This window comes from Schistocerca serialis, chromosome 3 (genome assembly GCF_023864345.2).
Source record: "Schistocerca serialis cubense isolate TAMUIC-IGC-003099 chromosome 3, iqSchSeri2.2, whole genome shotgun sequence".
Lineage (NCBI taxonomy): Eukaryota > Metazoa > Arthropoda > Insecta > Orthoptera > Acrididae > Schistocerca > Schistocerca serialis.
The window spans coordinates 846,761,029-846,833,117 of NC_064640.1; positions in this window are offsets into that span (position 1 = coordinate 846,761,029).

Sequence of the window (72,089 nt, forward strand, 5' to 3'; positions counted from 1 at the left end):
CAAGAAGAATTGTCACAATTAGTGGGAGTGACACATCAAGCAATTTCAAAACTTTGTAAGGCTATGGGCATGATTCAGAAAGAACAAACTTGGGTCCCGTGTGAACTGAAACCAAGAGACATTTAACGGCATTTGTGTGTTTGTGATCAGTTGCTTCAAAGGCAAAAACCGAAGGGATTTCTGCATCACATTGTGATCAGGGACAAAAAATGGGTTCATTACAATAATCCTAAATGCAAAAAATCATGGAGATGTCCTTGCCATGCTTCTATGTCAATGGCCAAACCGAATATTCACGGCTCCAGCATCATGTTTTTCATTTGGTGGGACCACCTTGTCATCGTGTACTATGAGGTGTTAAAACCATGTGAAACAGTCACAGGTGCTTGTTATCAAATGCAGTTAATGCGTTTGAGCAGAGCATTAGAAGACAAATGGCCCTAATACAGTGAGATGCACAATAAAGTGATTTTGCAGCGCGACAACGCTTGACCCCACGTTGTAGAAGAGGTCAAAACATTTGTGGAAACGTTAAAATGGGCAGTCCTATGCCACCTGCAGTATTCTCGAGACATTTCTCCCTCTGACTATCACCTGTTTAGATCAATGGCATGTGGCCTGGCTGACCAACACTTCCAATCTCATGATGAAGTCACAAATTCGATCGATTCATGGATCACTTCAAAATATGAACAATTTTTTCGATGTGGGATTTGTACACTGCCTGAAAGATGGGAGAAAGTGGTGGCCAGCAATGGAAAAAAATTTGTTTCATTAAAGCCTCAAATGTTGGGGAAAAAACGGCGGAAGCAAAGTTGAACACTTTGTACAATAAAATACAAATCACTATGGAGATGGAAGGTTTTTCTGTAAATTATTTCAATACAGATCTAGTGCTCCATACAATGAAACATCAGTCATGAAGTTAGTTTAATCTAAGTGTATCTGTCATGTTTTGAGAGTAGAAGGTATCCTATGCAATATTATCGCATATGACATCAAGGAATTATACAGGGTGGTCCATTGATAGTGACTGGGCCAAATATCTCACAAAATAAACATCAAACGAAAAAACTACAAAGAATGAAACTCATCTAACTTGAAGGGGGAAACCAGCTGGCACTACAGTTGGCACACTAGATGGCGCTGCCATAGGTCTAACGAATATCAACTGCGTTTTTTAAAATAGGAACCCGCATTTTTTATTACATATTCGTGTAGTACGTAACGTAATATGAATGTTGTAGTTGGACCACTTTTTTTGCTTTGTGATAGATAGCGCTGTAATGTAATGTTCCGCCAGTGTGGACGATATTTGCTTTGTGATACATTACCCACGTTAAAACGGACCGTTTACCAATTGTGGAAAGGTCGATATCATGTTGATGTATGGCTATTGTGATAAAAATGCCCAAAGGGTGTGTGCTATATATGCTGCTAGCTATCTTGGACGACATCATCCAAGTGTCTGGACAGTTCACCGGATAGCTACGTTACTTAAGGAAAGAGGAAGTTTTCAGCCACATGTGAAACGTCAGCCACGACCTGCAACAAATGATGATGTCAAAGTAGGTGTTTCAGCTGCTGTCGCAGCTAATCCGCACATCTGTAGCAGACAAATTGCATGAGAATTGGGAATCTCAAAAATGTCTGTGTTGAGAATGCTACCACTGGGCACAAGAGAAATTACTGGACGATGACAGATTTTTTGCATGCGTTCTATTTAGCGATGAACCGTCATTCACCAACAGCTATAATGTAAACCAGCATAATATGCACTATTGGGCAATGGAAAATCCACGTTGGATGTGGCAAGTGGAAAATCAGTGACCTTGGTGGGTTAATGTATGGTGCAGCATTATGGGAGGAAGGATAATTGGCCCCCATTTTATCGATAACAATCTAAATGGTCCAATGTATGCTGATTTCCTACATAATTTTCTGCCGATGTTACTACAAGATGTTTCACTGCATGACAGAATGGCGGTGTACTTCCAACATGATGGAAGTCCGGCACATAGCTCAGGTGCAGTTGAAGTGGTATTGAATAGCATATTTCATGACAGGTGGATTGGTTGTCAAAGCACCATACCACGGCCCGCATGTTTGCCGGATCTGATGTCCCTGGATTTCTTTCTGTGGGGAAAGTTGAAGGATATTTTCTATCGTGATCCACTGACAACGTCTGACAACATGCGTCAGCTCATTGTCAATGCATGTGTGAACATTACGGAAGACGAACTACTCGCTGTCGAGAGGAAAGTCGTTACACGTATTGCCAAATGCATTGAGGTTGACGAACATCATTTTGAGCAATTATTGCAGTAATGTGGTTTTTACAGGTAATCATGCTGTAACAGCATGCATTCTCAGAAATGATAAGTTCACAAAGGTACATGTATCACATTAGAACAACCACAATAAAATGTTCAAATGTACCTACATTCTGTATTTTAATTTAAAAAACCTACCTGTTAGCAACTGTTTGTCTAAAATTGTGAGGCATATATTTGAGACTATTACAGCACCATCTATCACAAAGTGAAAAAAGTGGTCCAACTAAAACATTTATATTTCTTTATGTACTACACGATCAATTGACCACCCTGTATACAATTCAAAGTGTAGATGTTGGTATTATAATTGTAAAGCATTTATCTACATTCAGCATTTGCAGATGAAATGTACATGCCTTCCACAAGAGTTGCCACATTTGTCTTCAATCCTAGAAGTCTGATGTATCACACTACATGATTAAACCATTATTGATGGCTGTAATAACACCAATCCAAAAGGAATTATTCAATAGAAATTACTTATAGTACATTTTCATTGTAACAGAGTTGCACTGTTAGATGTGACACATCAACAGATTTCCCTCTGATATGTTATTTGCAGGGCTACATTATGCAGTTCCAGATGACAGTCTATTCCTTATGTTATCTGCAAGTTACTTTGGAGTCATCTGCTACACTTAGTGACAAGTCACTGTTGAGCAACGGGAAAAGAGGGTGTCCCAGGGCAAAACACTGTAGATACCCCAAGTAAGTGACCTAATCAGACCAATTTTAATTTTTAGTTACATAACAGTCTAAAACAACATTATTTTTCCCACAACATAATAAGATTTAAGGAACTGCATGGATTTCCCTAAATCCATATTGTTGTCAATTCGACAATACGAAAGTGATTCCATAAGCCAAAGCCTATGAATACCCCACGTTTCATTAATCATGTATGTTTTCTTTGCAGGGAGGAAGAAAAAAAATAGACTATTGATAACAGTGCGTGTACCTGTAGTCCCATGTCACGACACCACTGTTCAAGATGTGATAGGTTATATCTTATCTGCATTCCTTTACTCCAATGACACAAATCCTTTCGGAGCATTAGGTTGTTCAGTGAAATGGCACAGATGTAGTAGAACATCTGGAAAATGAAAACACACAACTTCACTTAAAATGGTAACATTGTCATGGGTATTTTCTTTTATTTCTGGTTTGCAATCTACTAGAGACTTCAGTATTTACAAAATACAGCAGTTTCCTTCTAGTCTAGGATCATGTAACTTACTGTTAGAAAATTTGTAATCTCACCTACCGAAACATCTGGACAGTAAGTTCTGGGTCAACACCATGGTTCCCCACAATTTTATAGATATAATTTAGTTCCTGCAAGAGTGCATCCAATGACTTCTGTACACCCAAAAATGGCTCAGAATCTCTTGATGTCAACACAGCTCTTCCTCTCTTTCCACAAGCTATCTGGCTTGTCAAGCCACTTATTTCTTCATGTTCAAGAATAGCTGGCACCACCAGTGGCTCTATCTTTTCTTGTATATGCCCAGCAAGACTCTGAATAATGGCATGTGAATCTTAGATGTTATTTTGGGGACAGTTAAATATACCTGGTAGATGAATTCATAAAGCTGCTACTTTCGTAGATGAAATAAGACCAAAACAATCTGTTAAGGAAAACTCAAAATAAGATTAAAAATGTTCTTACTTCAATCTTTTAATGCAGATATTCAATCCACTATATAGCCAACAGAACAAATCCCCACTTTATGTCCTCCATCCAATGATTTAAGAAATAAATAAATAAATAATTAACAAAGAAGCATATAATTGAGTCTGTAATGTTTCTCAGCACTTACATAAGTAAACCAAAGAGAATACAAAGACTATAAACTATGTCTTTGCTGTACTTTAGTGCATTCAGAGTTGAAGAAATTTACAAAATCCACCAAAATATGAACAGACCTGATCGACATTGTTTCTTCACCTCTGTGGACCTCTGTTGCATCTCATACTGTGGTGTTCATATAATCTCAGGGAGTATTACATACTACATCATTTGGACAGTAACCCCAGAGTCACTCTGCACTTTATCATGTAGCCATGTAGTTGTCACACACTATGCTGTTGTTGTGGTCTTCAGTCCTGAGACTGGTTTGATGCAGCTCTCCATGCTACTCTATCCTGTGCAAGCTTCTTTGTCTCCCAGTACTTACTGCAATCTACGTCCTTCTGAATCTGCTTAATGTATTCATCTCTTGGTCTCCCTCTACGGTTTTTACCCTCTACACTGCCCTCCGATGCTAAATTTGTGATCCCTTGATGCCTCAGAACATGTCCTACCAACCGGTCCCTTCTTCTTGTCAAGTTGTGCCACAAACTCCTCTTCTCCCCATTTCTATTCAATACCTCCTCATTAGTTATGTGATCTACCCATCTAGTCTTCAGCATTCTTCTGTAGCACCACATTTCGAAAGCTTCTATTCTCTTCTTGTCCAAACTATTTATCGTCCATGTTTCACTTCCATACATGGCTACACTCCATACAAATACTTTCAGAAATGACTTCCTAACATTTAAATCTATACTCGATGTTAACAAATTTTTCCTCTTCAGAAATGCTTTCCTTGCCATTGCCAGTCTACATTTTATATCCTCTCTACTTCGACCATCATCAATTATTTTGCTCCCCAAATAGCAAAACTCCTTTACTACTTTAAGTGTCTCATTTCCTAATCTAATACCCTCAGCATCACACGATTTAATTTGACTACATTCCATTATCCTCGTTTTGCTTTAGTTGATGTTCATATTATATCCTCCTTTCAAGACACTGTCCATTCTGTTCAACTGCTGTTCCAAGTCCTTAGCTGTCTCTGACAGAATTACAATGTCATTGGTGAACCTCAAAGTTTTTATTTCTTCTCCATGTATTTTAATACCTACTCTGAATTTTTCTTTTGTTTCCTTTACTACTTGCTCAATATACAGATTGAACAACATCGGGGAGACGCTACAACCCTGTCTTACTCCCTTCCCAACCACTGCTTCCCTTTCATGCCCCTCGACTCTTATAACTGCCATCTGCATTCTGTACAAATTGTAAATAGCCTTTTGCTCCCTGTATTTTACCCCTGCCACCTTCAGAATTTGAAAGAGAGTATTCCAGTCAACATTGTCAAAAGCTTTCTCTAAGTCTACAAATGCTAGGAATGTAGGTTTGCCTTTCCTTAATCTATTTTCTAAGATAAGTCATAGGGTCAGTATTGCCTCACGTGTTCCAATATTTCTACAGAATCCAAACTGATCTCCACCAAGGTTGGCTTCTACTAGTTTTTCCATTCGTCTGTAAAGAGTTTGCATTAGTATTTTGCAGCTGTGGCTTATTAAACTGATTGTTCGGTAATTTTCACATCTGTCAATACATGCTTTCTTTGGGATTGGAATATTATATTCTTCTTGAAGTCTGAGGCTATTTCGCCTGTCTCATACATCTTGCTCACCAGATGGTAGAGTTTTGTCAGGACTGGTTCTCCCAAGGCCCTCAGTAGTTCTAAAGGAATGTTGTCTACTCCCGGGGCCTTGTTTCGACTTGGGTCTTTCAGTGCTGTGTCAAACTCTTCACACAGTATTGTATCTCCCATTTTGTCTTCATCTACATTCTCTTCCATTTCCAGAATATTGTTCTCAAGTACGTCGCCCTTGTATAGACCCTCTATATACTCCTTCCACCTTTCTGCTTTCCCTTCTTTGCTTAGAACTGGATTTCCATCTGAGCTCTTGATATTCACACAAGTGGTTATCTTTTCTCCAAAGGTCTCTTTAATTTTCCTGTAGGCAGTATCTATCTTTCCCCTAGTGAGATAAGCCTCTACATCCTTACATTTGTCCTCTTAGCCATCCCTGCTTAGCCATTTTGCACTTCCTGTCTATCTCATTTTTGAGACGTTTGTATTCCTTTTTGCCTGCTTCATTTACTGCATTTTTATGTTTTCTCCTTTCATGAATTAAATTCAATATTTCTTCTGTTACCCAAGGATTTCTACTAGCCCTCGTGTTTTTACCTACTTGATCCTCTGCTGCCTTCACTACTTCATCCCTCAGAGCTACCCATTCTTCGTCTACTGTATTCCTCCCCCCCCCCCCCCCTCCCTTTCTGTCAATCGTCCCCTTATGCTCTCCCTGAAACTCTGTACAACCTCTGGTTTTATCAGTTTGTCCAGGTCCCATCTCCTTAAATTCCCACCTTTTTGCAGTTTCTTCAGTTTTAATCTACAGCTCATAGCCAATAGATTGTGGTCAGGGTCCACATATGCCCCTGGAAATGTCTTACAATTTAATACCTGGTTCCTAAATCTCTGTCTTACCATCGTATAATCTGATACCTTTTAGTATCTCCAGGATTCTTCCATGTATACAACCTTCTTTTATGATTCTTGGACCAAGTGTTAGCTATGATTAAGTTATGCTCTGTGCAAAATTCTACCAGACAGCTTCCTCTTTCCTTTCTCTCCTCCAATCCATATTCACCCACTATGTTTCCTTCTCTCCCTTTTCCTACTCTCGAATTCCAGTCACCCATGACTATTTAATTTTCGTCTCCCTTCACTAACTGAATAATTTCTTTTATCTGATCATACATTTCATCAATTTCTTCATCATCTGCAGAGCTAGTTGGCATATAAACTTGTACTACTTTAGTAGGCATGGGCTTCATGTCTATCTTGGACACAATAATGCGTTCACTATGTAAGTGTACACTATTCAGTAGGTGTGATCTGATTTGAGCTAGAACTTAGGTATTATTTTGAATATGTCATAAATACAATGAGAAAATCAAGTGCCTATCACCTCCATGAAAATTTTCATATTTTACCAAATGAACCTAGCTCCAACTACTCAAAAATTTGACACTGAACTGTGCAATCTGTGCATGGTTCTTAGTAGAGTCACATTTCCATGTTAACACTGTATAATATTAGCTTGTTTCTTCATACTTTGAGTGCAGTATCTATGTCTTATTCAGTATTTAATCTGCATCAAGCTCTTGTGTTCCAATCCAAAAGCTATCCTATACAATGGCACACTAAGAACCTGAGGTTAAGGGGGAGACTAAATTTCAGTTCAGACTAATTCTCACGAATCTTGCAAGGAGCATATGGAGTTTACACTTGAAATGTAATGAAATAACATTCTAAGCATAGCCTCATGAGGTAATCAGTTAAGTGGGAATTCTTACATCATACTCTCAGGTCATCTGATGAATAATTATTGCATCACTTAACGCAATGGGAGAACATTAGGTGGTATTTAAGAAATATTCTCAGAAAGTTAAGTTAGATCTGGATTTTGCACATGAAAAATTTAGACAGACACAAAATAGTTAAAAGAAATCTGTTTATGGCTTGGGCATGCATAAAATACAGAGCAGAAATTATAATAATCCACAAAGTGAGTGAGTAGGGAGAAATTTCAACACACAAATTGCCATGTTTATGTTCCAGGTTACAAATATTGCTCAGTGTTATGACCACCTGCATCCATGACAGCCTGGGTACCATCTCAATTGTTTGTATCTCTTTTTGAACAGAGGACAATGGAATGTTCAGCCGTTGTGGCACAGCTTGAAAATTGTTACTGCGTCCAGCTTTTTCTGCCACGGCAACAGTACATTCTTCAACATGTGGCACAATTGGCCACCAGCCTTTTTCAGGAGTAATTTCCAAATTGCCAGTTAGTTCAGACTTCTGAATCATGTTCTTCAACACTGGTGTAGAAAGAGGACCTCTTCAATATTCTTTTAATGCCTGAGACTTGTGAAGAGCAACAACACTATTGCTGCTGTTTTGACAAAAAAAGTTCTATGAGTAAAGCCCTGCTCACATGTCCAGACTCTTATTGACTGTCTGCAGCTGTAATGCACATTGATACTTACGTTTCAGCACTTTGTCTCTGTACCAGTATTCCTACTAATGGCAAGTCATGATACTAACACTACTGACAATGCAAATCCTGCAGCACACAGTCTGAATGCTGTAAAGCGGGGTACCAATACAGTAAATGGTTTTCCACCAACACTTGCTCAAATAGCGAAGTTCAATAACAATGCTCCCCATCCCTCACCTTTCCCCCCTACTCCCTGGATTGAATTCAGGTGTTCTAGAAAGTCATTCAAGTTCTCACTGCCATGAAGCCAAATAACAGAAGTATCATCTATGTATCTGAAAAAATGTGCAAGTTTCAGCTGCAGACTCCAAGGTGTGTTCCTCAAAATCTTCCATAAACAAATTGGCAATGATGGGTGACAACGGGCTTCCCATCGCAACTCCATCTGTCTGCTCGCAGTACTGGTCATTGAATAAAAAGTAAGTGGGTGTCAACACATCGCTTTCTTTCTGCAGTTTTGCGTTGAAAATGGCAAGGTATGCTCCTGTTGAAGTATCTGCAGTTGTCAACGACGCCTCCCAGCTGCATTATCTTAAGTTATTTGCACACTGTATATGTCAGAAGAAACTAAGATCTCACATTGTTTATTTCTTTGGGAGGAAATTATCATTGCTTGTGGAGGTTGGATAAATTTTGCAGCAGTACAGTAATATTAAAATGTGCATTGTCATTTTTACTGCAGTGTTGTGATCAAAATATTGTTCCAACATTTGCCAAAGTAGCGCATCATATTAATTCTCCTGCCATCAGTCTTTATCAAGCAATGCACTGGCCTAGATATTGTTTATGAGAGGCTCTATTACACTCACTGACAGTTGGATTTTGTTTCCAAGGAATTGTTTCAGCTTCAATTAACAACTGCTTCAAAATTTCAGCTTTTTCTTGGGATTGGCGGATGATGCTTCATGGCACTGGGAAACAGATTTTTGTGAATATGTAAAAGATTAATTTCTTTGACAGGGGTCCAAGTAATGCTCAGCAAGGTCCTGTTTCTGATTCAAGATCTTATCCACTTTCATGAGAGCAGATATTGTGTTTGGCATGCATAAGTAGTGTGAGTATGCATAGACAGGGGACTGTAAGCATTTTATGCACAACAAAATATGATCTGTTGATCACCGAAAACAATATACTCCTGATGGCAGCATGCATTGCATATTTCAACACTGTTAGAAGGTACCCATATGGACTACCAGAAGTACGACTTATTTTTACAGTACATGTACTTGGTGCTTCGCAATTCATGCTCTACAGACTGTAGAGCAGATTTAGCAGATCAAGTTTTACGTAGGAACCTGCATCTGGAAGCATCATACAACAACACCACAGAGTGTCAAAGTTGCAGGAACTGGCACCTGTAAATGTATGTATATACAGTGTGATTCCTTGAGGATGATACAGACTTTCAAGGATGATGGAGAAGGATAAATGTATCAATTTGAGGTAATTACCTGGTACAGAAATCAACGATTCAAAAGTTATAAGTGAAAACCATTATGGTACCACTGACAGACTGCAAGATATCATTAATTTGTATCAAAGTGTAGAATACAACAGTTTTCTTTTAAGAAGAGAGATTGGGATCACTTAAATGACATCTTCCACAAATGCTAACTTTCATTATGCCCAGAAATTAGGATTGTTCTGTCCAAAATCCTTCACACCTCTCCAAAAGGAGTATTTCACCACCTGAGACCCTTGGATTTGTGTTCTGACAATTACTGACTAAGCTATAATGACACAAGAATTTTAGCACTTAACAGTCTGCCATCCAGCGACACCACAGTGGTGTCATCCACGAAATAGTGGTCAACGGCCAGCAACACCACAGTGGTGTCGTATGCATGGTATTGATCAGTGGCCGGCGATACCACAGTGGCATCGTGAGCTTAGTATCACACAGTGGGCAGCGACAACATTTTGGTATCTTTTGCATTCTGTTGGTGTTGTGTTTAGGTAACAATAAGTTACACATGTCAACAAGTTTTTTTGTTTTTATAAGTACTTGTGACCTTTCATCATGGCAGACAAAAGAGACAATACAATTATTTATGATGAATGCGTGGATGTCTTGTCTGACGTTCTGGAAAACTTGGCCAACTCAGAAGAAGACACTGGGTATCGAAAAAGTGAAAGTGAAGCAGAATTGTCAGAAGATAGTGAAACACGTCCAAGAAGAATTCGGCGAATGCTACGGTTGCCAACTGATTCGGATGAATCAGACGAAGAAGGCAGTGCACAGAGGTCACACTGATTTACTGAGGACCAATAATAAAACTGAAGGATCCGTGGGTCCAAACATATTTCCCAAAGATACACAGAGCATCGAGGATGTTGTCAGATTATATATTGGGAATGATCTGTTTGCATATAACAGCAATGAAACCAACAAGTACTACAGTCAAAATTGCAATAGAAGAAAACTGGATTAAAAAATGCCAAAATTGTTGACGTTACAGGACCCGAACTTAGAAAATGGTTTGGGCTGGCTATCCTTACGGAAATTTGTAAAAAAAGCAAGGATTGATGATTATTGGTTAACGAATCCGTTGATAGACACACTGATATTTTGCGAAACGATGTCCCGCAGCCGATTCAGACAAATATGATCATTTTTACATTCTTCTGACAGCAAAATAAACTGGATAATGCTTACCAGCCATATTTGATTATTTTTCCAAAAAGTTTAAATGAACAAATATTTGAAACAAATTTTGTATTTATTTACATATGCATATCTTTGAAATTTCATGAAAGTAGGGGAACAGGGTTGGGAACTTACGAGAACTAATGATGAGATTAGTAACACTTAACATTTCATAATCTCCTGATAATGTCAAGAATGGCTGGTGACAAGCCAAGTAATCTGAATTAGCACTGCCGGCGCCAAGCAGATCAATCTGTATGAGATGTGCAGACGGCAAAGTGTTAATATAGTATCCCATAGCAGCATGGCTCTTCGCTTCCTCTGCTCTTCTCATATCATCATCATCTCTTCTCCTTCCTTTGATTCCCATTCAATCCAGCAGACATATATTGCCCAACAAGTGATGATAATAGTTCTTTATGTGCAACATAATACATTCAGTGTCTCAAAATTATAACAAATTATTGTTGTGTTAGGGGTTATTTCTTAGTGTTTAACTGATGAATCACAGTATGATAATACATACATATATGAATTCCTTCTTCAGGAATTAACTGTAAGCGAAAATCAGTAATGGCAGTATCAAGGGATTGTTAATAGCAGTGTTTTAGTCATGTGCCATTTTCAGAGTGTGGTACCTTCTTTTGTTAGCTGCAGCTGCTTTCAAGCCACATGGCAATCTCCCATCTCCCCATTATATGCCTCCTTTAAAATAATTCCTGCATATGTCTTTTTCCACATTCAGATTAAAAAAAGAAAGAAATATATTCGATACAATATGGACGTCACATCAAACCTTATTCTTTTTTAAATTTACAACTTCTTCGTCAAATATCCGGCAAAGTTTAACTTCTTGAACTGATGAAATACCAGGACCACAGAAATAAAAGGCCTCAAATGGCACATCTGATATCTGAAGGCAATGGCTTGTTATCAGACCCACTTCAAACAAAATTCCCAATTGAACTCCATGACAGAAGCTGTCAATTTCATACAGAGCAACACAGAAAAAGCATGTCCACAGCTCATAATAGTTACTCACTACTGAAATTTGCAATAATACATTAAATGAGACGTTATTAGTACTAGCTTCTCTCAAAAGTGAAGACCTTTCCAGAGTGACTGAGTCCTTATCTAATATACAAGTGAACCTTCCAAATTTCAGTCTAAAATATTGTTACACCAAACTTCTTGTTTGCCTGTAGTAACTGTTCAGAATGGGAATTGCAATTAAAAATCATGGCAGATGTAAGAAGCCATTCAGTATAATGGTTTTTAGTGGCATAAATATCTCAGTGTCACTGACATACATTAAAAATAATTATTGTATGAGAACTGAGTGTGATGAATGAAGGTTGTGCACATTGTAATGTGCAGTAAGCCATTTGGACCATGTATATTCTCAAACTTACAATCTTATCCTTTTTCAATCTTATTTGAACTGTTTTAATCTCTGACTATATAATATGTCGTGCTAACACAATTAACCCCTGTGATTAAAAAAAAATCAAATTTCATAAAAATTACTATACTACAAAAAGATAAATTTGGTTATAATAGAGGGAAACAGTTTTTGGTTGGCCTGTAGGAGGATGCTCTGAATAGCCAGTGTGGATATGGGAAAGGAAAGATTGAGGACTTTTATTAAGGATAGGAGTTGACGGGTGTGTTCACTGGCTGAGTTGATGTGTAGGTGAAGGATTAGGTGGGTGAGGGCAATGGATTGGTCAGTTTGGAACTGGTATAGGGACTGATGGAAAGAAGGGTTGCAGCCAGAGATGGGAACTTTAAGTGTGAGGCCTTTGGGGGTTATGCCAAATGTCAGACAAGCCTGGGAAAATAAAATATGTGAGCGTAATCTGGCTAGGGTGAAGGCATGTTTGCGGAGGGAATGTAAATAAAACTTAATGGGGTCGTTGTGGGGGTGTTGTGAGGGTGACATGGTATTAGAAGGTGGAAAGTGTAACATGAGGTTGAAATGAAAATGAAAGATAAAAATATATGTGGAGAGATAAGGGTGAACTAGAAAGTAACTGGAGATCTGGTATGAAAAAAGGCGAAAAAGTGTTGGTTAAATTGATCCTGTGGTGAACTTGGGTTGGTAGACAGCGATGTGCATGAAGGTTAGGTGGTTGTGTTGCCGCTAAAACACGTTAAAGGACGGAGAAATTCGGGAAAATTTCGAAAAAACGTGTAAATGTATTAAAAGGAGTGGTGGTGTGGTGAAAGATTACGAAAATGGGGCTAACAATTGTCTGACGAAGAAATAATGACGTTAAAACCTATGGGGAGCGGCTAAAAATGATCAGTGATGTGCGAAAAACGGAAGTGGAAATAAACTGAAAGTTATTAGAACTAGCCGAAATGGTTGTTTAATACGTGAAAGCAGCTGTTATTGAACTAGAAACGGTGGATTTTATAGCAGCGGTAGTGTTGAAAGCGGAAAATAAAATTTTTTTTTTTGGTTATGGTTTGGAAGTGGGTTACGTATTATTGAGTGTATATAGGCGGGATAAAATTGTATTACGGTAAAAAGGGGAAGGTGAATACAAAGTGAGACTACTGGTGAAAACAGAGAGAGAAAATAAAGAGAAAATAAGGCGACAGGAAAGATTTCGAAATGCAACAGCGACAATAACAAACGTAATTGTTGGGTTCGAATTAATGATATGGTTATAATAGAGGGAAACATTTTTTGGTTGGCCTGTAGGAGGATGCTCTGAATAGCCTCTATTATAACTCACACCGGCTATATATATATATATATATATATATATATATATATATATATATATATATATATATATATATATATATATATATATATATTGTTCTATTGTGCTGCTGAGTGAATTTCATTTTCTGTAAATTATTTTCAATTTAATGTTCTATTTTTCACTCCTAGTATGACTATATCTTTACTGATGTAGTATGGAATGATGTGAAGTGGGTGCCAGTTGGTTGTACATTGTCTGGCCGGAAGGAAGGAAGGACGGAAGGTAGGAAGGAAGGAGAGATGTAAAGGTGTCTGGAGTTTCATACAAATGGAATGTATTTCACTGAGTGAACATTGTAGTTGATGGCAGCAAGGCATCTAGAACTATTAAAAATGAAAATTACATATGAGTCAGTTGGTTGTCTATGTTATTTCAAGGAACACATCAACCTATAGAAATTCAAGCAACGGATTGAAGGATATCCTTAAAAAACAAGATTAGTATTTTTTTCTTTAAAACTACCACTAGATCCAAGCTTTCCTACTCAATGAACAATTATTACAATTAACAGTCATCCAATGTGCATAACAAAGGAGGTCGTTAAAGTGGTGCCCTTGTGACCAGGATATTTGTACGTTTGGATTTTTGACAGTGTTTATGTTTCAGGTGATCAAAAAGCATATAATTGTGTTGCAAAGTGGAATGATTTTAAACCAGATATTGTTTGACATAGTAAATGTTGAGAAGTTTTGAATGACACAACACTACAAACATACATGGTTTTAAAAGGCTGAAGCATTATTACGAAAGTTGACACCACCTACCCAATCCAGGACAATAATAAGCTAAGTACCACTTAAAACATTTATTTTTGTACTTTCTCAGTGCAGTGTTGTGTGGACATTTTGACTGGCATTTTTTCTAGCATTGTTAATTTATGAACAAATTTACAACAAATGGATCATGATAAGAACAATGAAATAAATATGCCGAAGCTACCAGCTTCAACTAATGACTTTAAACAGGACAGAGCCAATAAAGACATGTTTCAAGACACATTAGACAATAGTCAATCAAAACAATTAAATGAAATCCATGCAGACTCGAAATTTTTAGACAGTAGCATGTTCGATTCAAGTCCAGACCGTGAGAAACAAGTACAGTTGCACATAGTGAAACAATGCTGAGTGAAAAACCCAAACAGTTAAATTTACAAGACATGTTTACTGTATTAATGTCATCAATGAAAAAAAGTGAGAAACTATCATTGATAGAGGAAAATAGTGAAAAAAAAACCTGTCATCGATAGAGAAAAGTAGTGAAAAAAAACCTGTCATCGATAGAGAAAAATAGTGAAAAACTTGGAAAAGTTGATAGTCTCAGAATGCAATGTAATTAGAGCAGAGCTTAATGTGCAAATTTCAGACATTAAAAAAGACTTAGTTGGTGTGTTTTCTCAAGTTAAAGCTACAGATGAACATGTGAAAAAAGTAGAGGGGAAGTTAAAGGCTTCAGAATCAAAAATTCAATCATTAGAGACAAAACCGTAGGAAGTAGACAAGGATCTCAGATCTGAGATAGGTGCTGTTGAAGTCAGATGTAAAGATGCTGTTGGAGACACTAGTAAACAAGCTGTAAATTTTGTAAATAAGCTAAATGAAAAAATAAACAGTGTTGCCTCAGAAGTAGATAAAAATTTCAGAAGATAGCTGAGATAACAGACTCAAATCTGTTAGACTTACATAGTGATGTCACTATTATCAAGAAACAAGTACAAAAGTTACAAGATGGGGCTTATCTAAAAAAAATTCTGCAATGTAGGACACTCAAGCTTTCCTACTATGCCACTAAAATGTTTCCCTGATGACAAGCATTTTCATCCAGTTGATTTTATATGACATTGCCATTGTAGTTTTCTCCCTGGTATGAGTGATGAATTAAAAATTAAGTTTATTAAAAGATCATTAGAAGGGGAAGCCCTATCATGGGCCAACCAATTTGACTGTAGCAATTTATCCATAGATGAATTCGAAAAGTGTTTCTTGAAAAACTTTTGGTCTGACACTGAACAGGCACAGATAAAGAGCAAGTTTTTAAATGGTCCAATGTACAGGGAGCAGAATGGGGATATGAAAGCGTTTTGAAAAGATCAGATCATGAAACATTCTTACTTACACCAACCTTTTTCATGAATTAACTCAAATAGGTGCACTTAAGAGAAGGCTACCAGAAATAATTCAAATGGGGTTTAATCTATGGGACAGATGATTCTGTAGGCCAGTTCCTGAAATATGTAGAAAAGTTGGACAGGGCATATAACAGGTTTGGCCGACACAGTACAGATTCCAGGAGGCTTAGCTGGAGTAACCAAAATTATAGTAGAAATTCAAATAATAAAGACAATTTTAACCAAGGACATAACAACAACACCCTGGTGAGGAAAGACAGGAATCCAAATAATTTTAGCAATTATCAGGATGTAGCACCAAACCATGGGGACCAACAGTTTTACGAGAATAGAAATTCTGGGAACAGAAATGGTGATAGGAATTTTGAAAATAGAGGTGGACAGAGTACAAATAGTAACTAGTCCCCCCCCTCCCATTGTGCATCACAACCACAGGTGGAAGCACAAGCGGCCAAAGACACTGCTAGCTAGGGCATAGCCACCTATGGTAAACTAACATACGCAAACAGCGACAAACGTCGGCAAGCCCCTGCATAACAGCAACAGTGACTGGCAACTACCAGCTGCTATTAGAGCCAACCAACAGGCCACAGCAGGGACACTGACGAACTCGCCCACAGATGCACAAACAATCTGCCAACATTCCCTCACACTGTGCCTCCGGTATATGACCTATCGGACACAAGATCGATAACAAACCTAACTGTTGCAGGTAGCTGATGCTGAACGAGGACTCTGTACCAGCACCCAGCGCCAGCCGCCGAACAGCACAAACACACAACATCAAGGTATTGACAAGCATGATACCCACTACTAACAAACCCTATCCTTGCACAACCTATCGCAGGCAGCAAGACAACCGCTACTGCTCTTACCGCCCGACCTAACTTTCGCAGAGGTTTTTTTCCCTTGGCTCTTGCTTTGGCACTTTTTTTTTCCTCTGCCCTTCAAACCGCTACCCTTCATCAGATTTCAACCAATCTATCTCCAGATGAGCGTGTATTAATGGTTAATCCTAACTAGACGTATGCAAACATCGCAGTACCCACATGCTGCGACACCTCACTTTAGTGAATACTAACCCTTATGCAGAGATGGCAGTAGACCTTTTGTGTTGGCCATCATGCCGGTGTGGGCGTGAAGGGGCTCCGCCTCTTCTTGCCCCCTCCCATTGTGAGAGATAATGATAGTAGAGGTGATAGATTAAACTGAAACACTCTCGGTTGGCAGAAACATTGGTGAACAATCATTTTTGACAGTAAACAGTAACATAAAACCTATACAACACTGATTATGTAAAATTCAGAGTGTTAACAGCTATTTGATTATTTTCTGAGTACAAAAGTAATCAGAAGGAGGTTTTTCTGTTTATGGTGAAAAAAGTTTTTCGATTATACCAAAAAGGTAAGGTAATGGAATTTTACAAAATGTACAAGTATATCAAAATAATTTGAGCACCCTGAGTAACCAGTAAACATGAAAGCATAAAAGGTTGTATAATTGCGAGATTAATGATACTAGTACACAGTGTGTACACAATTTTTCTACATCTACATCTACATCTACATCTACATCCATACTCCGCAAGCCACCTGACGGTGTGTGTGGCGGAGGGTACCCTGAGTACCTCTATCGGTTCTCCCTTGTATTCCAGTCTCGTATTGTTCATGGAAAGAAGGATTGTCGGTATGCTTCTGTGTGGGCTATAATCTCTCTGATTTTATCCTCATGGTCTCTTCGCGAGATATACGTAGGAGGAAGCAATATACTGCTTGACTCTTTGGTGAAGGTATGTTCTCAAAACTTTAACAAAAGCCCATACCGAGCTAGTGAGCATCTCTCCTGCAGAGTCTTCCACTGGAGTTTATCTATCATCTCCGTAACACTTTCGCGATTACAAAATGATCCTGTAACGAAGCGCGCTGCTCTCCATTGGATCTTCTCTATCTCTTCTATCAACCCTATCTGGTACGGATACCACACTGTTGAGCAGTATTCAAGCAGTGGGCAAACAAGTGTACTGTAACCTACTTCTTTTGTTTTCAGATTGCATTTCCCTAGGATTCTTCCAATGAATCTCAGTCTGGCATCTGCTTTACCGACGATCAACTTTATATGATCATTCCATTTTAAATCACTCCTAATGCATACTCCCAGATAATTTATGGAATTAACTGCTTCCAGTTGCTGACCTGCTATTTTGTAGCTAAATGATAAGGGAACTATCTTTCTATAGATTTGCGGCAAATCACACTTGTCTACATTGAGATTCAATTGCCATTCCCTGCACCATGCGTCAATTGGCTGCAGATCCTCCTGGATTTCAGTAAAATTTTCCATTGTTACATCCTCTCGATACACCACAGCATCATCTGCAAAAAGCCTCAGTAAACTTCTGATGTCATCCAAAAGGTCATTTATGTATATTGTGAGTAGCAACGGTCCTATGACACTCCCCTGCGGCACACCTGAAATCACTCTTACTTCGGAAGACTTCTCTCCATTGAGAATGACATGCTGTGTTCTGTTATCTAGGAACTCTTCAATCCAATCACACAATTGGTCTGATAGTCCATATTCTCTTACTTTGTTCATTAAACAACTGTGGGGAACTGTATCAAATGCCTTGTGGAAGTCAAGAAACACGGCATCTACCTGTGAACCTGTGTCTATGGCCCTCTGAGTCTCATGGACGAATAGTGCGAGCTGGGTTTCACACGACCGTCTTTTTTGAAACCCATGCTGGTTCCTACAGAGTAGATTTCTAGTCTCCAGGAAAGTCATTATACTCGAACATAATATGTGTTCCCAAATTCTACAACTGATCGACATTAGAGATATAGGTCTATAGTTCTGCACATCTGTTCGACATCCATTCTTGAAAACGGGGATGACCTCTGCCCTTTTCCAATGCTTTGGAACGCTACGCTCTTCTAGAGACCTACGGTACACCGCTGCAAGAAGGGGGGCAAGTTCCTTCGCGTACTCTGTGTAAAACCGAACTGGTATCCCATCAGGTCCAGCGGCCTTTCCTCTTTTGAGTGATTTTAATTGTTCCTCTGTCCCTCTGTCGTCTATTTTGATATATACCATTTTGTCATCTGTGTGACAATCTAGAGAAGGAACTACAGTGCCGTCTTCCTCTGTGAAACAGCTTTGGAAAAAGACATTTAGTATTTCGGCCTTTAGTATGTCATCCTTTGTTTCAGTCACAGAGTGTCTGGACATTTTGTTTTGATCCACCTACCGCTTTGACATAAGACCAAAATTTCTTAGGATTTTCTGCCAAGTCAGTACATAGAACTTTACTCTCGAATTCATTGAATGACTCTCGCATAGCCCTCCTCACATTACATTTCGCTTCACGTAATTTTTGTTTGTCTGCAAGGGTTTGGCTATGTTTAAGTTTGCTGTGAAGTTCCCTTTGCTTCCGCAGCAGTTTTCTAACTCAGTTGTTGTACCACGGTGGCTCTTTTCCATCTCTTACGATCTTGCTTGGCACATACTCATCTAACGCATATTGTACGATGGTTTTGAACTTTGTCCACTGATCCTAAACACTATCTGTATTTGAGACAAAACTTTTGTGTTGAGCCGTCAGGTACTCTGTAATCTACTTTTCGTCACTTTTGCTAAATATTTCGGGCGCTGATAACCTCGCTGTTGTGCGGCCTAAAACACTAATCATCATCATCATCTTTTGCTAAATAGAAAAATCTTCCTACCTTTTTTAATATTTCTATTTATGGCTGAAATCATTGATGCAGTAACCGCTTTATGATCGCTGATTCCCTGTTCTGCGTTAACTGTTTCAAATAGTTCGGGTCTGTTTGTCACCAGAAGGTCTAATATGTTATCGCCACGAGTTGGTTCTCTGTTTAACTGCTCAAGGTAGTTTTCAGATAAAGCACTTTAAAAAATTTTTACTGGATTCTTTGTCCCTGCCACCCGTTTTGAACGTTTGAGTCTCCCAGTCTATATCCGGTAAATTAAAATCTCCACCCAGAACTATAACATGGTGGGTAAATCTACTCGAAATATTTTCCAAATTATCCTTCAGGTGCTCAGCCACAACAGCTGCTGAGCCAGGGGGCCTATAGACACATCCAATTACCATGTATGAGCCTGCTTTAATCATGACCTTCACCCAAACTATTTCACATTTCGGATCTCCATCAATTTCCTTCAATACTATTGCACTTCTTATCGCTATAAACACGCCTCCCCCTTCACTTCCAGCCTGTCTCAGTGGTATACATTCCACTCTCAGTTTAGGATTTCATTACTGTTTACGTCTGGTTTCAGCCAACTTTCTGTCCCTAGTACTATATGGGCGTTGTGACCGTTTATTAATGAGAGCAGTTCTGGGACCTTTCTGTAGATGCTCCTGCAGTTTACTATTAGCACATTAATATTGTTATTCCCTGTTGCATTTTGCCTACTCCTACCTTGCCGCCGTCTCAGGAGGCGTCTTGTCGGGCCTAGGGAGGGAATTCTCTAACCTAGAAAACCCACATGTGCACTCCACACGTATATTTTGGTGAATATTGAGAAAGTATAGGGTATATATAGCTATTAGAAGAAGAATACACCTGAGATATTTAGTGTCATGCACTAGCTTGTAAAGTGTTTGTATAATGTAATAAGTGAAAGTACAGTTGCCTAGTGAAGTGTATTTGAAAGTAATGAAGTGATTGTAGGGAGTGTTACCTTTCTGACCCTTAACCCATATGTGGTCGCGCGGCTATTCATAGTGTTAATAGTCATGCGGGGTGTTGCTAACACCCCAAATAATAGTGGCTATAATGACTTTGTTGTGCAGCATATCACTGATATGAATATGTTTACTTCACAAATGGTTATTTAGAATGTTATCTCCCAGTACATTATCATTTTATTTAATATTACTTTAGTATTAAACTGGGTTATTTGAAACATATGCAATAATTCCCATTTTCTTACAATATTTTGTTTAATTATTTATTTCTGTTATTCTTCATACTGTATTACAGGAGTAAGACATTATATTTATAAATGAACATTTGTTCAGTTAACTCATACAAACATTTTATGAAATCAGTCACTATCACTGACTGCAAGGGCCGTATTATCGTAACACTTTTCCCACACATTTCTCATGTGCTTTACACACATAACTTTCAAACATCAAGCACAGTGCAATTTAACTTTTATATCTTTACTCCGAGGACAAACTGTGCAGTGCCTGGGCTTAAGTATTCTTTGTTCAGAAGGTGGTGCATTGTTGCTGTCTTCAATTCTTGCCATTTTTGCGGCTTTCTGTTTAACTTGTTTAGGCAGGGAGTGAGTGGTTGCTCTCTTGCACACTATGGGATTTACTGATGACCTTCTGACATCACGTAAAAACATTCTTCGGAAAATACTCTCATTGTTGTTATTTGCATATATGATGATGGCGTTAATGCAAGCAATGTCGATCATTCGGATAAATAGGGCAAGTGGCCAGCGTCTAGTTTTTCCTTGAGGTTGAATAAGTAGCGCACATTTCATCTATTGCGTCCACACCTGTTTTGGTCTTATTGTACATCGTTATAATTTCTGGTTTATTTTCCTCCACAGTATTAGTGTCAATGGCACAATCATGATACAAAGATGCAAGAAGAATAATGTTTTTGCCCTTCTTTGGCACATATGAAACTATGGTGATATCCTTTCTGAATCCAAAAAGGCTGTTTCCAAGTTCATGACCTCTTGTGCAAACAAAGTCTGGAGGGAGCTCCCTCTTATTCTTTTTAAGAGTTCTTCTACTTTAAGTTTCTTTGTCAGGAGCTCTTCAGACAGTGATATGGAACAAAACCAGTTGTCTAGTATCACATTGCGTCCTGTACCTTCAATAGGCCGTACAAGTCTATTTACTATCTCCTTAGGCGAGTTTGACAGTGCAAAGGGACCCTCTGGCTGTTTCCCAACATAGATTTCCATCCCCAAAGTATACCATGTTCTTGCGTCACATAAGGTGAAAATTTTCAAACCATATTTCACAGGCTTGCTTGGTATATACTGTTAGAAACTGCATTTGTCTCTAAATGTGACCAGTTGTTCATCCACTGTTGTATATTCAGACACCGTATAATTATTGACATAGTTTGACATGAATAATTCAAATACGTCTCTGAATGCAGCTAGGTGATCAAGTTCTCTATGATGTGGTCTGATTCGAATATCCTGAATCTCAAACAATGCAATTAGAAACGAAAGTGCTGTAAACTCATTGTTGTATGAAATATTGAAATTCCAAAACCATTTGTGTCCCATAAGTCTGCCAGGTTTTGGTGTCCTGTCCTGTAATGGCCAGCCAATAACAGACGAAATTTTGATTTCTTCCTCATTTGTTGGTTTGGCATTATGGTCTCTTGTGAAATTTGATGCAATGTGTTGTATGTAAATATTTGTGCATGATGTAATCATTCTATGTCACTTATAAATATCGAAAAACAGTCCACAGCAGTTTTCACAGATTTTGCGATAGCTTTCACACCAGGGAGATTAATGAGGTCTACACTTTTAATTCTTATGTTACAACTAGGACAACTTTTCATCCATTTTGCAACCTTATCCTTTCCAATAAAAAAATCATGCTTGCTTTCATTATCTGCTGCACTTATTCGCTGTTCCAGTTCCATGTTGTCTTCATCCTCCATTTCTGTGTCACTGTGATGAGAGAGAACTTTGCAACTGTCTGTTTACGCCTCTTCCTCTTCTCCTCCTTCAAAAGTTTTATCTAAGACCTCTTCCAGAAGCTTGCACACTCTTTCTTGTTCTATTTCGTAACAACCCATAACTTTTTTAACTGCAGAGAGTGACAAAATACAAGCAGCTGCTACGGAACACAACTGTGCGCTTTCTTGCAGCACTGCAACATAAAGAGGCCTGCGGGGTACCAACACCACCCCAAGGCACATTGTTGCGTGTTTTCTTGGAACTTGCCCTTCCATTGTGGATTCTATTGGTACTGAAAGCTTTCATATTATGTCCTAGAAAGGTACCAAAGAACATGACGTTATACTCATATCCATTGTGTAATAATCCATCGATAAGGATGACTGGGGTGTTCTGAACACCCTGCGCGACTGCTTAAGGGTTAAGTTGAAGTAATATGACTGTATAAAGTAATGAGTTGTGCAAGCAATGCAGTTATTACATACAGTAAGGTAATAAAACATGTAAATAGTGTAATGTCTGTTTCTATTGTTAGAGGAAAATCTATACCAATTATGAGGTTGGTAGCCCAGTAGCCAGGTGACTAGCACGAGTTTTTGGTGTTCTCATTAAGATAAGTCATTTTAGATTATAACAACATTTAATTTAGTACTGATTACATGGTAAATAGGTGTATTAGTGTGCTTTTTAAGCGTACCTTTTTAGGTTTCATTTTTCTTTACTTAATGTAGCAGAAAATGTGAAAAGATGATACAGTCGGGTTATAGTCATATTTTCTGTTTATGTCTTGCTGCAGAAAATCTATAGAATTTCATTTAATTGTTATTTGCTATCTCCAGCTATTCAACTGTAGCATACCTCTTCATTATTTAACTCACATTTCCAGAGAGTAGCATAAAGTTTAAGTTGTTGTTACAGAAACTTTGCGCTGTTGTTTCTGTTTACATACAGTTGCGTATAGGCTAAATTTGTGGAATCATCTTTTTGTGTTTAACTGTAATTTAACTGACTTATTTTTAATAAACTTTTACGTTTATCATAAGTGAAAAGTGCTTGACTTGCCATAGAATTGTTAGATCGGTGCTTTGGTGTGACGGGTGCTGTAGTTTTTTCCATGTGGGCGACTGTAGTGGCGTGGAAGCAGGGGAAGTAAATGACACTCGTCAGTGGTTTCATAGGATATGTAATACAGATAGGAAAATACTATAACAGGAGGGGAAAATTGCCGCCCTTCAGGCTGAGATAGACAAGACCACGGGAGATCTTGACACGTTAAGGAGGGAGAAGGGCGAAAAGAGGCGGGAAGTGGCAACAGGAAGAACAGGCCTAGAACTTTGTCTGACAGCTTCGTGGTGAATGTGGAAAATAGATTTGACCTGTCGCTTCAGTTAGAAGCTGGTGAGCCTTAAGCAGTCGTAGGTGTAGACAGGGCACAACAAACTTTCAGCATCAAATTGAAAATTAGGAATATAGGGAAATCAGTAAAGAGTAAGAAAGTGTTGTTGTTAGGTAGTTCCCATGGAAGAGGTGTTGCCCAAGTTTTGCAGGATGAACTAGGATCAGAATACCAGGTCACCAATTTTTTAAAATCTAGTGCTGGTCTGGAGCAGGTGACAGAGGATTTAGGATCACTTTGCAAAGATTTCACTAAGGAAGACACTGTGGTTATAGTGGGTGGGCCAGGTAATAGTATTGACAGAGTTCCTGGGTACTGTACAGAGTGTGACCTGGCAAAGATTGCATCAGCATCAAAGCATACTAATGTTGAGTTTGTATCTGTTCTTGGGCACCATGACTGACCTAATTTGAACTCCTCTGTCAGGAGAGTTAATTTTGAGCTGGAACAGCTGCTTATGTCAGGTGCAGGGTCACACATCTCTGTTGTTCCTGTTGGTTCTCTCGATATGTGGGATTATACTAGGCATGGCCTTCACCTCAACAAGAAAGGGAAGGATAAACTGATTGGGTAAATAGCAGGACAGTTAAAGGGGGGAGGCACTGTCATGAGTGATAAAATACCAGTGGTTTAGGGTTCAGAGAAGACCCTTTTTTAGGGTAGGGAGGACAGAAAGAAACCAAGTTTTAAGAGGGGTTAGGATTGAGACAAACCTTCAGTTTGAGAAAGAAACCAAAAAAAAAACATAATTCTAGCTTGTTACATCAGCATAAACAGCTGTTGGTTAAGAATTTTCAACAATCAGCAGAAATCTCAACTCTACCAAATTTGAACTCTGTCAATGTGAAATGTCAGCTATTTTTATTGCATCAAAATATTCAAGGACAGAGAAATAACATTAATGAAGTAATTATCTGCATAGATGAATTAGAATCCTCAAACCCAGCTGACATAATCTGCCTCTCTGAAAATCATGTGACCACTGGTATAGTACTTTTAAGTGTTACAGGGTTTAGGTTAGCATCTCACTTTTGTAGAGCAGAAATGGAGAAAGGAGGAGTTGTCACAGTAATCAGGAACTGTCATAAATTTAAGAACATAGACATTCATAAATTTTTCTTAGAACGGCATATGGAAGCATGTGCAACAGAAGCAGAATTTCACAAACAAATCCTTCATAATATTAAATGTATATTGAGCACCTGCAGGTAAACTTTAATCCATTCATAAACCACACCGAATCTGTACTGGCCCAGTTAACAACCAAAAACAAAGAAATAGTTTTTGCTGGTGACTTCAGTGTAGATTTTCTTGAAGACTCTCCCAATAAGAACTTACTTGAGATAGTAAGACTATCATTCAACTTAATTCCCACTGTAAAGTTCCCAACTAGTGTAGCCAATTGCTCACAAACAGCCATTGATAACATCTTTATAGAAAAGTCCAATGAACAAAATTATATTACAAAACCAATAGTCAATGGCCTCTCAGAGCATGACATGCAGTTCCTTCTGTTAAATGTTAATACTGAACAGGATATAAAATCTGTTAAATCTGAACTCAAGAGGGTAATCAATAAGGAAAAAATTGATTATTTTAGGACACTCCTCAGAGACATTCACTGGAGTGATGTTTGCAGTGCTCATGACATGAATGAAAAATATAACACTTTTGCTAATAAAGTGCTTACCTTATTTGAACACACTGTTCCCCCAAAACTAGCCAAGGTTAGAGCAAAGTCTACAAAGAAGTCATAGATGACTCAAGGAATAGAGGTATCTTGTAAAACAAAAAGAAAACTGTGTCTGTCAATCCAAAACAGTTCTGATGATGATGATGCTATAGCACATTACAAGAGATACTGCAAAATATTAAAGACTGTAATACGGACATCAAAGCAAATATATTACAAGGAAAAGATAGTCATATCAGATAACAAAATAAAGACAACATGGGATATAGTGAAGTGGGAGACTTGTAGAACCAGGTATGAAGCGGGACAAATAGCATTAAGAGCAAATAATGCATTGATGACAGATGTGTATAATGTTTCAGAACTTTTTAACAAACATTTTATAACTGTTACTGAAAAGAGGGGGTTGCCAGGTTCTGTAGATGCTGCCATGGGATACCTTAGACCAGACATTTCAAGTAACTTCCATAATATGAATTTGACCCTCACTACCCCAACAGAAGTAATGTCCATTTTGGCCCACCCCATTACCCATGCAGTCTAACGCACTGCTTTCAGGGGGGGAGGGGGGGGGGGGGAAGGCATGCCAGTCCCCGGCACAAACCTGCCCGATGGATTAGTGTCAAAGTCCGGTATGCCAGCCAGTCTGTGGATGGTTTTTAAGGCAGTTTTCCATCTGCCTCAGTGAATGCGGGCTGTTTCCCCTTATTCTGCCTCAGTTACACTATGTCAGCGATTTCTGTGCATAAACTCTCCCCACGTATGCGTACACCATATTTAGTCTACCACAAAAACATAAAACATTGGGGCTACACTCTGGTGTGAAGCGTTACTAGGGAAGAGGGTCCACTGGGGGACGAACCGCACAATAACTCTGGGTTCAGTGTGGGGCGGTAGTGGGGTGAGTGGACAGCTGTAGCCTGTTGTTTGGTTGTAAACCACTGAGGGCTATGGCAGGGATAAAGCCTCTCCATTGTTTCTAGGTTCCCAGTTCCACACAACACAATATGATACAATGTCCATCATAAAATCTTTAAAATCAAAAACATCTGGTGGGTATGATGAAATATCAACACAGTTAATTAAAGAATGTGATTCTGAGTTAAGTAAGATATTAAGCTACCTGTGTAACCAGTCATTCATCAGTGGAATCTTATCACAAATAACATACTGTCAAAGTCGCAGTTCAGATTTCTAAAGGGTTCTGATATTCAGAAGGCTATCTACACTTACAGTGAAAATGTACTTAATTCATTAGACAAAAAATTGCAAGTAAGTGGTATATTTTGTGATCTCTCAGAGGCATTTGACTGTGTAAATCACAATACCCTTTTAAGTAAATTACAATATTATGGTATAACAGCAAACGCTGCAAAATGGTTCAAATCTAATATCTCTGGCAGGAAACAAAGGGTGTTATTAAGAAAGAGATGTTTATTGAGCTATTAGGCATCAGCCAACTGGGAACTAATTACATGTGGGGTCCCACAAGGTTCCATCTTAGGGTCCTTACTTTTTCTTGTGTATATCAATGACCTTTCATCAGTAACATTACCAGATGCCAAGTTCGTTTCATTTGTCGATGATACAAACATAGCAATAAATAGCAAATCAAGTGTAGTCTTAGAAAGATCAGCTAATAAAATAGTTTTGGACATTAATCGCTGGTTCCTAGCCAATTATTAATCACTAAACTTGGAAAAAACACACTGCATGCAGATTAGAACCTGTAAGGGGTGTCCCACGAGTATATGCCCAACAGATGATGACAAGCAGATAGAAGAAGTGAACAGTGTTAAATTTTTAGGATTACAACTTCATAATAAATTCGGCTGGGAGGAGCACACCACAGAACTGCTGAAGCGTCTAACCAAATATCTGTTTTCAATGCGAATTCTGTCAGACATAGGAGATATAAAAATGAAAAAGCTGGCATGTGATTATTTTTATGGTAATTCATCAAGCCAAGCTAAAGCTTTCTGGGCACAAAAACATGCAATAAGAGTTATATGTGGTATGAACTCAAGAACATCCTGCAGAGGCCTGTTTAGGGAACTAGGGATACTAACTACTGCTTCCCAATATATTTATTCATTAATGAAATTTGTCATTAAAAATATATCACTTTTTCAAAAAAAACAGTGCAGTTAATGGAATCAATACTAGAAATAAGAACAAACTTCACAAGAATTTGAAGTCACTTACTCTTGTAAAAAAAAGGTGTGCCTTATTCAGGAACACACATTTTCAATAACTTGCCAACAGCCATAAAAAGCATAACAACCAATGAAATTCAGTTTAAGAGAAGCCTGAAGGATTTATTGATGGCCAACTCCTCCTACTCCATTGATGAATTTCTCAGTAGAACCAACAGATTTTTGTGTGTGTTACAAATTTCTGCACCATTTCAGTGCAGTAATGTGTTCATTGTAAATAAGTACTGTGGTAGTTATATGTTTATTACCTTATAAATAAAATAAACATTTTTTGTTTTAATTTTAAATTCTGTGTATTAATGTGACCTTAGTAAATGAGTGTTGTAAAATGATCCTTTCATATAGTGTTAATTAAAAAAATGACAATCATTCCACTTGGGACCTTTGGAAGATATAGTAGCATATGTGTTTTAGTTGTAAATACTGTATTTGTCATGTATTATTGTTTGTCTGAAATGGTCTACGTCCTGGAGGACCTCCTCATTACGAATCAATTGGAATGACAGTAAATCTAATCTAATGTCTTCTACTACTACGTGATGTTATTTTGTGAGGTTTATCTATAGCACAAGATGAAGCAGGTCCTTTTTTGCAGGAGGAGATGATGATTATTATTATTATTATTTCTTTACTTTCTCAGACGTTAAGTCTGGTTAAAAATGGGACGTGGCGCGGACATTGATCAAGCGTCACTTCCTTTTAACTGTACGGTATATGTTATATTGCATTTAGGAACTTTCGGGTGATTGAACATGTATCAATAATTACGGATTTCTGTAATTGTATATAAAAGTTTCGATGTAGCTGTATTCTATTGATGTACTGGTGGATATTGTGTGGTATGACTCCTGTAGTTGGTAGTATAATTGGTATAATGTCAACTTTATTCTGATGCCACATGTCCTTGACTTCCTCAGCCAGTTGGATGTATTTTTCAATTTTTTCTCCTGTTTTCTTTTGTATATTTGTTGTATTGGGTATGGATATTTTGATTAGTTGTGTTAATTTCTTCTTTTTATTGGTGAGTATGATGTCAGGTTTGTTATGTGGTGTTGTTTTATCTGATGTAATGGTTCTGTTCCAGTATAATTTAAATTCATCATTCTCCAGTACATTTTGTGGTGCATACTTGTATGTGGGGACGTGTTGCTTTATAAGTTTATGTTGTAAGGCAAGCTGTTGATGTATTATTTTTGCTACATTGTCATGTCTTCTGGGGTATTCTGTATTTGCTAGTATTGTACATCCACTTGTGATGTGATCTACTGTTTCTATTTGTTGTTTGCAAAGTCTGCATTTATCTGTTGTGGTATTGGGATCTTTAATAATATGCTTGCTGTAATATCTGGTGTTTATTGTTTGATCCTGTATTGCAATCATGAATCCTTCCGTCTCACTGTATATATTGCCTTTTCTTAGCCACGTGTTGGATGCGTCTTGATCGATGTGTGGCTGTGTTAGATGATACGGGTGCTTGCCATGTAGTGTTTTCTTTTTCCAATTTACTTTCTTCATATCTGTTGATGTTACGTGATCTAAAGGGTTGTAAAGGTGGTTATGAAATTGCAGTGGTGTAGCCGATGTATTTATATGAGTGATTGCTTTGTGTATTTTGCTAGCTTCTGCTCGTTCTAGAAAGAATTTTCTTAAATTGCCTACCTGTCCATAATGTAGGTTTTTTAAGTCGATGAATCCCCTTCCTCCTTCCTTTCTGCTTAATGTGAATCTTTCTGTTGCTGAATGTATGTGATGTATTCTATATTTGTGGCATTGTGAACGTGTAAGTGTATTGGGTGCTTCTAGGTCTGTGTTACTCCATTTCACTACTCCAAATGAGTAGGTCAATATTGGTATAGCATAAGTATTTATAGCTTTTGTCTTGTTTCTTGCTGTCAATTCTGTTTTCAGTATTTTTGTTAGCCTTTGTCTATATTTTTCTGTTAGTTCTTCTTTAATATTTGTATTATCTATTCCTATTTTTGTCTGTATCCTAGATATTTATAGGCATTTTTTTTTCCATCACTTCTATGGAGTCACTGTGGTTATTCAATATGTAATCTTCTTGTTTAGTGTGTTTTCCCTTGACTATGCTATTTTTCTTACATTTGTCTGTTCCAAAAGCCATATTTATATCATTGCTGAATACTTCTGTTATCTTTAGTAATTGGTTGAGTTGTTGATTGGTTGCTGCCAGTAGTTTTAGATCATCCATGTATAGCAAATGTGTGATTTTGTGTGGGTGTGTTCCAGTAATATTATATCCATAATTTGTATTATTTAGTATGTTGGATAGTGGGTTCAGAGCAAGACAGAACCAGAAAGGACTTAATGAGTCTCCTTGGTATATTCCACGCTTAATCTGTATTGGCTGTGATGTGATGTTATCTGAATTTGTTTGAATATTAAGTGTGGTTTTCCAGTTTTTTATTACTATGTTTAGAAACTGTATCAATTTAGGATCTACTTTGTATATTTCCAATATCTGTAGTAACCATGAGTGGGGTACACTATCAAAGGCTTTTTGGTAATCAATGTATGCGTAGCGTAGCGACCTTTGTTTAGTTTTAGCTTGATATGTCACCTCTGTATCTATTATTAGTTGCTCTTTACATCCTCGTGCTCCTTTGCAGCAGCCTTTTTGTTCTTCATTTATAATTTTGTTCTGTGTTGTATGTGTCATTAACTTCTGTGTAATGACTGAAGTTAATATTTTGTAGATTGTTGGTAGGCATGTTATGGGGCGATATTTAGCTGGGTTTGCTGTGTCTGCTTGATCTTTAGGTTTCAGATACGTTATTCCATGTGCAAGTGTATCAGGGAATGCGTATGGGTCTGCAATGTAACTGTTAAATAATTTAGTTAGATGTGAATGTGTTGAGATGAACTTTTTTAGCCAGTAATTTGCTATTTTATCATTTCCGGGGGCTTTACAATTGTGTGTAGAATTAATTGCCCGGGTGACTTCATGTTGCAAAATTATCACTTCAGGCATTTGTGGTATCATCTTGTATGTGTCTGTTTCTGCTTGTATCCACCGTGCATGTCTGTTATGTTGTACCGGGTTTGACCATATGTTGCTCCAGAAGTGTTCCATGTCTGTTATGTTTGGTGGATTGTCTATTTTAATGTGTGTGTTATCTATTGTTTGGTAAAATCTCTTTTGGTTTGTGTTGAATGTTTGGTTTTGTTTCCTTCTATTTTCACTTTTTTTGTATCTTCTAAGTCGTTTGGCCAATGCTTGTAATTTCTGCTTCTTTTCATCTAATTGCTCTATTGCTTCTTGTTGTGAGATTTTACCTAACCTTTTTCGTTTTTTGTCTGATATTTCATTTCTTATAAATTGTGTTAGATGTCCGATGTCTTTTCTCAGTTTTTCTATTCTGATCTGTAGCCTGTGTTGCCATGCTGGTTTTGTGGGTTTCTTCTGTGTGTTGGTTTGTTCTGATCTCTGCCTAGTGTGTATATTTAGTGTAGTGAGTGCTCCTATATAAACCAGTAGTTGTAACTCTTTCATAGTTGTATTTTCATTTATTTTGTTGTGTATGATTGTGTTGATAGTTTTTATTGTTGTTTCGAATTGTGGGTAATTTGGCGGTCTATGCAAGAATGGTCTGATGTCTGTATTTGTGTCTTTGTATTCTATATATGTCAGTTGAAATTTCTCTTCTATATATAACACGTGTGTCTCTTCGTGTTCTATTTGTGCTTGTTCTGGTGGCTGTCTTAAGATTTCGTTTTCCTCTGATTGTTTAATTGATGCGTGTTGGTCTTTGTTTTTTTGCTCTGGGATGTTTGAGTCCATTACTGTACTTTCTTCTTCTTCTGATTGCACATTATTTTGTTCCAGTATTTGTTGTACTTGTTGTTTGATGTTTTCTAATTCTGACTGGGGTATCCTGTTATTTTTTATTATTACACGGATCTGATCAGCTAGTCGTTCTGTTAAAAATTTTAATTCCGGGTATCTGGTAATAAATGTTGTGTATACTTGTGATCTGTATCCAGTTGTGTTGGTTCCTAGGTTTGTTGCTTGGTAATAACAGAACATGAGGTGTCGATTAACTTCATCTGACCATCTCATCCTCTGTCTTTGTTTTCCTTCTAGGGTGGTTGCAGGAAGCTTATCCTCCAAAACACCTCAATTTGGATTTAAATCATTTTCCAGTTGGCTAGCACTGTCGTTACCATTGTGGTCGGGCATAGGGTTATTATTATTATTATTATTATTATTATTATTATTATTATTCTTTCTTTTTCTCAGACGTTATGTCTGGTCAAAAATGGAAAGTGACGCGGACCTTGATCAAGCGTGACTTCCTTTTAACTGTATGGTATATGATATATTGCATTTAGGAACTTTTGGGTAATTTTTGTTATGTGGTGGTGTTTTATCTGTTATAATGGTTCTGTTCCAGTATAATTTGTATTCATCATTCTTCAGTACATTTTGTGGTGCATACTTGTATGTGGGAACAGGTTGTTTTATAAGTTTATGTTGTAAGGCAAGCTGTTGATGTATTATTTTTGCTACATTGTCATGTCTTCTGGGGCATTCTGTATTTGTTAGTATTGTACACCCACTTGTGATGTGATCTACTGTTTCTATTTGTTGTTTGCAAAGTCTGCATTTATCTGTTGTGGTATTGGGATCTTTAGTAATATGCTTGCTGTAATATCTGGTGTTTATTGTTTGATCCTATATTGCAATCATGAATCCTTCCATCTCATTGTATATATTGCCTTTTGTTAGCCATGTGTTGGATGCGTCTTGATCGATGTGTGGCTGTGTTAGATGATACGGGTGATTGCCATGTAGTGTTTTCTTTTTCCAATTTACTTTCTTCGTATCTGTTGATGTTATGTGATCTAAAGGGTTGTAGAAGTGGTTATGAAATTGCAGTGGTGTAGCCGATGTATTTATATGAGTGCAAAATTATCTAAGCCTCCTACACTCGTTTCCGAGGGAGGAAGGTGGGGTGATATTGGGTGGAGCTCAAAATCTCCACAGAATAGCAGCCCAAGGTGTTGGAGATAGCTACCAGGTCCACAATGACATCACCTGCTACAGTCATACTGGAAATCAGGTAATAGATCTTAGTTCCAAACAGACGATGGAGGTTGCCCCCCACATGACGGAAGAGGAAGGTTGGTTGGCTCTGAGCACTATGGGACTCAACTGCTGAGGTCATTAGTCCCCTAGAACTTAGAACTAGTTAAACCTAACTAACCTAAGCACACCACAAACATCCATGCCCGAGGCAGGATTCGAACCTGCGACCGTAGCGGTCTTGCGGTTCCAGACTGCAGCGCCTTTAACCGCACGGCCACTTGGAAGAGGAAGTGGAACTGTTAAAAGAACCAGTAAATGAAATCCAGCTAGCTGTTTTGATATAGCGAAGAATGCAATGACACTGCACTTGCTACTGTTTACAGCAAATAGAGCTTGCCATCAAAGGATGATGGTTATAAATGCAGAGAACAGGTCTTCGCATGTGACTCACATCACAGTATGCCTCAGTTCTCCTGGGGACCAGTACACAGCATGGTAGAGATGAAGTGCAAGGTATGGAATGTTCTATGATGGTAAGGATAATGTTTGTGAGGAACTATGACTGGTCATCACAACTGGGGAAATGTTTTTTGAAGGTCTCCAGGGAGGACTGAAGGCTCCAGTCAGCCTCGATAGCGCATGGGAGAGTGTCACTCTAGTACATATCGGAGAGAATGGACCATTCAGAATGACAGGTAAAGTGGGCACTGGAGAACAAGAGGTCCAAATGGGAATAGGTGTGTGTGGAGTCTGAGAGGAATGTCGGTGCTCCATTATTAAGATAGAGAGGTTGAGTTGATTGAGGTCGGCCAAGACAGCACCTCTCTGACAGGTTCTGGAAGAGCCCCAAATGCGATGGTGTGCATTAAAGTCACCGAGCAGAGGTGAGGCAGTTGATCAATAAGCTGGAGGAAGCCTGCCCTGGCAACACCAAATGATGGAGGGATGTATACACTGCAAAGAGCAAAGGTTAAGCAAGGAAGGATAATGTCAACTGCAACAGCTGGCAGCCAAGTGTTCAGTAAGATGGTCTGGCTATGAATGTCATCCCAGATGAGCAATATGACTCCCCCATGAGATGGAATGCTGTCTTCTGCAGGAAGGTCAAAGCAGACCAGAAGGAAATATGAGAGGTCATAGCGATCTCAAGGATGCAGTTTTGTTTCTTGGAGGCAGAGAAAGAGTGGATGCTATGATTCAAAGAGCAGCCATAATTCCTCCTATTTGGATATAATGCTGTGGACCTTCCGCTGGAGGCTGCATGGTCGCTGTTGCAATTGATACAGCATGGAGGAGGAGGTGGCAATTGTCCTTGCGAGCAACCCTACCACAAATAACTCATTTGGTTTTGTTTCAACAGGACATGTGAATTTGGTTGTAATGTTGCCACTGGTGGCAACACATCCAGTTTGGAATGTACAGTTGGATTGTAATCACTTCATAATCTACTTTGATCTTTGGTGGAAGCACTGCTTGATCAAACGTGAGAAATAGAGTGTGTGTAGGCACTAAAGTTGCATCAACCTTTTTCATTACCTGATGGACTGCAGTGATGTCCTGATCAGAGAGGTAAGTTTGGATTTCTCCCTCGGTCAGACCTCCAAGCAGTCTAGTGTAAATAACACCATACAAAGAATTCAGTATTCAGTGGGCCTCAACATGATTGGGCCTGAAAATCACAATTATACTCCAAATACAAAGTTCCATTACATAAATGGTAGCAATATTTCACAGGACCTGCAATTGCATTAAAACCTTTTTGAATAATAAACACATTAACAGTAGCAAAGGACTGACCTTCTTCGGTATTTGATACCATGAGGGACTGAGGTGCCACTGGGAGATTCTTTGAATCTTTAGCCTCACTCTGTTTACATTTAGTAGTTGTAGACAGAAATGATGATTGGCTCATTGTGAGAAAATCCCCCATGATTGACAGTGCCTTCGATGGTGCTTTCCTTCCAACTGGGGTCCTACCAAGGGGGCCTCACCTGCCTTACGTGATTGTTCACACCTCACGTCACACCTCCCAAACTCCTGATAGAGTGACATATTGGCAACTGGGGAAGGTAACAGCTCAGGCAGTCATCCCTCCCTGTGCCTGGCCTGTAGCAGGGGTTACGTGCAAACACTACCTGTTGACCCGGGGCTAGGAATAACACATTACCAGTCAGCTGTTACACGTCAAACATATAGGCTAGCCTTCAGGAGCAAACAGGAAGGAAGAAGAAACAAAGAGGAACCTCAAATGTTGAAGCAGAGGAAGGGCAGGAGATGGCGAATGAAGAAAGAAAGAAAAACAGTTGAGGGACTGTTCTGATGTCAGGATACTAAAGCTTCAGAACGAATTCCCAAAACTACCCGGACATATATCCCAAGGGAGGGCAAAAAGAACAGCTGGAAGATAGACATTCAGCACAGGTGCTGCAAAGGCTTGGGCTGTACCTGACCTCTCAAGATATTGACAGACCGTTAGGAAAGTTTGAAGAAAATAATATAGCCTATTCACCTTCACACATGTGCTCCATGAAGCTGACTGGAAGGGTGTACATTGTGATAGTGATGTTGACTGTAAGGTTCCAGAATTTGAGTATTCTGTACAACCATGAAGATGTAGCATTTCCAACCAAACTTAGAGCTAAGCAAACTATATGGAAAATGTCTAGTAATAAATTGCTGGTGTCAGGAACACAAACCTCTTGTACAAACAAAAGACTACTCTATGCTTACAGTAAAACTACATACAACAAGTTATTCAATAACTATTTCAAAGTGAACAGTTTTGTTGTGAAGCCAAGAGAATGTACAACTGGCAGTTTATACTCAATTCAAGTAATAAATCGAAAGCTATATGGAAAGTCATCAGTGAGACGGGTGGTGAAAAGGAAAGACGTCAATCAATAACATGCATTAAGAATGAAGATGGTGTTTCCTCTGATCAAAAAATTTGTGTGAAATATTCAACAATCACTTTATAAACATTGATGACAAACTTTCTTCTTTTATCAATCCTTCTGTACTCAGTCACTGTACAAGCTTTGTGCTGCTCCCAAGATAACTTTTTCCTTGCCCGCTCACACCTACTGAAATTTGCAGTATTATAACACAAAGCCCAATGAATAATCCTGTGGTTAGGATAGTATTGCTTATTATCTTCAAAAACCAGTCTGACATCTTGTCCATTTATTACCAGCTCTGTGTTGTTAACCAGCCATAGCTGGACAGACTGCATCAAGATACAGTAGTATTACAACAATAAAATGAATGAAAGACTGCAGTTTAAACTATGATGCTACAAAATATATAATGAAGAGAACAACTCGATTATAATATAATGTACAATGACAATACAACTATGAAATCAGTTCTAGAACATAGTGCACAGTTCAGACAAAATTTTAGTCCTAAATTGCTCCATTGGTAATGACAGGATACCCTTAGGTAGTGCATTCAACAGTTCGAGAGCCGCCCTGTGGACACCCTTTGTGTTTTTGTTAATCAACATCCAGGGCTTTCTATACTGTCTATTGTCAGTGCTGTGGTGATGAAATTTATTTCTCTTTCTGTAGCGTGCATGATTTACCTCCATATGAGCAAGGCAGTTGAATAAAGATTGGCTAAAACAAAGTATATTCTTCCAGCCTGGAGAGTGCTGTGGTGATGAAATTTATTTCTCTTTCTGTAGCGTGCATGATTTACCTCCATATGAGCAAGGCAGTTGAATAAAGATTGGCTAAAACAAAGTATATTCTTGCAGCCTGCAGAGTGCCTCCACAGCAGCAGCCCATGTCTCATGCAGCTTTGGAAAATTACATGGTACACTGTTGGTTGCTACTTGTCCGATATTACACCTCTTAATTTCCCCAGGAGATACAGGACCCAGGAAAGTTTGGAATATACCATTTTGTGGGCTGTTGCCATGTTAACATAGAATCAATGAAAAAGCCCATGGCTGCTGTGTCACACAGGGCTCCAGTTTCATTCAATAAGGCTCCATGTCATTGTGTGTTTTGTATTCACTAATTTTCATCTTGTTCATAATAAACTAGGCCTTGACTTTGCTTAATAGGACTTCTGCTGGTTGAAAAGCCTGAGCGACACTCTCCCTTTTTCAGAACAAATGTTATTATCTGCAAACTGCAAGGTGTGCCCATTGATACTTATGTCACTAACAAAAATCAGGAACAACAGAGACCCCATTACAGGTTCCTATGGTGCACTCCATTTCAACTTCTTTTCAATTGAGTCTACTCCTTGCACTGATACAATCTGCTGTCTGTTATTTAGGTAGGAATTCGCTCAACAGCTCCCCCAGCACCACATGATTTTACATTGCTGAGGAGGGTCTTACATGAGGTACAATTGAATACCTTACTAAGCTCACAAGGTACCAGTGCTCTAGACTCTTTTGTCTTCAAAACCCTGACTTATATTTGTAACTAAGTCAAGTACTGCTACTGTCATTGACCTACCCTTCTAAAGGCGATATTGTGATCACAAAAGAAGTTACTTCCTCCAAATAACTTATCCATATTAGAAGATTACTAAATACTTCAGTGAATAATGCATTTATTGTTTACTAAGCCACTGAAAAGGGAAAGGTGGACGATCATAAAAATTTCACACTGACTTTTGTATTAGAACTATTGGAAACTCACAGGGAGAAACTGTGGTGTATGTGTTTTGTTTCAATAGTTGTTTTAAAATATAGCACACTGGAAGTTCATTTCAAGTTATCATCTGTGTTTAATGCATAATAAAGGACTATTGTTAACAATTCTCAAAATTTTCATTAATTGTTAACAAATCATTCCTATGCTAGAGTAATTTAGATGAAATTCCATGTTTCAGTACCAGCTGGCCACATAAACTAGTGCCGGTAGGTTAGCTGCAAGTGCAACAACTATTGGCCTGAAGAGCTTCCTTAGAAGTTATTGCTTATTGGTTCTCCAAAAGTTTGTCTTTTTAGAAAGGGTAATGATAAATGGAGCTTTATATTCATTTTGATTAATTCTATAGTGCATTTTTAAAAAAAAAAACACACAACAGGCTATTCCTTGAGCTCACAAACTTTGGCAACCATACATTACATTTGAGAAATTATGGTAGTATCGAATTAGGGGAAAATGCAGTTATCGGTTCAGGTCATATCTTTTGAACAGAGTCCAAAAAGTTGTAATCACCAAACAAGTAGTGAAAGTGTTGGTTAAAGCAGTAAGTAGTAAGACAAGGAATTCCTCAATTTTCACACTTTGAGCAATTCTGTTTATCATACTTTGGAATGATCTGTCCCTAAACATTCAGAATGGTCTATTGGTAATGTCTTCTGGTGATCCTAATATACTGTTCTCATCAACTCAAAGCTCTGACTGCTGATACAAACATAAAAATGCAACTGCAAAATTCCTCAGAGTATGTTGACAGACAGTACTCGACAGTATAGAATACTTAAAGAGAAGTCATTAAACAGACTGAGTAAAGTCATCAACACAGAAACAGTCAAATGTTCTTGCTTTGCAGTTGTACATTTCGTAATGCCACACTGCATTACATTTTGGGACATATCTCTCAAAAAGATATTTATTACACAAAAGATAAAATAATGAAATAAGTGCCTTTCTCTTCCATCACTTGACACCTTTGAAAGAACTCAATGTTTCGCCACTTTCATGTATCTATATGAAGCAGTGAGCTTAAATTTAACAGAATTTATGTTCTTCACTTCAAATATTCTGTTAAATTGTTGAAAGAGTGGCTAATGAGGTATTATTTTGTTTTGTTTTTAAATATTTGCAAATGTTCAGTTTTCTGCTTGCAGCCCACTTTTATAGACTTTTGTATGCAAAAATAAAACTCCATTATGAACCCTAGAAAGGGATACATAGCTGACATGGGAATTATTACTTCATCTAGTTATGTGATTGTGAATTGCTGAGTTCATCCTAAATTCACTCTTGCTGTTAACGAAAAATACCACCAGGGAGAGTATACATGTAACAATCCCTAGGTCCATAAAGAGGCTTCTATAAGATGTTCAGTTGCAAAGTCTACCAAATGTACGCATTTATTAATTTTATTATGTACATTTCAGTATAGGGCTACTGTATGAATTACTCTACAATGTGGGACCATGTAGGGCCACCATCTACTACATATCAAATACATACAGGGAAAAACAGTGTATTAGTGAACAAACAAGGACAGGAAGCAACAAAGAATATGAGTAATTAAAGACACACTGCACTTGTCACACATTTAATAGTTGATTATGTCACTTTCACACAGCATTGGCTCCCTCCCCCCCTCCCCCCTCCTAAAAGATGAGAGGGAGTTCAAATTTGAACTCACAGCCAGCTTGTGTGTGGGTGACTGGGCATGATGGACATGTAACTGACTGTCAGTGACACAGCCAGAACCGTAGAATGATGGTTGGTAGGAGTGCCATTGGTAGCAGACAGAGGAGGAGGGGTGTGAGGTGTTCCTTCCCCTGGTAACATTGTGTAGCCACTGGAAATCAGTGGTAGTCATTTCCAAGCAATCCAATGGACTTATGACGATATTGCAGACCAGGTCTGGTAGAGATATGGTGAACCATAGTATGTGTGCCCATGCCCTGTGATTTTACGGGACACAGTTACTCCGTGGACGCAGTTGTGTGCAAAGCACAGATGCAATGCGGAGGTGTCCTATGTTGTTCTTATGTTTTGTGGGCCACTTGGAGTTTGTCTTCTGTTTCCAATAGGGTATCATTCAACACCACATTGTCCTCATGCAACTTGATTATTTCACACCTGATTGGTACATAATCTTGTTTCATGGTATGGAGATGTAATTTCAAGTTGCAGCAGTACGGCTCCCAGTACTGTTGATGGTCATTTGAGGTGTTAGCTCTTAAATTATACACATTGGACATTGTGTACTTTGATGAATGAGCCTTTCCTGCAAGAATAGTATGACTGTTGACAGAGTGTATCAGTCATTCATTTAGTAAATTGGTGGTCAGTGCAGCCTGTGTGAGGAAATCAGCACCTGAAATAGGTTGAGCAACATTGGTTAATTTGTAAGTCCACTTGCAGTTCTCAAAGAGGCAATTGTCAGCCTCAAACGTATTGTGACCATGTGCACATATGACGGACTTGTTAACTGCCATTAAATTGGCCTTAGTGTGGCAGTGTACTGATCTCTGATCCCATTTGATTAATAACACTAGCCCTGAATAGTGGTTGGTAATGAACAGCCTTTGTAATGTAGTGCCGTGTAGTCATTCGATAGTCAGCAGCTTTGGAGGCATTCCAATAGAAGCGTTAGGCTGAGCAGTCCTATACTGTCTTTTTGACATAGGGTGCTAACTGTTCTAAAACAGTAGGTGCTGTAAATGGGTGTCAAACTGTTGCACCTGAGCCAAATCATCTCTCGGCATTGAGGTGCAAACATAATTTCTTGCACTTCATTGCCAGTTGACCAAAATTATCACGGTGGCCACTGTGACATATGTTTTGGGCAAGGTGTGTGCTTTACTGGTAACTAATATAATGGTTGCCCTTCCTGAGCAATTAAAATTAACCTCATTTTGGTAGCAATTGTTGTTGACAAATGTGTAACAGTAGAGCATCCAAACTGATAATCATTCCATGCAGATGTCTCCATAATTCAGACAGAATCATGTCATAATGCCTCTCATGGTACAGGACTTGTGTGAGCCTTTGACCCATTGATTTTGTGCAATGTGAAATAAGCACCATCATGAGGGCATTGTAGGCTTGGTGCAGGGAGCATCATAAAATAATGTCCAACACTACTGAAGTAACACGTTGATCAAGATTACTGGTCACCAAAGTGAACTATTTAAAAGAGTCACTAATTTGCTGTTACTTGAAAATGCTCTCCATTTACTGCAACTAAGTTTTCAATTGACTGGTTGCAAACAGTGGGGCCTGAATTTGCAAATACAGTGTGGGAGGTCTGCGAAAGCTGATGAGTGGATATTTCTCTTGATCTCACATGTGGTACCAGTGAATGCAAAATGACTGGAAAGATGTTCACTCTGAATTTGATGTCTTACGACAGTGCTGTAATTATGTGTGAAGCAATGTTATGTGATTGTATCACTGTGTCCAATGTCATGACCAGTGTGTTTGAAACCGTGATGTTCCAAAGTGGATCGGTGTGTGGCACGGAGTCTAGTGGTTGAAAAACAGGAGGTGGTCAATGTAGAATCTGTATCTCATTTTTAATGACCTGGACGGTACCACTGATGGAATGTAGAAGGTTATGTGTGGTATGCCTGATGGTACTTATCTATGCTAACTGCAGCAGATAACCTATCCACGAGAGCAGAATTGCTTCTTTGGGTTCACAAATTATGGAAGAACACTATCTCCTACAAATAAAATACATTCATGGACTAACAGTGTAATACACTGAGGTGTCAAAAGTTATGGGTTGCCTTCTGATATCATGTTGGACGCGCTTTTACCCGGAGTAGTATAGCAACATGACGTGACGTGGACGCAATACATTGTTGGAAGACCCCTGCAGAAATATCGTCCCATGCTGTCTCTATAAGTGTGAATGTTCCTGGTACACAAGTTTGTGCATGAACTGATATCTCAATTATGTCCCATAAATGTATGAAAGGATTCACGTTGGGTGATCCTGGTGCCTAAATCATACACTTGAATTGTTCAGAAAGTTATTTAAACTGAGTGTGAACAATTGTGGCCTGGTGACCAGGTACACTGTCATCTATAAAAATTCCACCATTGTTTCAAACATGAATAGCTGCAAATGGTCTCCAAGTAGCTGAACATAAACATTTCCATTCAATGATTGGTCCAGTTGGACCAGAGGAGCAAGTCCATTCTATGTAAACACAGCCCACACAATTATGGAGCCACCAATAGCTTGCACTGTGCTTGAAATTTGCTACTGTCGAAACACTCTTGACACTGCGGATCTCAGAATACTGAATTCCCTAATGATTTTTGAAGTGGAAAGTCCCGCACATTTAGCAGCAACTACCATTCCGTGTTCAAAGTCTGTTAATTCCCCTCATATGGCTATAATCAGGTTGGAAACATTTCACATGAATCACTCAAATACAAATGACTGGTCTGCTAATGCATTGTCCTTTTATACACTGTATACATGATATTACCACCATGTGCACATTGCTATTCTATGACTGTTTTTCACCTCAGTGTAAACCACACTTTACTGTGCACAGATACAAAAGACACATGTGTACACATTAGCAAACAAACCAGAACAGGAAGCATCAAAGAACATGAGAGATTAGAGAGACACTGCACTTGTCACATATCAATTAGTTGATTACATCACTCCCACAACCGCATTTTGTCAATTCCCAATGTAAAAGTAGTTATCAAAATTATTCACGGAACCATTGACTGCATGTGAATGATTTGGTGTAGATAAAAATAAATAAATACCTTATCCCCATTCAGTATTTCAATTTTGTGGGCAAATAATGTAGAATAAGTGATCAAGTCTGCTCTGATATATGACACTTGCGGCAAAATTACTACATGGACTAGAGAATGTTTACAAGACTTGGCAATGTCAACACAGCACTAGGACTACTACCTACAAAGTTCTGTGACTATAATGAAAAGGGATTAGATTACATTAGATTTAGTTTTTATGCCAGAGACCCAAAAGGAGATGATTCTCACGGGTGTGAAACAAGTCAGAAAGTGTAACATAAAAAAAACATAAAACATCTGAATATAATAATCACTACCCTGATCAATTATCAGCAGACTGTCAAAATAGGTAAATGCGTTTCAGCAAACTAGAACACCTAATATTTACAGAATTAATACTCTGTCAGGATGAAACACAGCTATGCACTTTTAATAAATTTATCATTCATAAAATACCTAATCTTGTCAGTTGTGACCTATTGGTGCAAACTAAAATTTTTCCTTAAGATGGTCTAACAGTCGCTGTTAAGATATTTATTTGTAGAGTAGAAGGAGTTGCCTACCAGAAAGTCTTTCAAACTCTGTTTAAACTGTTCTTTATCTGAAGCCAAGTTTTTAATGGTTGCTGGTGATTTATTGAAAATGTGTGTTCCTGGATATTGGACCCCTTTCTGATCCAAGGTAAGTGATTTTAGGTTTTTATGTAGATTGTTCTTATTCCTAGTACTGATACTATGTATTGAGCAATTGGTTGGAAATGGAGATATATTACTTGCAACAAATTACATTAAGAATAAATATACTGAGAAGCAATGGTTAGGATACAAAGTTCCTTGAACAGGTTTCTACATGATTTTCTTAAATTTACACAACAAATGAGTCTTGTTATATGCTTTTGCTTGCTAAAAACTTTTGCTCGGCTTTGTCAGTTACTCCAGAATATGATCCCATATGACATTACAGAAAGAAAATTAAAAAAATATATATATGCAAGTTCTTATTATATTTACTACATCTGACATCATTCTGACTGCAAATCCCATCCCAACTGAATTTATTATCGAGTTATAATCCCAGAAATTTAACACTGTCAACCTCTTTGATCTGCATGTCTTCATGTGCTATACACATGCTAGAAGGAAATCTCTTACAGGTTCTGGTGTGTCTTTGCAAAGTTTAACGACAGTGAATTAGTTTTCAGTCATTTATTAACGTAAGTGAAAACTTGATTAGCAGCCATTTCTAAATCTGTACTTGACTTCCTACTTATTGCAATGTCTGTACCATCTGCAACAAAACAAACTTAGCATCTGGCAATGTAATGGGCAAGGAGTCATTAATGCACACAAGAAAAAGCAACAGACCCAAGATCTTTCTCAGAGAGTCCACTTCGTCAAACGTGTCTTCAATGTGTTCCACAAAAAAGAAAGGTTTGGTATCGGTGACAGTATCCCCATCAGTCCTGGTGCAAACTAGATAGTGGGGGAAAGGTTTTGCTCCTAGCTGATGAGCCTGACCCTCCTCCCAGGGGGTAGCCATGGATAGGAAGGCCGAAGGAGCAGGAGAAGCAGCACTAAAAGAATCAGTTCCACGCAGAGAGATGGCCGCAGAAGAACGGACAGGGTTCTGGACCTGTATGCGTTTCATTTGCATAGCGTCCGCCCTGATACCACCCACTCCAATCAGGGGCTCTCCCCATGGGCGCCACCCAGCCACAACAAGGGCTGTCTGGCACGGTGGCCATTGCCAGGAGCTCTGATGCTCCAGGACAAAAAGCAACCACTCCTAGGCTTACACGAGGAGGTCACAGCTCAGGTATCAGAAGTGTGATCCCTGTGTGTTCAGGGGGCTCAACCAAAAGGGTACATAGCGACCCCACCACACGGGCTGCCTACCGTGCAGGCTATGCATCCTAGCATCAGACAACGATGTGAAAGAAAAGGTGGAATGAACTAGGAGGGCACACGTCGGAGACACTAGGTAAGGCACTCTTCCCCAAATTGCTCACACTATGGAACAGAAGTTTAGTAATGGAGGTCAAACCCCAGAGGGGAACCAGGGAACGCCAAAAGGATGAGGTGATTATGAAACAAAACCAAATTGCAAAGCCAACAGAACCAGGAGGATAACAGGGCCAACTTAAAAAAGGACACCAAGAGAGGGAGAGGAGAGGGGGAAGGGGAAGGATCAAGGAGAGGAAAGGAAGGAAAGGGCAAGGAAATGCAGCCCTGGAAAGAAGGAAGGCTGCAATAGCTCGGGGCCCCATGCTCGCCATGCACGTACTCATGGAAGGACATAGAGGCCCATGGGCGGGGGGGGGGGGGGGGGTTATTTTTAGGGATAAAAGATGCCTTAGGATGCCAAAGGGATGTCATGGCACTGTATCCTTACTTTCAAAGGGCTGGAATGTATTATATCTAATCCATATTTACAACCAAAATAGTTGTTATAAACTGCTATGAGCAGGGATGACAGAAAGGGAGGATGAGGCTAAAATTATGAGGTAGTGTGCTACTGGTAAATTGTACAACTTGTGGCATAGCAGGAACTGCCTTACAGCTAATATCAATGGAACCACTATAATGAATATGGTACAGCCATTGTTGTATTAGCTGAAAAAAACTACTGAAACTACTACCAATCCAGACTTAAACTTACATAAGCAACGCTTAAAACCTGACTTCCTTTCACTGGTTAAGCTTACAGCTACACAGAAATCATGCATTACTGCAGAGCAGATGCTCCAGCATGTGTGGCAACACCATGATCAGTTATTCATAAAAAACATGAAACAATGTCCTGGTGTCTGGTATCACCATGGTTGTGACTACTGTGTGTTACTTGCATCTACTTTAAGTGGGAAACCACCTGATTGCTTTAGCTTTTATTATGACTGCCAGTAAACTGTGTTAATATTCGGAAACGGTACTTAAGTTAGTAAACAGCAAATGAACAAAGTGGTTCACACTGAACCTGAGAAGAGAGAAGTGGAGAATATTGGACATATATGAAACATCTATTAAGATTTTCTTTATAAATGTTAACATATCACAACTGGAGAGACTGAATCTCAAAGTGGAAGGTAGTGCTCTACCATGGCTTTGCCTGGTGTAGCAAACAACTGCTGTGTTCATTCAGCAGAATGACGTCATGAGGAGGGAAGCATACATCAGCTCAATAATTAGGTGATTTGGCACAAGAGTGCATATTCAGCACTCAAAAACATGTATTCAGTACACTGAAAATGGAGAAGATGCCAGCCATCATCTACAGAAGTCCAGAAGTGGAAGTTATGATGCCTCCCTACTCCAGTAGAGCTTCTGGAGGAGCTAGCTAGATAGGAAAACCATGGCAAATGAAGTCAGTTTCCCCCATTTGAACACACACACACACACACAACACACACACACACACACACACACACACACAAAACCTAATTTAGACCATCAGTCTCAGTAGCATTAATCTGCACACAGAAGGCCCAGTTATTCAGTTTATGCTGGCCACTAGCTATGAAAAGAAATTTGCTTGCAATCAAAGATGAAGCAACCAGCCATTGCTGTCAGACTTTGCTGTCAAGAGCTGCAGGCCTCTGCTTGAGCTGAGCCTGTATGCAGTTTACTGGTTGACTACCATCTGCCAACAGCCACCTCCCTGGTGGGCCATGGTTTTGAGGCTGGTGATCTAGCTACCCTTACATCACTGCCCTCTGTGGACACGTGTAATTGCTGTTCACTGTCCAGAACAGGCACATGCCATTGTCATCAGTCATCCCAGTGGCTGCAGTTTAACCCCACCTACTCCATTGTATTCTCTGGCGGGTCAAAAAAGCAAGTGAGAATTAAGGTGGCTTCCTACTCCCTGTCACCCATAGCCATTACTGCCTTGCATCAGCACTCTGCTGCTGTGCTGATTTGCTGATTACAGCATGATGGGTTACCATCGTACTGTGTGCCACCCTGGGCCACCCTCCTTGCAGACAACTGCTGATGCCAGCACACTTTAGCAGCTATTGTCACCTATATTATGGATGCAAATGACACTTCCCTGATGCCATCACTGTAACTGTTATGAATAAAAGACTTTCTCAATCAGGAACATTTATCTGATGGGTCACCATACAACAACTGCTACCACCAACACTGCAGACATGCTAGAACAGGGAAACTGCACTACAGTCTGAAATATCAGCAGCCCAATTCACTTGCCAGCTCAGGGGTTATGCTCTACTGCTCATCATGGGTACAGCACTGACCTGTGCAAGTGACGTCACAAATGTAAACAATGTGTGCCAATGCCATCATAGCCAATCTACTTACTGCTTCCCTTTTATATCTTTTGACAGATAACTACTGTCTGGTTTCTGTGAAAGTTGTAGACAGCCTGCAGTTCCACGTGTTTTATCCACACTACCTTCACAAATGTAGTTTTGTCTTCCAAGGTAAGCCCTAAGCCACAGACTCAGTATCGCCTCATGTGTTCTTATATTCTTCCAGGAAGATGTATAAATATGATAGTACAGGACCTTTGGCTGACAGTCTCATCTTGCATAAATATGTTGTTATTGTTATTGATGATACTTTTAATTATTAATGATTAAGAAACAATTATTTATATTCAATTATTACTGGTATTAATGAATGATTAGTAATTGTTAAGATCAAAAAAATGGCTCTGAGCACTATGGGACTTAACATCTATGGTCATCAGTCCCCTAGAACTTAGAACTACTTAAACCTAACTAACCTAAGGACAGCACACAACACCCAGCCATCACGAGGAAGAGAAAATCCCAGACCCCGCCGGGAATCGAACCCGGGAACCCGGACTTGGGAAGCGAGAACGCTACCGCACGACCACGAGATGCGGGCAGTGTTAAGATCAATAATAATAATAATGATAATAATAATAATAACAGAACTAAAGAAGCCTCAGACAAGCGCCGTCATGGTCAGGGACGACGCTTGAACCCTATGCCCGCCCACAATGGTAACGACACTGCTAGCCAACTGGAAAATGATTTAAATCCAAATAGAGGTGTTTTGCAGGATATGCTTCCTGCAACCACCCTAGAAGGAAAACAAAGACAGAGGATGAGATTGTCAGATGAAATTAATCAACACCTCATGTTCTGTTATCACCAAGCAACAAACCTAGGAACCAACACAACTGGATACATATCACAAGTATACACAACATTTATTACCAGATACCCAGAATTAAAATTTTTAACAGAACAACGACTAGCTGATCAGATCCGTGTAATAATCAAAAATAACAGGATACCCCAGTCAGAATTAGAAAACATCAAACAACAAGTACAACAAATACTGGAACAAAATAATGTGCAATCAGAAGAAGAAGAAAATACAGTAATGGACTCAAACATCCCAGAGCAAACAAACAAAGAACAACACGCACCAATTAAACAATCAGAGGAATGCGAAATCTTAAGACAGCCACCAGAACAAGCACAAATAGAACACGAAGTGACACAGATGTTAGATATAGAAGAAAAATTTCAGCTAACATATATAGAATACAAAGACACAAATACAGACATTAGACCATTCTTGCATAGACCACCAAATAACCCACAAGTCGAAACAACAATAAAAACTATCAACACAATCATACACAACAAAATAAATGAAAACACATCTATGGAAGAGTTACAACTACTGGTTTATATAGGAGCACTCACTGCACTAAATATACACACTAGGCAGAAATCAGAACAAACCAACACACAGAAGAAACCCACAAAACCAGCATGGCAACACAGGCTACAGATCAAAATAGAAAAACTGAGAAAAGACATCGGACAGCTAACACAATTTATAAGAAATGAGATCTCGGAAAAAAACAAAAAAGGTTAGGTATAATCTCACAACAAGAAGCGACAGAGCAATTAGACGAAAAGAAGCAGAAATTACAAGCATTAGCCAAACGACTCAGAAGATACAAAAAAAGTGAAAATAGAAGGAAACAAAACCAAACATTCAACACAAACCAAAAGAAATTTTACCAGACAATAGATAACACACACATTAAAATAAACAATCCACCAAACATAACAGACATGGAACACCTCTGAAGCAACATATGGTCAAACCCGGTACAACATAACAGGCATGCACGGTGGATACAAGCAGAAACAGACACATACAAGATGATACCACAAATGCCTGAAATGGTAATTTTGCAACATGAAGTCACCCGAGCAATTAATTCTATGCACAATTGGAAAGCCCCTGGAAAAGATAAAATAGCAAATTTCTGGCTAAAGAAGTTCACCTCAACACATTCACATCTAACTAAATTATTTAACAGTTACATTGCAGACCCATACACATTCCCTGATACACTTACACATGGAATAACCTATCTGAAACCTAAAGATCAAGCAGACACAGCAAACCCAGCAAAATATCGCCCCATAACATGCCTACCAACAATATACAAAATATTAACTTCAGTCATTACACAGAAATTATTGACACATGCAATACAGAACAAAATTATAAATGAAGAACAAAAAGACTGCTGCAAAGGAGCACGAGGATGTAAAGAGCAACTGATAATAGATGCAGAGGTGACATATCAAGCTAAAACTAAACAAAGGTCACTACACTACGCATACATTGATTACCAAAAAGCTTTTGATGGTGTACCCCACTCATGGTTACTACAAATATTGGAAATATACAAAGTAGATCCTAAATTGATACAGTTCCTAAACATAGTAATGAAAAATTGGAAAATCACACTTAATATCCAAGCAAATTCAAATAATATCACGTCACAGACAAAACAGATTAAGTGTGGAATATACCAAGGAGATTCATTAAGTCCTTTCTGTTTCTGCCTTGCTCTGAACCCACTATCCAACATGCTAAATAATACAAATTACGGATATAATATTACTGGTACATACCAACACAAAATCACACATTTGCTATACATGGATGATCTAAAACTACTGGCAGCAACAAATCAACAACTCAACCAATTACTAAAGATAACAGAAGTATTCAGCAATGATATAAATATGGCTTTGGGAACAGACAAATGTAAGAATAATAGCATAGTCAAGGGAAAACACACAAAGTATGCAGTCATGTGAAACCAGGAGCACCAATGTGGGAAATTATTAGGGACATTTTACGGGACCAACAAGACAACAAAAATCATCATGTTGTATTAATTGGAGGAGTAAATGACGTGTATTGTAACGAGTTAGCTAACGCTATTATCAGTCTCAAAAGTGGCTTCAGTTCGATAGAAAACCAAAAAGTAACTTATTGGTATACCACATAGGCATGACCTCATATCTGCTTCATGTGTGAAAGCCGAAATTAAGGAAGCAAATAAACAGATACAAACAATGTGTCAAGTGTACCCAGACATGAGATTTCTATCAGTCGATTTCCTGGATAGATGCAGCTTTACAAAACATGGCATGCACCTGAATAGAAGAGGCAAGTCATCTCTGTGCAAAGCAATTTATGAAACATTAGAAACATATGAAAAACAGAGTATCTATGAGTCAGTACCAATTATTGCAATGAACTACCGATACATTACTGAAAGCAACCATGCAGGAAGTGAATATGTCCTGGAGACAACAACTAAAGCAGCTGCAGAACCACAAATTGTTACAGCATCACGATCAAATTCAGTAACAATGGCAGCACCATCAAAACCAGCAACATCTGAACCAGCTTGAGCAACAAGACCAATAACAGCAGCAGCACAAGCAACAGAAGGAGAAATGGTGTCAACAACAACTGTAGCAGTTCCACTGCAGTCACTGGTAGAAAAGAAGAAGGAAACCACAGTGAGTATTGTATCATCACCTCCATCCTATGCCAAAGTGTTATCAAGTGCCTCCACTCAGCCTGCCCACATAAACTATGTATTATGTGAGACAAACAAGAACCTTGAGAAACAGACAACAAAAATATCACCTTGATTAGTGGATAAGAAGACAGAAACTGAAGTAAGTATTTTATCATCTCCATCCCATAGTGAAGTGTTATATAGTGCATCAAATCAGCCATCCCACACAAATGTGTTATCAAGTAGGCCTATATCAAATCCCCCATGCCAGATAAATTATGCAGGAAGTGAAATAAACAAGTCTGCCACCCAAGCCTCAAACAGAACCAAAAAAATACCACAGAGAAGTAATGATTTTTTAAGGCCTGCCACAAGGAAGTCCAGCCGCTACCAAAACATAACACCATCACCACACCAAACATGAGGACCAGTGAAAGGCAAACCACCAGGTGTGCATCCCATTGGGCCCAAGACATCATGCATCTTCCCTCTTGCTGTGAAAAATCAATATTATTCATGCACATAAATATTAGATCCCTGAAATATAAAGCTGATGAACTTGGTGTTGTATTGAATGGACACAATAGAATAGTATTATGTATTAATGAACACTGGTTAAGAGAAGAAGAGATAAAACTGTATGTACCACCATGTTTTAATTTAATTTCAAGTTACTGCAGACCCAATGAAGGTTATGGGGGTTCCTCAATATATATAAGTGACAACCTAGGGTTAAGATATACTGTGGTTGATGTTAAGGACATATGTGTTAAAGGCATTCTTGAAGCGGCTGTCATGCTACTACCAACATTAAAACTCACAGTTATTTCAGTATACCATTCTCCTGATAGTGATGCCGATCAATTTGTAGAGTGTTTAGATAAACTTATTCACCATACAGAAAAATATACCAAACACAGGACAGTAATTTTAGGAGATTTAAATTTTGATGTAAGGAAAAAAAAGAAAAAACACACAAAAATACTAATTTGCTTAACATGCTAAGATCCCATAATCTCTTCTGCGCAAATTATAGTCCCACAAGGCAACTTTCTTGTCTCTACAGTTTTATCACAAATATACATAAAGATGATTTTGAATTGGGACTCCTTAATGTTGACTATCTGACAGATCACAAAGGTATATAGGTAAAACTAACAATTAATGAAACAATGGGGGATTGTGAACCAACCCAGTTCGTCAGGTTATTAAGTGATAAAGGCATAAATAGCTTCACGGATAAGCTGAAGGTACTAAACTGGAATAATATAATATATGCTTCCAACAATGTTGAGGAGGCTTGTAGCAGGTTTGTTAGTACTTTATCTGAAATTTTCAATACCTCCTGTCCAATGCTTACCAAACAAAACAAAACTATGGCAAGAAAGCATGGCAGAACCACTCCACATAGGTGGTTCACACCATATTTACAGAAGCTAAGATTAATGGTCTTGATATGCTATGATAAGGTAAAAAATGGTAGTGTTGACAATTAAACGTATGTTAGCCTCAAGAGACACTATAGATCACAAATCAGAGTAGCAAAATGTAGAGCAAATGATATCTTCATTAAAAACTCCAATAATAAGTGTAGGGCTGCGTGGAGGGTCATTAAAGCAGAATTAGGTACAGGTAGTCATAGTGTAAAAGTTACAACTGGTGTTAATGTCACCACAGATGAATTTAGCCCCTTTTTTATCAATGCAGCAAACCCTAATCCCTCATCTCCTCGTAAGAAGAGTTCAAAATCAAATTCACAATCCACTTATATAAACCAGTTTTTGCAAAACTTTGCTGATACTGTGCCAACCTGTAATTGGGGACATGTGGAAATACGTGATGTAATTAATTCAGTGGCAAAGTTAAGTGACTCCAGATCAGAAGATATTTATGGCCTCTCAAATTTTGTGATTAAAAAAAAAAATAATCGGTTTGATATCATTCCCCCTATTCACACTCATAAACTGGATATTTGACTGTGGTATTTCTCCAGAATGTCTAAAGAAGACAGTAGTAATTCCATTACACAAAAAGGGTGATAAAAACTGCACTAATAATTATCGTCCAATTTCTCTGATACCTATTCTTTCAAAATTAATCGAATATTGTATACAAAAGCAAATTAACATGCGTTTGTCAAAAAACCGTGTACTGTCTAAGTCTCAATGTGGTTTTAGGGCCCAGTTATCAACAATTAATGCTGTTGAAAATGTTGTTTCTATTGTGCAATCTTCTTTTGAATCTAAATTATCTGCTGAAGCCACACTAGTGGACTTAAGCAAAGCATTTGATTCTGTAAACCAAACAATACTGCTGGAGAAACTATGGTGTTATGGCATTAGGGATTTGGAACTCTCCCTCATTAAATCATATCTCAGTAACAGAAAGCAAACTGTAAGCTATAACGGTCAAAAGTTACAGTTACTGAACGTCACTAGAGGTGTACCCCAAGGATCAGTGCTTGGGCCATTACTGTTAATAATATTTATAAATGACCTGATCAGCAATATGCCATGCAAAACTGTGCTTTACGCAGATGATACAACTTTCATCAATTCAGGGAAGGACATAAATAAACTGAAGGAGCAAAGTAAAGATTTTCTCAGACTATCCAATATGTGGTTCGAAGCCAATGAGTTAGCTATTAACTATGAAAAGACTGTAAATATATCCTTCAGCTTATCCAATGCTGATACTGAGTACACTTCTACCAAACTTCTTGGCATATACTTAGATACGAAATTAACCTGGCAGAGTCACATAGACAACATATCTCGAAAGCTTTCGCGAGTTATCTATCTACTGAAAAAATTATGCACATGTGTTTCTGAAAGCCTGCCGATTAATTCCTATTATGCATTCTTTCATTGCCATATTAGCTATGGTATTCTTCTATGGGGTAATTCTCCATGGTCCAGGAAAATTTTTATTTGGCAGAAGAAAGCCATCAGGAGCATCTCTGGGATTACCAAAAATAACATATCATGTAGGTCGTACTTCAAAGAATTACAGATAATGACAGTCCCTTCTCTTTTTATATACAGCTGCCTTTTGTACATAAAAGAAAACTTTAACAGTTAAAACCTTAGGCAGTCTGTTCATAATCATAACACTCGTCAAATATTTAAGATAGACATACCAACAACTCGACTCAAGAAAACACAAGACAGTTATGAATACATGGGAATAAGGCTTTTCAACACATTACCTGTGCAGGCACGTTGTGTCTCTCTTAATATGTTCAAAAGTAAGACTAAAAAATGGCTGATAGACAAAGCTTTTTACAGTGTTAAAGAATTTGAAAACTCTTCAAAAATAGACCTGACCTATGAAACAACTTGCAACTCTGTTTCTACCTCTAAGCTTTTTTTGTCTCTGTAGTTCCACATTTAACTGTTAAACATGTGGAGAAATCCTTATGTATGAAATGTATTCTTTTATTATGCACATTCTTTAAAATGAACACTTTAGTTATGTGGGCTATCTTTATGTATCAAATGTATTCCTTTATTATGTATGTTCTTTTAAAATGTATACTTTAGCTTTGTGTGATACCTCACAATACTTATATTTCTTAATATGTAAATTGTACATTACTCATGACAATATCGATTGCATGTAAATGCTTAAAGATGGATAAATAAATAAATAAATGCACCACAAAATGTACTGGAGAATGATTAATACAAATTATTCTGGAACAGAACCATTATAACAGATAAAACACCACCACATAACAAACCTGGCATCATACTCACCAATAAAAAGAAGAAATTGACACAACTAATCGAAATATCCACACCCAATACAACAAATATACAGAAAAAAACAGGAGAACAATTGAAAAATACATCCAACTGGCTGAGGAAGTCAAAGACATGTGGCATCAGGATAAAGTTGACATTATACCAATTGTACCATCAACTACAGGAGTCATACCACACAATATCCACCAGTACATCAACGCAATACAGCTACATCCAAACATATATATACAACTACAGATGTTGGCTCTGAGCACTATGGGACTTAACATCTATGGTCATCAGTCCCCTAGAACTTAGAACTACTTAAACCTAACTAACCTAAGGACATCACACAACACCCAGTCATCACGAGGCAGAGAAAATCCCTGACGCCGCCGGGAATCGAACCTGGGAACCCGGGAGTGGGAAGCGAGAACGCTGCCGCACGACCACAAGCTGCGGACTACAACTACAGAAATCTGTGATTATTGATACATGTTCAATTACCCGAAAGTTCCTAAATGCAATGTAACATATACCGTACAGTTAAAAGGAAGTCAAGCTTGATCAAGGTCTGAGTCACTTCCCATTTTTAGCCAGACATAACGTCTGAGAAAGGGAAGATAATAATAATGCAGACCAACCAGTAAAACTGGAGAATTGGAAAAGGTGAAGATCTTTTAAAAAGGATAGGTGGTAGGCAAAAATGCCAGTTATAATACAGCAATATGTCTAATAGGAAAAATACAAAGATCCAGACAGATTTTCAGAAAAAGTATGTGCACAGTTCAAAGAGAAATGATTGTAGTATTAATATGCGTAGACTACCATTTAATGATTATTAAGTTTATGAGGAGCCAAATTCACCATTTCTTGTGTCCATATTTTAACATTCTAGAAAATTATTTCCTTGTAAAACATATACATGTGTTAATAAATCTGACATTTGTGCTTGGAATAGAGAAGACTAAACCTCATTATATATGATAATGAAGATTCAGTCACAAAAACATACAGCTCTTCCTCACTGAAGCTAAGCCACTTATGGGACAACATGCGAAATATACTGGCAGTACCTCAGTTACGTAACATTTCTGCTGGAAGTGTAAACTGGTGTGTCCAATACAAAATAAATGACAAATGCACCATTGTTCAGTTTTGATTGTAGCAGTATACACACTGGGCACAGTGCAGAAAATTGTCCAACAACATCATGTGCGAGCAAATGTATCTTCCAGTATCATCCAGTTTTTATCATGTACTGAAGTCACTGCCCTGAAGTAACTCTGCTAAATGCATGTAATAGGGTGGAAGGAGAGCTCTGAGCATAAACACCAGCCACTGCATATCTGAAGCATGAAAGATTCCTCTTTGACTGGTGAATCACATTACACATTGCTACACAACAGTGGCAAGGTAGAAGCACATAAAAACCACAATAAATGATGGTTCACTCTTAGCAGCAAGATTCAGTTCAGGCTAGTGGTAGTACTAACACATTTAAACATGAAAATGTGAACTAATCATGTGTTATGGCACTACATTTCCAAATCAATGTCTGCAACCTGCACCCAGATGAACCACCAGGTAACTTACCAAATTATGGTGCCTGTACTGGACACACACTGAGCTGACATGAAGGAAACCTCTGCTCCAGCACTGAAGTGTGTACATTTGCCACATACCAGGTGCTGCTGGGGGTAGAACACTGTTCACACAGCATGGTGTGAGATCCAGGCTATTGCAGTGACTACCTGGATTACATCCTGCCAGGGCATGGCACTCTGCTGCTTCTGTGGTCTAAGTGGCCAAAAGTGACATACTGTCATAACAGAGCCAGATCGAGCAGCCCCAAATATCGCATGCCTCATCCAACTGTTGTCAACTGCACCATACACTGAAAAGTACTCCATGGTGATCGTCAACTCAAAGTGGGTCATCTCAACTACAACTTGGTGCTACCTCCTCTACCTATGCATCTATGACCCACATTTAACCTCAATGCTGTCAGCAGCCAAACTGTTGCCTGCCAGCTAGAGGCCTACTGTTGGCTGTCATCAACTGACTCTGGGGCACCTTCTGGTGTCCTTGGTTCATTGCCCATCCTTGCATATTTTCTGCACCATGTCCAATGCGAGCTCCTGGCCTGCTGCATTGGCACCTGATAGCATAGCCAGCCTACACCAGAGTTTTCTGTCGTTGTGTGTCTGATGTTGACAGGTATGACACAACTCCACACCAGACAATGTGCTGACTTCAGTACTTCTGTGGCCACTTGCCCAGCCTGACATCTTTGCACTAGTGGAATCTCCCACTGCCATGTGTCAAGCAAAGGAAATACCACAGCCCAGGGTCAACACGCGTCACTGGGACACCGACTACTTGACTTGCGTGACTTTGGCTATATAAATAATAATGTTACCTTCACTGTCTTTACAATTCTATGACAGCTGAGAAACTGGTTCTTCTAACCTACTTTTCAGTCTATCATTCTCATCCATCGTGAGATTAATAGCACTAAGACCATCCTGACCCCATTACACATGCTTTGTTTCTTTAATTTACAAAGGGCTGAAATGGTGCTGCTCATACATCCTTTCTTCTACAATGTATGTGAGTTACACAAAAAGCTGCAGGCAGAGTTTGAAAATTCATTGAGAAAGTATCACATCCCCACCCAAAAATTTGGTCAGTGGTTTGATCAACAAGCCATGGAAATTCAGTTACCTACCTGGTCCTCAAGATCATCTGAACACAATTTTATTTAGTGTGGCCACCTGGAATTCAGTTGAGAGAAACTGGCCCATCTTGGGTCCTACTTAGGCTGAAAGATGCAGTTGTTGATAGACCCAAGGGTAGTGTGACACTGTTACTTTTGGAGATCATGTGAACTATTGCTGCTACGACTATTGCAAGGCTGGTGCAGTATGTTTCTAGGGACAGTTTTATATGTCACTTATTCATTAAGGTAGAGAAATCACCTTCACCTAACCCCTTTCTACATAAATACTGTCAATATCTTGTCTTGCAAGAACATGGCGCCTGCAACATTACAGTACTTTCAAAATGCCTCTGATTTAGCTCCAAATCCAGTTTAAGAATGATGGAATAGCTAAGGCAATGCTTTCCTTTACTTGTTCCCTTCAGTCAACTCATTTGTTTGTCATCTGCACAACTGAGCTCAGCCAGCAAAAAATCACACAGCAGCTTGTCTCAAACACTTCCAAGCTACTACTAATTGTGGTCCTCAATCCATCCTAAGCAGCCATTCCTGATAATTTTCCAGGAACTCCTCACATCCAACTTAACATTACCTTCCTGCCTCAGGTCTCTTTCCAGTAAGGTGAACTGCACACTTACAAAATAACCTCAGCCTTAAAATGAACTTCAGCCCCCTTCAGAAAAGGGCTCCAGAAGCATGGTCATGGATCAAAGTAACCACGAGGCAGAGGGCACTCACCTCATGTTTTCAACACCAATGCTTACATACTTTATAACAGGATGCTATCCCTATACGACCTTCAGCCTACACAACCGCCAGCAGCTCTTTCCAAAGCTCTTACCTTAATCCACGTGCTCACACATTGTCAACCACTTGAACCCTTATCTTCACTTTCATCCCAAATTTCACAAAGCTAATACCACTAATCCCCTTACAGTTCACCTCACTGTGGCTGGATATAACACACTCATAGAAAGATCCTCCAGCCTTTGTTGAGTATCATCTCCAATCAATTGTCCACAGTCTGCCTTCTTACATCAAAGACTAAATCACTTCCTCCTGTGCTTTGCACTGTGGATGCTATTTCCTGACACATCATCCCCTATGCTCATAGCTTTATTGCCATGAACACATTTACCAGTAACCTGCCAATATGAATCCACCACTTAAATCCTAATCCTTTCAGTCAATGACATTCTGCCCTATAATTCTCTCTTTTGAAGCCTAAATCTACAAAAGCTCCATGGAATTGTGATGAGTATCAGTTTTGCATTAAATGCTTAACCTGTTTGTGGGCAACCTAAACAAATAATCCATACCTGTTTGACCCCTAACAGACCTTGTTTGGTTTAAATTAATTGACATCATCTTCATGATCTTGGGGCTTTTTTTTCAAGTTGCTTCATCATCATCATCATCATCATCATCTCCAAAACCTGCTTCATCTGACCATCAATGAGCTACCTTCCCAGATGTTGATTTCTCTGTTTGAGATGGCTCAATAAAACCACCTGTTGATGTCAAACACAAAAACCACCAACTGTAACCCTATTTCAGTAGCAATATGTTCCCACTCCACAAAAAGTTTCTTTCCACTAACCTTAAAACATTTGGATGTTGTTTCTGAAATCTGAAACAAGAGTTGACAATGGAGTTGACGACACAGATGATGCATTTTAATATCGATTTACTATATAAGCTGTATGTATGTTTTGTGAGAAAGTTTGTACTGTCCTAATGTATCATTCAAATTGTAGGTTACAAAATTCATCTATGTGTTGTTAGCTAGTGTTAATGTACAGAACTGGTCAGGTAAGGAAGTTTGAAGAAACATAAAATAATTAATGCAAGCAACTTATGTCAATACACATTAAAAAAACCATCATATAGATCAAAGCAGCACAGCGCCCATGATTCAAAATGGTTCTTTCATTGCATTTCAAGTCATCATCTAATACTCTTCTTCTTTTCCTTCAGCATTTGTACCATGTGCCTGCGGGGTCCCCTATATGGGTCCGTTGTCTCCATTTTGCTCTATCAAGGGCTGCATCTGGGTGGATGTTTACACATTTAAGGTCTTTGTGAATTGTATCAGCCCATTATTGCTTAGGTCATCCTTAGGGTCTGCTGCTGACAACTTCAAGTGTGTAACCCACCTTGGCAATAGAGTCATCACCAGCCCGTAAAACATGCCCAAACCATCGAAGATGACACACACACATCTTGTTCTTACAAAAAACAGACACAGAAAAAATAATCCCCTAATCAATATTATTTTTGATATCAAATTCTAATATACTATCAAATAGATTATTTAAATAGTAGTACACAGAATTGAAAGTTTAATCATCACTTCAAGTCATACTCTAAAACCAAAACGTGTAAATGCTGTATCACCACATGGACTATCTTTTTCTTTCTCTACCTCTTCCATTTGATTCTGCAACTTGATTGTTTCTTTTTCCAGTTCTTTTACCTTCTGGTGGAGCCTGAGAACCAATTGAACACCTTCAGTCTGAAAACAAAGATAGCACTGAAAAGCATGATGAAAGCACATGAATCAATAATAAAGCTTCCTTACTGGTAGAGTTTTACTTCCATATCCTGTATTTTTGAGGTGAAAAGCCTGGTTTTCAATAATATTAGCAAACACAATTTGAATGTCTTCTTACGTAGCAAAGTATCTACCAATGAGTCAAATTTCTTTTCATCTTAAAGTACATACCATGGCCTTTATACTGGTGTCCCAAGATGAAGTTTCCAGAAGAATGTGAAAATGGAATTGATCAGACTAATTATAACTCACCTCTCTGGGGACCTGAAGAAAGATGTTTGTGGCCACAGATTTGCTTTGGATGAAGAGGTGCATGTCTGGGTAAAATCATGGTTTGGTAGGCAACCACAAACATGTTTCCATGATGGTATTGACTGTGTATCACATAGTGGGTTAAGTTTATCAACAGTTATGGTGATTACTTTCAAAATAATGAACAGTTTACTTACTTTTTCCATCTGATTTCCAGGTAAATTCATTACATTTTATATTTTCTACAAAGTGGTAACAATGAATAAATTTATAAACATGCTTGCACATACTTTTTTGACCATATACGCTATAATGGAATTTATATTGGAAGCTTCAAAATGGCTGACAGTTCTTGCAGTAACTCGCGGAATGGTATTCTGTGTGCACTCTACTGGGATAACATTCAGGAATATGACAGGAATGATCATTTGGGGGAAAAAATAATAATCTAGTGAAGTTGGGCTCTGAAATGCATACCTTAAGATCTGTGAGCACTTATTCAATAGAAGAGATACATTTCCCAGTAGCAAAGATGTACATATTCTCATAGAGCTTAAGGAATGCATTTTAGAGCCCATGCTTACTAGACTTTTTTCCTTGGAATGGTCCTTCTCATCATATCCATGAATATTGACAAATCCTCTTGGGACACCAGTATAAAGGCCAAAAGGCCATGGTATGTACTTTAACACTGAAAAAAATTGAGTCATAGGTAGATCCTTTGCTACAGAAGAAGATATTCGAATTATAACCCTGTTTATGGTTCATTTTACAAGTACTGGAATAACCAAAGTGATCATACATTCATCATCAGGTGGATATATTTAAATTAACAGAGCATAATATTGATACTGTTCCATCTACTTCAGCAAGCTGTGGAACATGAATAACGATTTTTTTTCTTTTGCTGGAATACCCCTTCCTCCTTTTAACATTCACATGAGACAAGCCTGAAGTTTTAACTATTATTTTGAATTTGAAAAATATGTGAAGACAAAACTGTATAATCTGTGTAAGTTATCTGATTCCGCATTACCCCAAAATGCATTTCACCTACAAGTAAATCCCATAGTATACAGACATTGCAAACACAAGATAAACACAGTGGGGATAATAAAGGAATAAAAAGTTACATCTTCCCCATGGTCAGATACACCACTTATAGTTTTATCTTGTGCACTAACAGTGGTTGGACTATAAAAAGAACACTGATGAGTACTTTTAGAATGCCCATGCCATTGCAGGTGACCCATTTCATTCTTCAAGCTTTCATTTTGTTTTTTCAATAGGTTGTGCTCTTCCAGGAGTTTCTGATATCCATCTCTATCTTTGCTCAGCATCAGCCTTTTTAGCTCAACACAGGCCTGTAGATTCTCTACTAAATTTAAAGAAAATTATTGTGTAACATCACTAAAATATATACCATTTAGGGTAGCATGTCCAGTGGAAACAATTAACTACAGTATATCCTTAAAAGGGTGTCTTCATTTTAGCATATATAATATACTAGTCTCAATAAATGTTGATAGCATCAAAAGAAGCATTATTGGAAATACAAATCTGAGTGACTACAAAGTAAGTGTATACATTTTTTTAGTGCCATGGAATAATAATACAAACATGAATCATTCTGATAAATTTAAGCTCAACTATAATCAGATAGTAAATGATTAACCGAAAACAAGCATAAGTCACCAACTGAAAAAGCTGTTGCTCTTCTGCATAGTTTTACACTCCTGTATACATAGTACAAGGTGCTGCTTTTGTATTCAAAGGAATTTTTAACACGGAATACTGACAGTTAAAAATTACGCACAAAGTCTTATCAATTTTGAATATTACAGGCTCAATAATGAAAAATAATGGGCCAGAATTAAGTCCTCAAATGAGTTTAAATGCAATGTCATTTTTCCAAGAATGTTGTTTCAAGATTCAACAATGTGTGAGAATAGAAGAGATGAAAGTATTTATAAGTGTCACTTTCCACACAGTAGCTGCTTGATGTCAGCTAGGTAGTTCAATCACAAGCTTTCCTGTGGATTTTTTAAAATGTGAGTGGCAGAATAAATTGTTATAAGAATGATTATATTTGGCATCTGCAGGCTTTTCTTCTCCCATCAATATGGTCCTGAAATATTACAATGAATTAACAATTACAATTAAGAATTAACAATTGCATGAAATAAATACACCCTGATATCAAAGTTGGTCCAAACATACAGAGGCATTCACTACCAAAGAGAACTTTATACACATACAGCTGAGGAAAAGATACCAATGCAATGTGTTTAGCATACTCTAAAGATATGAGCATATATCAGGCTAGGGGTATCACAAATGCTGTCCTAAATAACATCTCAGTGAAAGTGCCTTACAAATGCCCCTGTTTGGCCTGTTACCAACTATTAAGTGTGCATCTACATTCTGTGATTCTGTGGATAACTGATAAGCAATGGTGTCACATTGTGGTGTTGTAGACAAGTATGGAACAAATGGGAGGGAGAGGTATGGTTGATGGTCTCCCAAACCTAGCATAAGGTGGGAGACACCTCAACCACAGCCACCCACCCCCACCACAAAAGTAGTTGAAAACATTATGTTATTGTTATTGTTGTTGTTGTTGTTGTTGTTGTGGTCTTCAGTCCAAAGACTGGTTTGATGCATTTCTCTGTGCTACTCTATCCTGTGCAAGCCTCTTCATCTCTGTGTAACTACTGTAACCTACATCCTTCGGAATTTGCTTACTGCATCCATCTCCACATGGTTGAAGGCGCAGGCGGCCGAATTTTACGACGAAGGAATTTCCAAGCTCGTCCATCGCTATGATAAGTGCCTTAATTTAAATGGCAACTATGTAGAAAAGTAGTATTTAAGTGCGGCTTTCATCTGTATATAATTAAAAGAATTTCCAATACTTTATTTATTTTTAATTCCAAAACGTAATGTACTTTGTGGATAGCCCTCGTATAAGGTCATTGGTCTCATTGGATTAAGGAAGGATGGAGAAGGAAGTGAACCATACCAGCATTTGCCTGAACTGATTTAGGAACATCACAGAAAGTCTAAATCAGGATGGCCAGACAGGGTATTGAACTATCGTCATCCTGAAAGTGGGGCCAGTGTGCTAACCACTGCGAGACTTCTCTCGGTCAAAAATGTGTGATCAGTTGGATGATTAGGGAATTGTCTGATGGTAACAGCATAAGTGAGCAACAGTTGGTACTGTCAGAAATAAAGAGGGAAGATTCTTGCTTCAGCAAGAAGTTTGTCTAGGGGACTAGTCAGGAAGGTGCCAGTGGCCAGTCTTACCCCATGATGACTGACTGGATCTAACAGTTTCAAAATGTAAAAGGGTGCCAAAACACAAACCTGGCAACCATTGTCCAACTGTGGCAATAGCAGGGCCTGATAAATACAGAGAAGAGTAGTGCAATCAGCACCTGGAGAGGTGTGGGCAAGAAAGCAAAGACTGTTAGTCTTTAGTTGACAAATATCGTGCAGCCAAGTCAGTGTTGAGGCTAACTGACATATCTGTCAATGGACAAAGGGGTGTTTGCCTAGCTTAAGAACTAGTATGATGATACTACCTAACCACTGTGAAGAGAAATATGGTTAAAGATCCTCAGTACATGGAGCAACTGAATAATATTCATTCAGATGTTGGATCATCTCATAATGAATTTAATCAAGGCCTGGGACCATACTGTGAGATGAGGAAAGTGCCTGAAGTAGCTCCAATGCAGTGAAATGTTCATAGTGCTCCCTACATTCATTTTTACTGCATTTAATTAGATAGTGAACCTCAGAATTTAGTTGCCTGAAAGGGAGGATGGTGGATTTCCTGGAAAGAGGCAATACAATAAACTCTCAAAAGTATTGCCAAACTGAATAGGCATTGCAGTTTCTTTGGTCCACCATGGCACATACAATGGTGGAGGCAACCTTCAGAAAGAGGAATAGCAGTTCCAGCAGCATGGGAGATTGTATCAAAGACATCTCCCACAACCTTGTTGAAGCAATCTGACAGACAGGCAACAAAGATGATAGCAAAAGCATACAACTGTCATTGGTTCTCTGAAGTGCCAAACATGGTTATTGGTCCATAGGGCTGTGACAAGTGATAGGACACTGAAAAATGGTCACTGTACAAAGCTCACTGGGTACAGGCCATTCTAGCGAAGCCATGAGCTTAGGGGAAAGAGATCATAAGGTCAGCAGCTGAATAGGTGCTATGGGAAGCAACAAAGTGGCTAGGAGTATTGTCATTGAGGGGAGACAGACCAAAATAGGAAAGAAGTTAGCTAATCAGAAGGCCTACCAGAAGAAATGGAACTTCCCCAGGGCATGATGGTGTGCACTGTAATTGTAAAGTAAGAGGAAAGGGCAGGACTGATTGATTAACTGAGAGAGTATGGGACCAAACGGTGAAGTCATCAGTACCACGATCCCCCCTTTGGAATCGCGGGACTGATGACTTCACCATTTGGTCCCATACTCTCTCAGTTAATCAATCAGTCCCGCCATTTCCTCTTACTTTACAATTACAGTGTACATTAGAAAGAGAGTCCGGTAGAAATGAAAAGATTCAGTCAGAGGAGTAAAATTATAAAAGAATGAACATTAAACACACACAGTATAAGCATAAAAGGTGAGACCAAACCTAAAAACCGGAAAAAGGGAAAGAGGGGGGAGGGGGGGGTTGGAGGCAGTCATGGGATCACAAACCGTGAAGACTGCAAAAGGAGTCCCAAGCACAACCAACCTGCCCCTGCTCCAAGACAAAAGGAGAACCTCATATCTAGAAATAAAAACCACTTTCATAGAATAATGTGAGGACCAGGTCAATCATCTGTGAATCATCCGCTAACATTAAATTTAAGGAAGCAAGGAGACTATACTTAGCATGAAGGGTCAAAAGAAGGGACATGCCACCAATATGCGAGATTTCGCCAGTCTGGCGTCACAACCACATTGTGGGGGGTGGGTCGTTATGTAGGAGGAAACAATGGGTGAGCTGGGTATGGCCAGTAAGTAAACAACATAAAACAGTGGACTCCTGAGAGGGGGCAGAAAGAAGTGCCCCAAACTGCAGTAGACTCCTTGATTGTGCGGAGTTTATTACTATGAGCAGTAGCGCTCCAGATGTCATTCCACTGTTGGGCAAAGAGAGATTTGACATATATCCACATATCCGCAGTTGGAATCGTGAAAGGAAAAGGGGGTAAGTATCTGCTTCTCTAACCAAACAGTCAGCCACTTCATTCCCTGGGATTCCCCCATGACTTGGGACCCAGACAAAGATGACTTAACAGGCAGCATGCTCTAGGGCAGAGAGAAAGTCATGGATGGCGGAGACCAAGGGGTGATGAGAGTAGCATCGATCAATAGCCTGAAGGCTGCTCATGGAGTCTGAACAAATTAAAACACTATGGAGGGAGGCCTGAGAAACAAAAAAGGAGGGCCCTGTAAATGGCTAGAAGCTCTGCTGTAAATACACTACATGATCCTGGCAACAAATAGTGCTCAAAGCTGGTAAGAGACGTCAAAGCATATCCCACCTTATCAGTAGTCTTAGAACCATCAGAGTAAAAGATGGTGGCACCCTGGAACTCTGCAAGGATGGCACATACAAGATGCCAGTAAACCATAGGATCAATATAGATCTTAGGACCCTGGAAGAGAGTGCAGATGGAGATCCTGACAGAGGGTAGTGAGATGCATGCCAACTGGCAATCCCACTCTTGGGCAGGTGTTATGAGGGAGACATTCCTCATTGGTGAAGACTGCAGTGTATAGAGGATGGTCAAGGAAGTGGTGAATGGCAACTGCGTAAGAAACAAGGAGTTGGCTCTGTTGGATGTGTATGGGGGGAGGGGAAATCCACGCTTATGTGAGGAGACTATCAACAGGACTAGTGCACAGGGCACCAATAGCCAGATGCACCCCACAATGATGGACAGGGTCAAGGAGTTTGAAAGTGGAAGGAGCTGCTGAACCATAAACCTGACTACCATAATAGATAATAGAGTCTGGACAAAACCAGAGCGTGGTGGAGAAGGAGGAGGAGGAGGAGGAGGAGGAGGAGGAGAAGAAGAAGAAGAAGGAGGAGGAGAGTGGAATGGTCTGCACCCCAAGATGTGTGGGCCAGGAGGTGGAGAGCAGTAAGCTTCCGTATGCATGTAGTTTTTAGGTAGTGAATGTGGGGCAGCCATGTCAGCTTGTTACCAAAAATAAGGCCCAAGAAACGGGACTGTGTTACAAAATCAAGGAGCTGGTTGCCTAAGTAAAGTTCTGGATCAGGGTGTACTGTGGGTTGACAACAAAAATGAATAACCTGCATTCTGGAGGAGGAAAACTGGAAGCCGTGGGTGGTGGCCCACACAGAGGCCCATCGGATGGTGCCTTGGATCTGGCACTCAGCAGACATCATCGAGTGGGAGCTGCACCAGGTGCAAAAATTGTCAACGCACAACGCCAGGGTAACTAGAGGCCCAACAGAGGTCACAAGCCCATTAATGGCAGTGAGGAAGAGAGTAACATTTAGCACAGAACCCTGTGGTGAAGTGCCAACTTGAACTCAGAAGAACCAGTAAGATAAAAACTCGCGGATAAAAATCTGAAGAGGACCATGGAAGCCCCATTCATGGAGGGTAACTAAAATGTAATGGCACCAAGCCATATCATACACCTTATGTAGGTAAAATAACAGTGGGACAAGGCGCCAGCAGTGAGTAAAAGCCTGTCAGATGGATGATTCCAATCAGAGTAAATCGTCATGTGAGAGAGTGGGGTGGGGCTGGGGTAAGGACGAGGGGGGAAGGGGGGGCATGGTAAGAGGAGGAGGAGGAGGAGGAAAGGAAGTAACAGAGGCAAAAGTTGAAGATAGTGACTCCGGATGCAGTCTCTCATACTTTTGGCGAGCCTCAGTGTAAGACAGGCGATCCAGGGGCTTATATTCTTGTATCTTCTTTTCTCTCTTGTAAGCCGAGCAGTCTGGTGAGTGAGGGGAGTGGTAGTCAGCACAATTACCACACACATGCAGTGGAACAAGGGCTTCCCTCATGGACGGTGTGGTCACAGTCACCACACAAGGGGTCCGCCGTACAGCGGAAAGACATATGCCCAAAACGCAACCCCCAAAAGCACCACATAGGTGGAGGGATGTACAGCTTCATGTCACATCTGTAACACGTAACCTTGACCTTCTCTGGGAGGGTATCCAACTTGAAAGCCAGGATGAAGGCGCCAGTATTGGTGTAGTTGTCTTTCAACCCTTCTGCACATGTTGGACAAAATGAACACCACGCCACTCCAGATTAGCCTGGAGTTCCTCATCAGTTTGCAGGGCAAGATCCCTATAAAAAATGACTCCCTGGGTCATATTCAGAGATTGGTGAGGATTGATAGACACTGGGACATTGCCAAGACAATCACAGGCACAAAGAGCTGCAGATTGGGTGGCAGAAGTAGTTTTGATCAACACGGAATCCAATCACATCTTACTAATCGACTCCACTTCACCAAACTTGTCCTCTATATTTTCCACAAAAAACAATGGCTTTGTGGTGGTGAATTTGTCCCTACTATCTGTCCCAGTACAGATGAGGTAACGGGGAAAAGGTTTCAGCTCCATGGAAGCCTGGCCCTCGTCCCATGGTGTAGCCAGGGAGGGGAAAGTTGCCAGGTCATGTGAGACAGCATTTAAGAATCCTTCACTATTTGAAGAGATGGCTGTGTGAGAACAGCCAGATTTTTGCAGCTTGCACCAAGCATCCGCCCTGATATCACCCACTGCAACCAGGGGCTCTCCCCACGGGCGTCACCCAGTCACAGTAAGGGCCATCTGGCACAGTGGCCGTTGACAAGAGTTCCAATGCTCCAAGAAGACAAGCAACTACTCCTTGGAATACACGGGGAGGGAACAACTGAGGTTTCAGCAGTGTGATCCCTGTGTTGTCAGGGGGCTCAGCCATATGGGTACATAACAGCCCCACCACAAGGACTGGCTACACGTGCTGGTGACCTAGCAGTGTGGAAGGGGGCTAGACTGGGAAAGGGAGAGGGGAACTCAGAAGGGAGAGGAATCCACACCGTAAATGCTAGGGAGGGAGTTCTTCCCCATATGGCTCACAATAAAAACAGGAAATTTTGAAGTGGAGGTAAAACCTCAAGTGGGGACTAAAACGTCAAAAGGGTGAAAGAACGGGCAAAAGGAACAAAATTGCAACCAATACAGGAAACCAGGAGAATAGCCAGGTCAACATAAAGCAGAACACCAAGAGAGGGGAAGGAGGTGGCAACAGGGAAGGAGCAGGGATAGGGAGGGAGGTGGCAGGGAGAAGGAAAAGCAGCGAGGGAATGAAAAATGAGCTGCAATAACTCGGGGCCTCATGTGCACCACACACGAACTCATGAAAGAACCATTAGCCCCCTGGAGAGGAAAGATGGGAGGGGGAGGGGAGTTGTTGGATTAAGTTGGTCATCTCAAGGTAAATAATAGCCTGCCTTGGAGGTGGTGGTGATTGCTGAGGTCATTCTCACGTGCACTGCAATTTCTTCCACTGTAGTACAAACAGAAATTCACACATTGATGGCATGATAACAATGCAGCATTGGGAAATAGTCATCAGTGAAGCATGTTTGTTATAGAGCAACACGAACTGTAGAAGATGAGTAAATGAGATAATGTAGTTCTGGCAGGTGACAGTAATATCCATTACAGTTTGATTAGATCATCATGTGCTGGGTGTCCTGATTACGCTAGAAGGGCCAGAAAGATCAGTTATGCCCCAGAATCACTACCTGTCATCAGTGGGGATGGAATCATATTAATTAACATTTGTTCTATATCCAAATGAGTGGAGTGATTTGATGCTTCTGGAGTCACTGGAATGGCCTTCTCCTGGTAATTCCCTTCTGCTTCACAACCTTTGGTCACTGACATTCTTGTGAGGACTTATCAAAAATGGTTCAAATGGCTCTGAGCACTATGGGACTTAACTTCTGTGGTCATCAGTCCCATAGAACTTAGAACTACTTAAACCTAACTAACCTAAGGACATCCCACACACCCATTCCCGAGGCAGGATTCAAACCTGCGACCATAGCCATCGTGCGGTTCCAGACTGTAGTGCCTAGAACTGCTCGGCCACACCGGCCGACGATGACTTATCCACAGCAGTTGTGGATAAGGATGAAGGGCAGACAACTCTGGCACCCCCAGGATGTGGCAACTCCAGGCAATAGTTGGTGTCAAACCTCTGACCTTGGGGTTTCTGGGGAAAGGAGTCCCAAGAGGGAGCCATGCTAGAGGAGGGAGCTGCTTCTCTGGATGGGAGCAGGATGTGGTTTCCAAAGATGGTTCCATGGAAACCATGAGAGAAGGGCAGAGGCAGGATGTAAGTATTCATTTTTTTTAAGCATCAATATATGACAGGTGCTCAATTTTTTATATTTTTGTACTTTTTTTTCTTTTTTAAATCTTGGCAAGTCAGTAAATGCGGAGGATAGTTTTTTTTTTTTTTTTTTTTTTTTTTTTTTTGCAAGTGAGACACAAAGAATAAACCACCATTTGATTGTAAATTACTGTATTTTTCTTCTGTACTACCTATATTTCACATTTTACATAGTTATTGAGCACAATGCTAAAAGCTCTTACACCATTAAGACATCATATCTAGTTATATCTGGTTTTTCACCATATATAATGTGTTAATCGTCAAAGAACTTTTAGCATTGTACTTGATAATGGCATAAAATCTGAAATATAGATAGTACAGAAGAAAAATACAGTAATACACAGTCAAATGGCGGTTTATTCTTTTAAAAGATACTGCATGACTGTGACTCAGCACAATCAAAAACCTTTTACAAAGGTGGTTGTTTAAAAGGCTCTTCATGGAATGGCCATCTACAGTTGCTACATTTTATGACATGTGGCATGATGACATATGACCAAAGCATACGCATTGGAAGGACCTCGTGGGTGATAGGACATAATGTTTCATTTCACACCTGTACACCATGATTAACTTCCTCTGGGAGGAGATTTGCTTCAAATACTAAGATGAAAGCAGCTGTATCTGTTCGGTTATTGTTTGGACCTTTTTGTACATGCAAAAAAATGGAAACCGTGCCATTTGAGATTAACCTATAGCTTCATGACTATCTACAGTGTAAGGTTTCCTTGGACCGGATTAGAGATTTACATGGGGCAATAGAGAGTAGTCAGGAGTACTGATTGCCATGCAGTGGACCTGGGTTAAATTCCCAGTACTTCTGGGATTTTTCCTTGGTGGGAACACTGGAACAGGGTTCACTCAGCCTCATGATGCCAACTAAGGAGCTTCTTGACCTAGAAGTAGTGGTTCCAGGTTATGCAAACTGACAGTTGGGTCAGCCATGTGCTGATCTGACACCCTCCATTGCACATCCAGTAATCCCATTGACTGAGGATGACACAGCTGTAAGTCAGTACTGATGAGCCTGCCAGGGCTCAAGGACAGAGTTCAGCTTAGTGAACAGTAATTGGTAAGCTACCCAGTCGTCCACATGTTTAAAGAGCTTGAGATTGTGCAGCAGAGGTGGCCTTAAAAGTGATCCATTGTGCATTTCTCACAGGGAGTCAACTACAAATTTATCTTCAATTTGTTCTACACAAAAATAATGGTGTTTTCACTGTAGAAGTATTCCCATTTACTCTAGTACATACCAGGTACCGAATAAATTTTTTTGCTCCCAGCTGTCTGGCCCATTAGGTAGACAATGTGGGGAATTGTTTTTGTGTTTTATTCATCTCATTATGTACATTTGCAACCCATTTGCTTTGCATATAGGAGACATGTCAAAAATCTATAAAACAGTTACAATGATTTTACATTAATAAATAATAGCACTAAAATAAATAATAACACTATAAGGATATTTCTTAGAACGTGTAACACATTGTCCAGCTCAAAAATTTCCAGTTTGTCATGCATGAATTCATCCCCTGAGTACTAACACTTCCGTGTCAGTACCTCATATAGCTTTCATTTAAGTGAGTCTAAATTCATCTGTATTAACTTGTTCCCTTTTAATTTGTTACAAATTTTCATTCCCATGTATTGAGGTCCCTGGACATACAGTCTGATGTGGTGGGTGGGGAGCATAAAATTTTCTGTTCCTAGTATCACGTGAATGGACAAAATGGTTTCTCTCAAATAATTCATGTCTGGTGTACAGAAATATAATAATCTCATAAATGTATAAGGATGGCAGAGTTAATATTTTAAGTTTTCTAAATACTGGTCAACATGGTTCTTTGTGATTTGCACTGCACATATCTTGTATGATTTTTTCTGTCCTTTTAGTATCTGCACTATCTGTCGAGTTACACCAAAAAACAATACTATACCTAATAATGGATTCAAAGTAGCTTGTATATGCTACTTTTTGTGTGTCCACGTCAGTTGCAGTTGATAATATTTGCATTGCAAATGCAAAGCTGCTCAGTTTGTTTGCCAGGTATTCAACGTGTGCCAGCCAGCTCAAATTTTTATCTACATTTAAACCCAAGAATTTGACTGAGTCAACTTTTTCTTTAGGTTTGTTGTTGTGTACAATCTTAGTCTGCTCATATTTGGACTGTTTGGTTTTGAACTGCATCATGCGAGTCTTAGATATGTTTAGATTCCACCCATTTAGCTGAAACCAAGTTTCTAAGGCACTGAGGGTGCTGATCACAGATTTGGGAATTTTTTTCTGAATCCTGATCTTCAACTAAGACAGAAGTATCAACTGCAAACAGAACTGATGGGGAGCTGATATTTAATGGTGAGTGATTAACATAAAAGAGAAATAGGACTGAGCATAATATGGAGCCTTGTGGAACAACCTGAAATTTTTTTTTTCTTATCCTTGCTTTTTTTTTTTCCAGTCAGAAAAATAATATATGCCATTTGAAGAAATGATAACTCTTTACTTTCTGTTGGATGAGTAGGATTTAGGATTTAAGCCATTGTAGGGCACTGCCACTAATGCCATATTTTTCAAGTTTGTAAACAAGCAATGTATTGTTTACAGAATCAAACACCTTTGTGAGGTCGAAGAAAATTCTTGCCATCTTATTTCTCTTGTCTAATGATGTACTTATTTTCTCAATGAAACTGTTTACTCCACCTATAGCGTTTTCCCCCTGCTGAAAACCAAACTGATTGTTTAGAATAACAGAATATTTTGCAATGAAGTTTTGGATTTGTGCAACAGAAAGTTTTTCAAATAAAATATTTTAGATAGGACTGGGAGAATTGAGATAGGATGATAATTTCCCATGATCTCTCTTGATCCCTTCTTGAAGAGGGGTTTGACTTCAGCATATTTTAGTTCCTCTGGGAAACAGCCCTCTTCAAAACATTGATTCATTATTTGAGCTAGTGGGTTTGCAATTTTATTGTGTACCACTTTAATAACTTTGGTGGGTATTCCATCCCAACCTGCAGATTTTTTGTTTCTCAATGTTAGAATAGCATTTTCTACATCCTCCACAGAAACTTTTAAGAATTTTGTAAAGTTTTCAGAGTTTTCACTTAGGACAAAGGGATTTACTTTGTTGTGGCAATCTATTACATCTACATCGGACTTTGCTACATTTATAAAGAATTTATTACTGTACTCTGCTATTTGAGTTGCATTTACAAT